We start from the raw sequence: 71,393 nt of genomic DNA, 5'->3' as shown, positions 1-71,393 counted from the left end.
TCATTGAGGACTTACAGATTGGTAGAGGTGAATAACAGGTCAATGAAGGGTACCTTAATTTCTCCAGAGGAACACAACCCAAATCGATGTTGCATATTGGACAGCATTCTAGTTCTTCCTCTTCTATCTTATCATATATGCACTTTCTGCAAACTAAACAAATTCAAAAGACAAATCTATCATAGATTTCTATTAATTTTCTCAACAGACTTCATTGGCGCTTAAATAAAGACCACACGCATCAATCCTAGAAAATGTTTCAATGAAGAAAGCAAAATAAATATGGCAATTGAAACTCTTATTTAACTTGGAAAAAGGCTGGTTCCATTCCATTTCAAAAACTGGGAAACCATCTTAAAATTTGAATCTTATTAAGGATTTACAAAACAGAAAAGGAAATCTCCAATGTTGGAAAGGACCCTTGAATTGGAAATGAAGAAAATGATATTGGAAAGCCTCAGCTTAATGTGGAAAACAACTGAGTGCAAAAAATACCGATTTACAGTCAAATAAACAGAAGCCATGAATGAATTCTATTGGAAATCAACTTTCTCGAACAACAAACTGTATTGTTAAAAGCAGACACTAGACATCAACAAAGAAACATGATGTTACTAGTTTATTAAACTAATCAGCAACGAGTATTCTCGTATTAATTTTGCTATTGTACCATAATGCCTTAGCATCAAGAAATACGAAACAGAAGGAAACAGAAGGAAAACAGCAATACCGTAAGTTTATCAAGGCATGGTATATTAGTACTAGAATTAGACGAACAGGTCAACACTGAGGATAAGAAGCAAAACCGAGAAAAACAAGAGCAAACCAGATCAGAAGAAAAACAGAAAGCAAAGGAATGAAGAAAAAAATAGAAAATCGAAGAATCAAGAACAAATGAGCTTAAAAAGAACAAAATTTGAAATCTGAAAGAAGAGAAGGAGATAGACTCACATGTATGAAGACATTCAGATATGGTGGTGGCATCTCTAAGAAGCTTATTGCAAAGAGGGCAAGTCATGCATGCCGCAATCGCTTCTCTCTTCACTTTGACGACCTGATTCGCCATCTCTCTTTCTCTTTTTTCCTCCTTGGATTCCCACCCTTCTCTTCGTTTTCCAATTTCAACTCAATAACCCCGTACACGTATCCTTCTCACTGCATGTCAATCAAACACAAGCAAAGCAAATTCCACGTACACATCTTCACAAAAAACCTGCATTAGAACCGATAACAGAAGAACTAACTAGAAAGAAGGGTTGTAAACAGAGAGAGCTCGATAATGAACGAGAAGTGAAAGCAAAAGAGATTTGGGTGCACGAGCAAGATGGGATTAATTTTGTTTTGTTCTGAAACGAAACAAAAAAAAAGAGGGGATTGATATTAAAGAAGAGAAGAAAGGGAGAAACTATAATTAAGATCAAAGAAGAAGATGGAGGAATAGGGTTGTTGAGAAAATGAAGGCAACGATGATCTGAATCTAACAAAAAACAAATAGAAAGAAAAAGGGCAAAAATTGTTCCTCGAAAGAAGCATGAACCGAGAGTTTCCTTTTGTTTTTATTATTATGTATTTTTCCTTTTTATTTTTGTATTTTTTTTTTAAATTAAGACAAGTTCAACGGACGCTCCCATTACAAGATTCGGAATTTTAGGGTCGGTGGTGACTGTCCCTAGGGAAAACGGGTAACCCTAGGGCTGCGGTTTATTATACGACGTCGTTTTTGGGCTGTAACTATTTAGTTTATAAATAATAATTGTCAGTAAATAACAAAATATTTATTATGCAAAAAAAATATAACAATAACAATAGGTATGATAGATAAAGAAAAAATTATGCATTATGAAGCATATATAACTTTAATTTTGATAGACAAAAGTTTTGATATAAAGTTTTATTAGAGTATCTAGAATACACGATTGTATTCTAGAATATACAAAGTTTGCATGTGCTCTTAATATGTGCATTGTGTGTGTGAGTTGTTATGACTGTTAAGGAATGTTGGAGTCTGTTATGAATTTGTTATAGAGGTAGAGTAAGCTTGAAGGCACATATTATATATATAAGCTGGTTGTAATGCAGTTTAAGAGTATCCGAATGAAAATTACAAAACGTTATCTTTAAGTTTTCTCCTTCTTCATTTGTTACCCCTGTCCACCGGCTTACATCACTCTCAGCCTCCATAGCAGTATTCTCACAAGTTTTAATCCTAATGGGCATTCATGCTTAAGATATTTATCTCGTTAAAATCTTATTAAGATAATTTAATAGGAAAAAAGATCGATTAAAAAAGTATAAATAGTATTTACTATTCCTTGTGACAACAACACATAAACTATTTGGATCTTTACAATTCAAACCACAAATCTTAAATAGATCTTTTAAATTTATCACTGGAATGGTTTCATTGAATATCAATATTAACATTTTTCTAAAGATCACGATGGAGAACAAATTTGAGAAATATTTTTCGTTTTATCTCTTTGATGTATCATCCTTTTAATTTAGTTATACATTATCTTCATACATTATAGTTTTTATATTATTATGTCGAAACAAATCACATATCCTTTTGGATATGTTAAGTCAATAATCTTAACCAAACATATTATCAGTGTATCCCGTGCATGGCTATTATTTTAAAATGATTTGAAAAATATCGACTACTATTTTAAAATTTAAACGTGATGATCTTATAACACATAGGTAATACCTCTAGACTAATTAAGATGTTTATATAATTTACCAAAATCATATACTTTTGATATTTTAAGTTTTTTCATAAATAAATTTCATTCATCCAAATTATTATTGGAGGCATATAATTTTTTTAATTAATAAAATAATTACATTCATCATAAAGTAATTTTTTATAATTCGAATCATATTTTATATGTCCCGATTATTTATTGTACTCTACTTACAATACACCTTTAGGGGGTGTTTGGTTCAAGGAATGTGGGATTCCCATGGGATGAGAATCTCACATTCCCATGTTTGGTTGGCCGGGAATCTCATTCCCGGTAATGTTTTATTACCAATAGTATATTTTTTGGGTTATATTACCGGGAATGTCATTACCTCCATTTCCTTAGGTATTTTTGGATTACCGGCATTTTGGACTAAAATGCCCTTAATTTTTTTTTTCTTTCAAAAATATACTTCTTCTGTCATTGAATAATAAAAAATCTACGAATGTTAAATTAAAAATTTATCCTTAAACTATTTTAGATTTACAAAAAAAAAGTCTATAATTAAAATTTTATATGAAGTTCAGGAGTTAAAATAAAATTGTACCCTTTCATTAAACCTTTTTATATTTTCAATGTGTAAAAAAATTATATAAATTTTATAAATTTAATTTTTTTAAAGAAAATATATAAATATTTTTCAACTTGTTAAAAAAATATATAATAAGGACAATTTGGTCAAATATACATTACAATAATCCTTTATTCTTTTAACCAAACATGGTAATCTTACATCCCCGTTAAGCCAACCAAACACAAAATACAACATTCCCAGTAATCTTATTCCCTGGTAATCTTACATTCCCACTGGTAATCTTACATTCCGTGAACCAAACGCACCCTTAGTTGTTCGAGTTATTAGTCTAAAATTTTGAATAACGTCTTTTTATATTGTAGTAAATCGTTTTAATATTTATACTGTTTAATATATTTAAATTCAACGTTTTTATTTTATTTTTAAAAAGGTATTATATTCAAAATTATTGTTGATAACTTTTCTTTTTATTTTGGTAAATTTTTTTCCTGACTTTAATAATAATAAAAACATTTTAGCAATGGTGCCAAATGAGCAAGGCTTAGCTTTTATTTTTGTAAGTTAAAGACAAAAAGAATATGTTTCTCCTGGTTTTATTATAAATAAGGGGAAAAAAGTGAAACCGAACTTACATGAGATGGTGGTTATACTCTATGGTAAACTATTTATTTAGTACTTAAACTATTAGTTTTGGTCTATTTTTATACTTAAACTTTCAATTTTTTTTAAAATCATATATAACGTTTGGTTTTCATTTTAGTTTAATACCCACCATTAAAAATTTAACGCGTTTAATACACAAACTATCAATTTTGGCCCGTTTTAGTACATAAACTTTCAATCTTTTCAAAACTTAACGTTAAATTTTGAAAATTGTACCTAAATGAAACAAAAGATGAAGTTTTTTAACGGCGGTGTACTAAAATGAAACAAAAACTAAATTTTAGGTATTATTTTAAAAAATTAAAAGTTTAGGTATAAAACGAACCAAAACTGATAGTTTAGGTACTAAATACGTAATTCACCTTATATTCTAATGGCTTAAATGCCCATTGTCCCTTGAACTATACCATTTGTACCGAGTTGCTTCATAAAGTATTTTTCGATACATTTTACCTCCTGAAGTTTAAATCGCTACCTCATTTGCCCCGAATCGTTAACTCTGTTAAATATAGCATGGTAAATTACATATTTAGTCACTCAATTATTTTCACAGTTCTGTTTCTGTCACTCAGTTATTTTTTCTTTAAAATAATCACTAAACTTAAGTCTTTGTTTTATTTTAGTCATCTAATTTGATTCAATTTATCCTTTTAAATTTGTAAAATATAATATTTCATTTATATTACATATTTTTTTACTCGACATGTACATTTAATATATAATGATAAATAATATTATAATGTAAATAATAAACAACATATTAAGTTGTTTGTGCTTGAAATTTTAATAAAATAAATAAATATTAAATTAAAATATCATAAATATTTTAAGAATAAAAATATGAATGAGTCATTATTAATTTGTAAATATATATTTTTAATAAACTTTAATTCTCGTATTTTAAATAAGTATAAAATATATTCTCGACGTTTGTGTGTTTAGCAGGTGTGGAAATGAACCGGATTCAGAACAGGAAAGATCAGAGTATTGAGAAATTTTCCGTTAACTGCTGAAGCTGCCTTTATATTCTTTTTGGAAATAATATGTGATATAAATATATTTTATATTTATTTAAAACTAGTCCGATTCAAAATATGAGATTTAAATTTTATTAAAAACATATATATTTATAAATGAATAATGATCTGTTCATATTTTTATTTCTTAAAATATTTATGATATTTTAATTTAACATTTGTTTTATTAAAATTTCAAGCAAAAACAACTTAATATGTTGTTTATTATTTACGTTATAATATTATTTATCATTATAAATTAGATGTATATGTCGAGTGAAAAAATATTTGATATAAATGAATTATTATATTTTACAAATTTAAAAAGATAAATTGAATCGAATTAGGTGACTACAATATAACAAAAAATTAAATTTAGTGATTATTTTGAAAAAAAAATAACTTAGTGACAGAAACAGAACCATGAAAATAGTTGAGTAACTAAATATATAATTTACCTATTCTATTTTTAATATGATTAACCGATTAAAATAAATGAGATAACGATTTAAATTTAGGGATAAAGAAATTACTTTATAAAGTAACTCATTACAAAAGGTATATTTTAAGGGCGGCGGGTCATTTAAGCCTGTTGTAATCTGTGAACTTAACATGCAAGACATGGGCAAAAAGGTTGAGGAAAGATGCACGGCATAAATGGTACGAGGCAAAGCTACTTGGGAAATGATGCGCTAAAAACGAGGTTAAAGCAGATGACGGTTAGAGGGCTTTGTTTGTTTGCAGTGCCAGAAACCTCCACCCTACTTTGGTCGGTAGGTATAATTATAAATATTCCGATTAAAAACCCTAAATTTACTCGACAAAAATCCATGAAATCACTATTTTTCAAGTATCTTACGGGATTATACTCGGATACGAGCATGATACAACAGTCATTAAGTGGCCTGCCTGGCTACCTACCAAATAGAAAATGGCATAAACCAAAGGACACCCCCAAAAATAACCCAATTAGTATCAAACAATGTGTGAAGTAGCGGATCTAAAAATTTAGAAATGAGATTCTAAAATTTTTAATACTATTTTTTAATATAAAGTATAAACAAAATTTCTTTTTCCCTTTTTTCATTTACTATTTTTAATATTTAATCTAAAATAAAATGTATGCATTTGATCCCTTATGAGGTCATATGCATCCGCCCCAATTATAACGTGGCTTATGGACCGTATTATCCGTAAAGCATGATCAATTGATAATATTGCAGCATGCAGTGGTTCACCTGACATTGGCATAACCTGAAGCTTTTCTGGCTGCACTAAGATATGGTAAGGCTCGAGCTTTATCCCGAGAGCCGCCAATATGGATACAAATAGTTGGTGAGGATGGATATGATGTTTTTTTTTTGGCAAAATATCCCAACAAAGAGGAGGGGAAATTATTTTGTTATAAATAGAATCCTCATCCTCCTTAGTTAAGCATCCAAAAAATATAAGCTTTTTTCTATATTAAAGGCTATTTGTATTCTTTTTTTCTCTTTGTAATATTTCATCTACTAGTGAAATATTATTTTAGTGGTGTTCGAGGAAGTAGGCATAATTTTGGCCTAACCTCGTTAAATTTTGGTGTTCTCTTTATGTCTATTTAATAGCTATTGTCGGGTATAGTTGTTGTTAATTATTGTCCTATTACAATTACTTGTCTTGGTAGTTCTGTCTAAGGAAAATGGGTTTTAAGAGGGACCATTGTGACCCCTCCTCTTTCCTGGGAATCTACCTTGGTGTGATTTTTAGTACAATCGTTTTCACACTAGTCACCTAGATAATAGTTTTCAAGGTGAATTTGTTATTATTGGTGAAAATTAACCCGAATTCCACAACAATTAGTATCAACGCTCTTGGTTTATTTTAATATGCTCTGTGGTTGCGGCTTAGGCTGATCTTCCACATCAGAAAAAATTTATTGGGGTCTAAGGAAAGTGGGTTTTAAGAGGGACCATTGTGACCCCTCCTCTTTCCTGGGAATCTACCTTGGTGTGATTTTTAGTACAATCATTTTCACACTAGTCACCTAGATAATAGTTTTCAAGGTGAATTTGTTATTATTGGTGGAAATTAACCTGAATTCCACAACAATTGGTATCAGCGCTCTTGGTTTATTTTAGTATGCTCTGTGGTTGCAGCTTAGGCTGATCTTCCACATCAGAAAAAATTTTCTTGGGATAATTGGCATTTCGCATTGATAGTTATTAAATAGAATTTGCAGCAGAAATGGCAGACGCAACAAAAACATCCACATCGTCGTCAACAGCTGTGACAAATGTTAGATTTGCAGTGGAGATTTTTGATAGCACCGGTCATTTCGACATGTGGCAAAGTGAGGTTCTAGATGCCCTATTTCAGCAGGGTCTAGACATTGCTATTGAATGAAAGAAACCAGATGATGTTGAGGAGAAAGAATGGAAGAGGATCAATAGATTGACATGTGGTACTATTCGATCGTGTCTTTTTAGAGAGCAGAAGTATGTATTTTCTAAGGAAACTTCTGCAAGTAAATTGTGGAAGGCACTGGAGGAGAAATTTTTGAAGAAAAGCAGTCAGAACAAGCTCTACATGAAAAAGAGATTGTTCCGCTTCAACTATGTACCAGGTACCACTATGAATGATCACATTACTAGCTTTAATCAGCCGGTGACTGATCTGATGAATATGGACGTGACTTTTGAAGATGAAGATCTGGCTCTGATGTTGATGGGATCACTTCCTGATGAGTTTGAGTATCTTGAAACTACTCTACTTCATGGGAAAGTTGATATGTCTCTCAGTGAAGTAACTGCTGCCTTATATAGTTATGAATTGAGAAAGAAAGACAAACAAGAAAACACAAGTGTCGAAGCAGAAGCTTTTTTTGTTAGAGGCCGTTTGAAGAGTCAGAATAAAGGAAGGAGAGGGAGATCGAAGTCAAAGTCCAGATTGAGCAAAGATGAATGTGCTTTTTGTCGAGAAAAAAGGCACTGGAAGAAAGAATGTCCCAGGCTAAAGAACAAAGGCAAACCTGAAAGGGGAAAAGCTGTCTCAGAATCAAATGTGGTCGAGTATGATGATGCAGATTCAGATTTCGCATTCGCTGCTACGCCATCAACCAGCTGTTCCAGTTCATGGTTGTTAGATTCAACTTGTAGCCACCATATGACCCCCAATAGAGAATGGTTCTTTGATTTTAAAGAACTAAAAGGTGGAATTGTCTATACAACAAACAATTCCCCTCTTGACACACTTGGGATTGGTTCAATTCGCTTGAGGAATCAGGATGGATCAATCAGAACCTTAACAGGTGTCCATTATGTACCAGATTTAATGAGAAATCTCATCTCTGTGGGAACCTTAGAGTCGAAAAGGTTTAGAAGTGAGGGCAAAAGATAGGATTATGAGGATTATCTCTGGTGCACTGGTGATAATGAAGGGAATCCGGAAAAGAAAAAATGTGTATTACTTTCTGGGTAGTACAATTGTTGGGACAACAACAGTGGCAGCTTCTACTGATGAACAGGAGTCAGAAGCAACCAGGTTATGACATATGCGCTTGGGGCATGTTGGTGAAAAAATCCTTGAAATTGCTAATAGATCAAGGATTATTGAAGGATGCTCGGGCTTGCAAATTAGCTTTTTGTGAGCATTGCATCAAAGGGAAGAATACGAGGGTAAATTTGGAACAACAATCCATAATACTAAAGGTATTTTGGATTATGTTCATTCAGATGTATGGGGGCCTTCCAAGACAACTTCATTGGGAGGAACACACTATTATGTCACATTTGTTGATGATTTTTCCCGGAGAGTTTGGGTGTATACAATGAAGACAAAGGATGAGGTGCTAGAATTTTTCCTTAAATGGAAAAAGATGGTGGAGACTCAAGCAGGCAGAAAAATCAAACGTCTCCGTACAGACAATGGTGGAGAGTACAAAAATGATCTATTTCTGAAAGTCTGTGAAGAAGAAGGTATTGTCAGGCACTTCATTGTCAGAAGTACACCATAACAGAATGGGGTAGCAGAGCGTATGAATCGAACATTAGTGGAGAAGGTTCGGTGTATGTTGTCTAATATTGGGTTAGGCAAAGAATTTTGGACTGAGGCTTTGGTCTATGCTTGTCATATTGTCAACCGCTTACCATCGACTGCCATTGGTGGTAAAACACCATTAGAGAAATGGTTTGGAGTACCTGCTACAGATTATGATGCCTTACATATGTTTGGTTCCACTACATACTATCGTGTTAAGGAGTTAAAGCTGGATCCAAGAGCAAAGAAGGTGATCTTTATGGGGATCACCTCTGGTGTGAAAGGTTATCGTCTTTGGTGTCCAGAAACAAAGAAAAAAATCTTTAGCATGGATGTTACCTTTGATGAATCTACCATGTTGAGAAAGGTGACTTCAGAAAAATTGGAACAGACAGATGGAACTCCCAAACAGGTGGAGTTTGAAGGAAGCATAATTGACCCAGCCAGTAATGAAACTGATGTTGACTTTCCTATGGTAGAAGAAGAGTCAGATGAAGAAGAGGTTCAGACCCAAGAACCTCCACAACAACATGAATCAATTGCACTCAGAAAGGGAAAGAGGACCATTAGACAACCTACTCGTTATGCTGATATGGTCTCTTTTGCATCACCAATTGTAATTTATGACTATCCTGCCACTTTTAATGAAGCAGTCCAAAGTTCAGAACATAAAAAGTGGAGGATCGCCATGAATGAAGAAATGCGATCCCTTCAAAAGAATCAGACGTGAAAACTAGCTAGTCTTCCGAGGGAAAGAAGGCAATTGAGTGCAAGTGGGTATATGCAAAGAAAGATGGATTTCTTGACAAGAATAACATCCGCTACAAAGCAAGATTGGTGGCTAAAGGCTACGCTCAAACGGAGGGAGTTGATTATAATGAAGTATTTTCTCCAGTTGTAAAACATTCCTCCATCAGAATTTTATTCGCTTTGGTAGCACAGTTGGATTTGGAACTAGTTCAGATGGATGTAAAAACTGCATTTTTACATGGAGACTTGGATGAGAAAATCTACATGACACAACCAGATGGATTCAAAGTTGCTGAAAAAGAAGAGATGGTGTGCAAATTAGAAAAATCACTATACGGATTGAAGCAATCTCCAAGGCAGTGGTACAAGCGATTTGACAAGTTTATGATAGGGAAGAAGTACACAAGAAGTAAATATGATCATTGTGTGTATTTACGCAAGCTACAAGATGGATCCTATATATATCTTCTTCTTTATGTTGATGATATGTTGATAGCTTCGAGGAGTCAGACAGAAATTGTGAAACTAAAGACTCAATTGAATAGGAAGTTTGAGATGAAGGATCTTGGTGAAGCAAAGAAGATTCTAGGCTTGGAGATATCAAGGGATAAGAAATTGGGGAGGCTTTGTTTGTCTCAGAAAGAATATCTGAGGAAGGTACTAAAACGTTTTGGCATGAATGAGAAGTCAAAACCAGTTAGTACACCTCTTGCTCCTCATTTCAAGCTCGGTGCATCTATGTCACCTAAGGACGATGCAGAACGGGAATACATGTCAAAGGTTCCATATGCAAGTGATATTGGTAGCTTGATGTATGTAATGGTGTGTACGAGACCCGATATTTCACAGACAGTTGGGGTTGTGAGCAGGTATATGCATGATCCTGGAAAGGAGCATTGGCAAGCTGTGAAATGGATTATGCGGTATATTCTGAACACCGTAGATGTTGGTTTGGTCTTTCAGTAGGACAAACAAGATGGTCAGTGTGTAATTGGGTATTGTGATTCAGACTATGCAGGTGATTTGGACAAGTGTCGATCAACTACTGGTTATGTGTTTACTTTTGCAAAGGCACCAGTCAGTTGGAAGTCCACCTTACAGTCAATAGTGGCTTTGACTACTACAGAGGCAGAGTATATGGCAGTTACAGAGGCTGTGAAGGAGGTGATTTGGCTTCGAGGGTTGCTTGGTGAATTGGGAATGGAACAGAAGCACATCAAAGTGCATTGTGACAGTCAGAGTGCTATTCATTTAGCAAAGAACCAGGTTTACCATGCAAGGACGAAGCACATCGATGTTCGATGTCACTTTGTACGAGAGATTCTAGAAGAAGGTGGAGTCATAATCCAGAAGATTCGGACCACTGAGAATCCTGCTGATATGTTGACAAAAGTGGTAACTACGGTCAAGTTTAAACATTGTTTAGACTTGGTCAATATTGTTACAAATTGAAAGATGAATTTGTAGACACTACTGAAGATTGGATTTTTTGAGAGACGTGTGTGGAATTTGCCAAGGTGGAGATTTGTTGGTTTTTGGCAAATATCCCACATTGGTTTTGTATAAGGAGGAGGGGAAATTATTTTGTTATAAATAGAGCCCTCCTCCTCCTTAGTTAAGCATCCCAAAAATATAAGCCTTCTTCTATATTAAAGGTTATTTGTATTCTTTATTTCTCTTTGTAATATTTCCTCTACTAGTGAAATATTATTTTAGTAGTGTTCGAGGAGGTAGGCATAATTTTGGCCTAACCTCGTTAAATTTTGGTGTTCTCTTTATGTCTATTTAATAGCTATTGTCGGGTATAGTTGTTGTTAATTATTGTCCTATTTAAATTACTTGTCTTGGTAGTTTTGTCTAAGGAAAGTGAGTTTTAAGAGGGACCATTGTGAACCCTCCTCTTTCCTGGGAATCTACCTTGGTTTGATTTTTAGTACAATCGTTTTCACACTAGTCACCTAGATAATAGTTTTCAAGGTGAATTTGTTATTATTGGTGGAAATTAACCCGAATTCTACAACAAGATACTAACACGGGCCGATGCATTAAATCCCCATAAGAGTTAAGTGTATACTTATTATTTTAGAAAATTATTAAATTTAATTTAAAATATCAGATAAAAAGGAAAAAAAATGCATGCTCATTATTAAAAAAACTAAAATTTTGAAATTTATTCTTAAATTTATTGATCTACCACGGGATACCAATATAGAGCACAAGTGAACATGCCCCTTGTCAATTTTGTCATGGCACTTCTCATTGTAATCGAGTGAAATCTTTTTGTTCCCTACTTTTTAATAAGTACACTTTTTTTTTTAACTTTATAAATTCATCATCTAACACAAGATTTTATATTTGTAAGTTTCATTTGACTATTCAAATTCACCCCAGTTCTTCCCTACCATTAATCCATGTGTCTTTCTTCTTCTTCTTCTTTCATAAACTGCAAATTATTGTTTGAATTTGGCTCCGAGCAAGATAAGGTTGTCATAGAGAAATTACTACCTGAACTTAGATTCGCAGTTTTGAAGGCTTGGAGGACTGCAAATACGTGAGCGATTTGATAAGTAACGAGACATTATAATTTTGCTAGTCATATCATTACATATCAAGCAACTTTTGTTCCAAAACATATCCATAGGCATAAAGTGCTTAGTTTTGCTTTATTGCTTCGTTTTCAGGTGGCTATGGAACTTTGGAGGAGTTACTGGAATTCATAACTGGGACTCATTTGGGTACTCATGAGAAGCCCGTAAGCAAAATGATTTGCTTAATATTTTTGTTACCAATATCGAGAAGAAAAAAAGCAATGCTTCTCTTTTGAGTTTTGAAAGTTGTTATCTAACTTTTTTTTCTTTTTTCCAACAGATGAATTTACTTAATGTTGACGGCTATTATAACTATTTACTTATTTTCACCGACAAAACCGTGGATGTTGACTTTATCAAACCTTCCCAATGCCATATATTTGTCTCTGGACCAAATGCTAAAGAACTGGTTCAGAAGCTTGAGGTAATTAAGTTACCCTTTTAAAGCAAGTATTGGTTTGCTTCAAAAATATATATTGGATATATACGATACGATGCTTTGAAACAGTGTAACATTAACTGGGGTTGGTTCATTATTGTCATCAAAGCTTTGTTTGCTCAATAACGTTATAAGGTTCGTATATGGAATACACAATCTTGTGGTTTAACTTTAGACAAGTAATGTTTCTGAGATTACTATGTTGGTGTCATGTACGGTGATTGGCCCCGTGATTTACCTGTTGGTGGATGTAATGGTTAACTAATAATTGATTATGCAGGAGCCAGAGAAAATTGTTTTTCTTGTGGTGACCAAAATTACCTCAACCTGCATGTGGTTTTTATTTATTCCTCCTGGCAAAGCTACAATTCATATTCAGAGTGCAGAAAGTCCTATGATCCAAGACACACTTCAGCTCTCAACCATCTGCGGTTTTATCTACCGGACATGTTTCCGGCACCGAATAAGATTGCTCTCTTTGATCATGATGTGGTAGTGCAAAGATATTTAACAGGAATTTGGAGTGTCGGAGTGAAGGGGAAAGTAAATGCAGCTTTGGAGACTTATTGATACTTCGACAACTACAAGTCGATAGTAAACACAGAATAGTTTATAAAGCTCTCGAAAATATGAAATTAATTTGAGGTCAGGTCCCATTAGGCATCAGCTTGTCGTGCTATGAGATGACGCATAGAGCACTCTTGGATCAATCTTTGATTTATGGAAGGATGATATCACACGTAGATGAAATTGGGTGGGCTTATGTAGATAGGGGATATCAAAACGAATGGCTATGGTGTGATTCTAGACCTACTAATCTTTGTAAATGAAGTAAACTGGTTTGGATCCAACTGCCATTGTTGTTGCAAATTCTCCCAATTGAGCTAAGAATTCATGGCATCCATATCGGCTACCGCCGCCGCCATTCTTACAGCTCTTGTACACAAGCCATTCCCAAGGGTTACATCCCCTGTTGTATTGGTAAGAATTTTGTTGGATTCTTTTTTTTTTTTGGATAAATCAATTCAATTTTATATCCAAAAGAGCAGTAAAACTGCTTCAAAACTCAGAAAGTTCATACATAAAAATCAACACTTACAACACTATACAACAGAACTGAAAACATCAATGTTCAATACCCCATTGATTACAAAGAGTATTATTGACATAGTCATTTCTATTTATTTCTCTACCCTTAAGTTGAATAGCAACAGAGTCTTTAATAGCAAGGAGTAAGGCATTAACATTTCTTGAGCGTCCTTGGTAAATTCTCTTGTTTCTCTCCTCCCAAATAATGTAAGTAAAAGTAGTCCAAGCAAGCTTCATAATAGTAGTGAGTAGTGATTTTCCTTTCCATGAAGCACAAGCCCATGAAATGTGAGCATCCCATGAACAAGTTCCTCTGCAAATGCCATTAAGATGCAGGACAGAGTTCCAAACAGAATTTGCCACAGAACAATGAAGAAACAAGTGGTCCCTAGTTTCCATCTCTTCACTACAAAGCACACAAATACCGTCAATGTTTAACCCCATTCGAATCAGCCTATTTTTGGTTGGTAATCTGTCAAGGAAAGCCATCCAAGTAATAATACTATACTTAGGGATATGAAGAGGAAACCAGAATAATTTATGCCAAGTAACCTTGTCATCTTTGTTACGGATGTGATGCCATATGTCTTTGATTGAATGAGTTCCAGAAGCAAAAATGGGGGCAGCGTGATTCCTCATACTGAGCAGTTTACGAAAGCTCCAGCTTGTATTGATCCTAGCCTCCATAGTCCAAAAATCAGAGTTCTTGATAACATAAGTTTTGATCCAAGCGATCCATAGCGAACCATCAACCGCAAGGATTTTCTTTATCAAGTGCAGAATACAAGTTTTATTCCAAGATTTTATGTCTTTTAGGCCAAGACCCCCTTCCGATTTTGGGAGGCAAAGCTTATCCCATTTAACTCTTGCACCTTTAGCAGCAATATCAGAACCTTTCCAGAAAAACCTTGAACATAACTGCTCAATCCGATTAAGCACAGATTGTGGAAGGATTAGCTGCCTACACCAGAAATTTGTGATACTATGAAGAACCGTTTTAATGAGCTCGAGTCTTCCAGCGTAACTCAAATGTCTTCGAGACCATTTATGGAGACGGTCTCTAATATTGTCAATTAGAGCTATGCAGTCTTTCTCCGAAAGCTTTCTAGATACTAGTGGAACACCCAAGTATCTAACAGGTAAGCAACCATGGTTAAAACCCGTAATCTGTTTGATTTCTCCTATTTTCATTGGTGAAATTCCAGCAGTGAAGAATTCACATTTATGAGCATTAAGTTTAAGGCCTGAAATTTCATAGAAGTGATCAAGAACACTAATTACCCCCACAACAGATTCTGCATTCCCTCGACAGAAAATAAGCAAGTCATCTGCAAAGGTGAGATGAGTTAACCCAATCTTTTTACATTTAGGGTGGAAGCCAAAAATACCTCTAGTAGCAGCTTTGTTGAGAATACTAGAAAGGATATTCATTGATAGTACGAAAAGTAAAGGTGAGATGGGATCACCTTGTCTTAATCCTCTAGCACCTTTAAAGAAGCCAATTAGACTACCGTTAAAAGATATAGAGTACCGAGCAGTAGTGAAACAAGCCTCAACCCACTTAATATAATTGGCAGGAAGTCCAATAGCAATGAGGACAGTAGAAATAAAATCCCAATGTAAAGAGTCGAATGCTTTGTGGAGATCAATTTTCATTGAACATCTTGGTGATAAAGTCTTCCTTCCATAACCCTTGACAAGCTCCTGAGCTAGAAGAGTGTTATCTACTATGTTCCTCCCTTTAACAAAAGTCGTTTGGTTAAACGAAATAATTCCAGGGAGAAGGGGTGTCAATCGATTGACCAAGATTTTAGAAACAGCTTTATAGACCACCGAACAACAAGAAATAGGCCGAAAATCTTTCACCTGGCTAGGATTTGGAATTTTAGGTACCAAAGTAATACAAGTGGCATTAAATGCATAAGGTTGAGTGTAAGGATCTCTAAAGAAGTGAGTAACAGCTGCCACCACGTCATCACCAATAATAGGCCAAGTTTTCTTGAAAAAATATGGAGTGTAACCATCCGGACCGGGAGCTTTATCGTTGCCTTGAGAAAAAAATGCATCTTTAATTTCATCACGAGTAACCTCCTTAACAAGATCATTAGAGCTTTCCAAAGGCAAAGAGTTAAGAATCAGATCCTTTAAAGTGTTCGGGTCACAAGATTTAACCTCAAAATTAGTCCCAATCAGGTTGGTAAAGAACCGTAAGACTTCTGTAGCCATATCCTCATAAGTTTCTAATCTTCTTCCTTGGTCATCAATAAGCACACGTATAGTATCCCTCTTCGTTTTAGTAGCAACTGCAGAGTGGAAAAATTTCGTACATTTATCACCATGATTAATCCACTGTACCTTCGCTTTCTGTCTTAAAAACATGTTTTCGGCTTCTTGAAGGAGGTGGAGCTCGTTTTGCAATTGGGATTCTTTTTGGAAAGAATCAGCAAGATTTAAAGATTTGATCTGTTGATCCTCGAGCTCCAATTTCTTTTGGTTGACACGATCAGAAATATTGCTATAATGCTGCTGGTTTAGGGCTTTCAAACTGATTTTTAGGCGTTTAAGCTTGAAGAACAGTTGTTGCATAGGGTTGCCCTGGGAAAAAGAGTGCCAAGAATGGCTAACTATGCTTAGGAATTCAGAGTGGTGGGCCCAAAAGTTAAAAAATTTGAAAGGCTTAGGATGGTCAGCATGAACCTCTTTAGAAAGCCAAGCAATTACCAAACAGTGGTCAGAAATTCCAGGAGCAAGGAATTCCACATGTGACTTGGGAAAAGCAGTAAACCAAATAGGATTAACTAAGATTCTATCAAGTTTTTTTGCTAGATATGATTCGTGTTGTTTGTTGCTCCAGGTGAAAGTAGGGCCAAAATAAGGGTGGTCAAGCAATTCCAAGTCAAACAAAGCATCCTGGAATTCCTTCATGTCTGGAGTAATAAAAGGGCCCAACAGGGCAGAATTTGAACTTTCTGTCGAATTAAGAATAACATTAAAATCACCTCCCAGTATCCAAGGAAAATTGCCATGCTGGCTGTTCACTTCATGTAGATGCTGCCATAGTTGCCTTCTCAAAACACCTTCATTTCTGCCATAAATAGCTGTGATAATCAGAGGATTACTAAGATAATGACCTTTAATGGTTATACACTGATCAGACATGTGTATAATCGAGAAATCAATGCCTTTCTTCCAGAGGATCAAAATTCTGCCATTCTCAGCAAAGTTGTGATTAGTACAATAATTCCAGTGCTCAAACTTAGAATTCAGAATAAACGAAGCATTACTAGTTTTAACTCTAGTTTCCAAGAGGCAAATAACATCAACATTCATAAGACGAGCTCTCTTTAGAACACCATGTTGTTTAAGAGGACTGTTGAGTCCTCTTATATTCCAAAATCCCACAATCATAGAGAAAGAGAGGATGTAGCAGCCACATTAACTCCTATTACAGTATTTTTAGCTTTATCAAAACGGTCTTTCTTTTTTGATTTCAGTTCGTTCAAAAGATTGGCTACACCTTTAGATGCTTCTCTTTTCTTTTGGTTTACTTTCATTCAAAACAGGAGATGAATCTTCAATTACGGATAGTATTTCGAATCTGTTTTTTGACCCAGCAAGCACAGATGTCGATGAAGTCTTGCCTCTTTCCCGTGATAACAAAGTAGGTTCAGTAACCTCTACTGAAGGAACAGTAAGGTCAGGGAGTATAACATCTTCTTTAACAGCAGAAATAATTTGATCAGTGGGAATAATGTTATTGCTTGAGTCAGTACTAACTTCAGTTGAAATAAGCTCCTTACTGTTGTTGCTAACAGAAGTTAAATTTCCTTGTAACATCTCAGTTCCTCCTATTAACGGTTCAGAATCATTAGCATTAGGAATAGTTTCTTTCCTTTTCCATACTTGTGTAGGCTGCTGGGCAGTCTGTTTGTGAACTTTACAGCCCTTCTCTGTGTGGCCAAACATTTTACAACTCCTACAGCTTGGTGGTAACCAAGGGATCTCCACAAGCACTGAAGTAACAGACCCATCGTTCAATACGACCTCCACATACTCAGGTATTTATCATTTGGCCCTATTTCTAAACAGATTTTGCAAATTCCAACCTTGTTTTTTCTGCAGTAACAGAGTCCATGGAGAGTGGGACTCCAATGGCACTAGCAATATGACTAAGACCAGCTCGGGAGTAAAGTTCTAAAGGGACATTGAATAAGTGAACCCAAACTGGAATTTTTGTTAGGTCAAAACTGAGTTTTTTCAGATTTGGTTCCCAATTTCTAAGGATCAACGGTTTGTTGTAGATATGCCAAGGTCCATGTTCTAACACCCAATCTCTAGCAGCATTCGAACTAAAAGAAAAGAGGAAGAGATTGTTACCTGCTTTGCTGATGCGAACCGGACTGCCATTCGAAGCATTTTTCCACATGGCTTCAACGATTCTTTGCATTGAGATGAAATTTGGAGGTGGCCCAAGGAATTGTCCTACTAACGAGTGTTTCCACTCCGCTATCCCATCTTCAAAAACCTCTGGCGGTGGCTGAACCACCGGAGACCCATCGCGTAGTGTCGGAGGATAAAAATCAAGGTCAAGACCTTTTGAAATTTCAAACAACTTTCTCCAATCCATGGTTGCACGGGAACTGGTTGAGGAATAAGAGAATGAGGGGACAGAGTAACCAGATGGAGAGAAGAAAACAAGACCGGAGCCACGAACGGAGAACCCAGAAACGTTAAACCTGCTAACGTGCACCTAGAGAAAACCGGCTATCGTGCGCTCCAACAATTATGATATGTTTTGCCTTTTTTTGTTGTTGGATTCTTTAGCCCCCTTTTTTTGGTCATTTTCATATTCACCCTCAAATTGTAAATTATACTTCCAGGGTTGCCAACAATGGCAAAGAGTGGAAACGTGAAGATGATGTGCACCATGGAGAAGAGGACCACTTCGTCTTCACGGGAGAAGGGCTCAACCATAGGCACGACGGCATCATTGCTTGCAGCAGCCTGCGCAGCAACCGTGTCGAGCCCGGCCATGGCTGGTGGACGAGAGAATGTCCACTGAAGGAACCGGACTTCCCTTTGGACTGAGCAACAACGTTCTCGGGTGGATCCTGTTCGGTGTGTTCGGCCTGATCTGGGCACTTTACTTTGTCTACACCTCCTCACTGGAAGAGGATGAGGAGTCTGGACTGTCACTCTAGAAGGTCTAAAAGCCAAACCCCTTTTTTTCTCCTTTGATCGTTGTTCATTGCAAATATTATATGTTAGTTTCTCCATCGATGCTTTTTTGGGTTTCATGGACATGTATAACACATAACAACGTTTTTCTACGAACACAACCACTCAAATTCGAGATATATTTAAGTAATATCAAATTAATTACGAACCAATCCTTTGATTATATTTGATTCAATATTTATTTATAGCTAACTTAAACTTATATTAAAATTTAATTTAAATGTTTACAATAATTTAAGAATATAACCCATCAATTGGTTTAAACGGTAAAAGAAAGCGTTGCTCTCTCTAGAGGTGTTGAATTCAAGTAGTTGCACCTATAAAGTGTATGTTATCAATTAATTAAGAAAATATAAATAAATATTACCTTATAATCATCTCAGATCATGTAAAATAATTAAGATTAATTTAAACAATATTTTAATATGAAAATATTTGAATCAGTTTAAATTGTTCAAATTGTATTTGAGACTAATCTAAACCCACTAAAATTAAATCTAAATGTTCAAGAACTATAAACTTCGTCAATTATTAATTTTATCGTCTCATTGAATGTATCATGTAAGGATGAGTAAAATTCGACCCGAATTAAAAAATTGATATTTTGACTCGAATTGACTGAGAAAACTAAACTCGAACTAACTTTGAGTTGTAATTTCAAAAACTCGAATCGAATCGAAAAATTTTCAAGTTCAAATCGAGTTGCAAAATACAACTTGAATAACTCGAACAATTCAAAATTCCAAGTTTGAATCGAGTCCCTCGACTCTGTTATGATATATGTATATTACATATGAATAAATATATATGTATTGTAACATGGTTATAAAAAATCATTTAAATTATAATCAAATAATATCATAATATTATACATGTTTACAATTAAATTTAAACAGAAACTCAAAAATTCGACTCGACTCAAAAAATTTCAAGGCAACTTTGTGTTGTAAAACAAGACTTGTCAACGCGAATAACTCGAATTTTTTTATTCGACTCGATTAAATGCTCATCCCTAGAATCATGTATCTTTTAAAAATATTTATTAAATTGTGTTTCCATTGACACCATCTCCATTATTATCCTACATATTTTGTTTTAAAAATGAATACAGATAAATTTAGTTTAGTTTTGATAATATTCCGTTCTCATAATTAACATCCACTTTCCCATATTTCCAATTTCACCCAACCGAGGCCCAACCGAAAACTAGGGGCTCCTTTGCGGTCCAGTGAAAGCCCAAACGTCAGTTGGCGCAAAACCTAACTAGTCTAGTTGCAGCTGTGAATGGGCTGAGTCGAGCTCGATTTGACGCAAATATTCGTGTGTATAAATTTTTTAAACTCGACTCAAATTCAAAATCATGAACTGAAGTTCGTAAAGACTCAAAAATAAAAAAAATCTTAAAATTAACTCGATTAAAGCCTCAAACTTAAACTCGAACCTTAAATACATAAAAACCTTATACTATATTTAAAAAAAACAACAACACATAAATGTTAATATTATTAATAATTTTTTAAATAAAATCTTAATATATTATTTTTGAGCTGCTCACGAGTTTTTTTAAATTAAATATTAAATAACTCATTTCAACTTGTTAAAAATTCGAATCTATTCAAATTAAATATTTATAAAACTTTAATCGATCTCAACCTTTTGTTTACAGACTAGTCGTTAAAGAAAATGCGAAAGCTTGAATTATTGTAGCAAAATCAGCGCGTGTTGTCAGCCTTTCCAGTTGTTTGGAACAGCGATGTTCGCGCTCTATTGTCTTTTCAGTTTCACTTGAGAGGTTTGATGCCGGCGGGTGAACCATAATAAAGGCATTTATTTTCATTTTTTTTTGGTAAATTACGTTTTAGCAATTAAATTACCAGTTTTAATTCGTTTTAATACCTAACCATACATAAAGTTTAATTTTTTATTTCAGTTTAGTACCCATTGTTAAAAATTTTAGTTCTTGTTTCATTTTGACTCCAATTTAAAATTTAACGTTAAGTTTTAAAAAAATTGTAAGTTTAAAACGAACCATAATTGATAGTTTAGGTACTAAACGAGTTAAGCTTTTAACGTTGGGTACTAAAATAAAAATGAAAACTAAACGTTAGTTATGATTTAAAATAAAAATAAAAATTTATATACTAAAACAAAGCAAAATCGATAGTTTAAATATTAAATGTGTAGCCTTAAATAATAAAAGAAAAATAAAGTTTTGATCATTTTTTAATTGGCAAAATATTTTTTTATTAATCTATGGGAAGTATAAGATAATATCCGGTCAAATATAACTCTTAATTATTTGATATTTAAAGCTTATACTTATGTATTCTTATTGTTCGGACTCAAAATCTCAAAGACTAATAATAATTTATTTATTACTGAAGTAGCTCATTTCGTACTTAATTGACAAATGAGGTATAATACCTTTTTTTTAGAGAAACAACGTGAAATCCTTTTTTAAAAGTTAAGTGATTTAGATTAATTTTAACATTATTTAAAATTATATAAAAAAATTATTATGATATTGACTATGAATAAAGTAATTTCTTAATAGACAACAAAGTAATTATATTATGATAAACGAGTGTATTTTTTTATTAATATGAAATAATAATAAAATAATATTTATTTAAGAGATTTTTATTTTTTTGGGTACTATATTTAAGAGAATTTTATAAATGGTACATTCGAACCTGAAATTTTTTAAAAAATTTAACCACTAAAATTATTTGATACTTTAAACTCGTACGAGTTAATAATATTTTTCAAAAATATAAAAGTCACGAGTAATTGCTATCGAATTTTGCGACTCTCAAATAATAATGACAAAAGAAAAAAAAACAAGGATGATATGTAGTTTGACTTATATATATTAATTAATATTATTTAGAAAATACATATTATATGATATATGTTATAAACATGAATTAATGTAAACATAAGTTTAATAAAACAACAATAACCCACCTATAATTTGTTTTTATTAATTTATGATGATTATAAGTTATAGTATTTTTTTTAAAAAATTAATTATTTGACAAAGAATGCTCAATTACTTTGTAGTCGTTGGTGTTTGAACTTAAAAACTAAAAATAACAACAATTTATTTAACCACCGAGATTATTTGATTCGTGCACGTATAATTTTTTTTTAACTCTTACTATACTTTCAATTATCATATCATACTATAACAAATAAAGCGACCTCATTGGTTAAAGATATAGTTGTTATCCTTAGAAGTTCTAAGTTTAAACACCAGTGTAACTACAATCATTTGAACATTCATTATCAAATAATTAAGTATTTAGAACAAATTTTATCCCTTAAATTAATAAAAAATTATCACATCATACTAGGAGTTGGGTGTGTGTAAATTTAGATACAGGATCCGATCCAATCCAAAAATTAAGAAATCCAAAATTTCGGGTATCTAAAATAATGATACGTATCCGATTTGAAAATATCTGATATCTAAATTTTCTTATGGATATCCGAACATCCGAATCTGAATTTAAAATTTAGTTTGATAAACAAACAATTTTAAATTTTGTAATTTAATATAACTTATTTGATACTTCTATTATACTTTTATATATATTTAATTATCCATACACAATAAATAATTAAAAAATTTTATCGAGTTAGAATTTTAATGAGTTAGTGGGTTATTCAGTTATTAGATTAAAGGGCATTTAAAACCTAAAAGCTATTTTTTTTTCTCGAATTTTCGATAATTCAAAATTAAAATTTATCCAATTTGTTTCGATAGAATTATCCAAAAAAATTCAGATATCCCATTTGAATTATCAAAAATTAAAAAAATAAATCACTAAATCAATGAATTAGATCGATCGAATTGAATCTTTTCACACACACCTACTGAGATTCTATCTAAACTCGATATAAGATTAGAACATGTTTTCCTAAATAAAAGATAAAATGACCTAATATCTAAAATATAGTTTAGAAGGATATTATTTCTGTGCCCAACAACATGGAAAAATTTCTGTGCGACCGGTTGCTCGACCCCAGCCAGCGAATATCCGAGCGCTTCCGAGCTCTCTTCTCCCTTCGCAACCTCAAAGGCCCCGACCCTCGCAACGCTCTCATTCAAGGTCGATGCGCTTCATAATTTTATATATAAAATTTCTATGCGTGTTTCTCCCTTTTCTAATTATTGTCTGAGGATATGTATGTTTTTTAAGTATATAATTAGGGCTAAATAGAGGACTAATTACTTTATTTTTCTTGAATACTTTTTTTTTTATCTATTTCCATCTGCATCATTTTTTTAACTCTAACTAATGTAAAAAACGCATAGAAAGATGAGAATTTGTGTCCCTTAATCTGGGTTAAATAGTTTAGTTGCTACAATTGATTATATAAATCTCACTAAAGATAAACGAGCAAATGACAACTTTATCAATGAATTAATCGTAAAAATCTGAGCTCTTTCCTGTAGTGAGCAGTCTAATCTTTGTTGCAATCTATGTTCCTGCAGCCACAAGGGATTTATCAAATTTGTTGGCTCATGAAGCTGCATTTGCATTGGGTCAAATGCAAGATACTGAAGCTATTCCTGCTTTAGAAGCTGTTCTAAATGACCTTTCTTTGCATCCCATTGTTCGTCATGAGGTTGGTTCATGTGAAGTTGTTCTATTGTTATGTATTCAATTTATCTCTGTGGTGTGATGGCTACTTTTCACATGTTATTCTGCCACAGGCAGCTGAAGCACTTGGTGCGATTGGTTTAGAGAGTAACATTCCTCTTTTGAAGAATAGTTTGGTTCTAGATCCTGCTCCGGAAGTCCGGGAAACGTGCGAATTGGCTCTCCAGCGAATTGAGGAGTTAAAATCTAGCAGTAGTGATGATAAATCATCAATGAAAGAAAAGTCACCTTTGCAGCAGCTCTATCTCATTCATCTGTTGATAAACTTCGGTATTTCTCATTATTGGTGGTGGATGCAACTTTCAATTTATCGTGTTTTTTTGTTTAGGCTATTTACTGGTGTTGTCTAATATCAAGGGAGGTCCTATTGGATGAGGAAAGAGGCATGTACGAGAGGTATTCAGCTCTCTTTGCTCTCCGAAACCATGGTGGAGAGGAAGCTGTTTCTGCCATTATTGATTCTTTGGGAGCCAAAAGTGCTTTATTGAAGCATGAGGTTTAATGGCGTTCCTTTAATTAATTGTCTTAGTCTCTATGCAATCTTAATCTTTTTCCATTGCAACTGGATGGATTTTTATGTTTGTCAACTGGCTGTGATAAGGTTGCTTATGTCTTGGGTCAATTGCAAAATAAAGCTGCTTCAGCTGCACTTAGCAATATACTGAGGAATGTGGGTGAACACCCAATGGTTAGACATGAAGCTGCTGAAGCACTCGGCTCCATTGCAGGTTAGACTATGTAATGCTGATGGTCCCACATAACTGCCTTTTGTGAGGGTTGATAATGAGACTTAAGCCAATTTTGTTGTTTTCATAAGGGAGAGACTATAAGTGCTGCTAAGCAATGACATCTGATCAGTCTCTCGCTTTCACTTTTTCTTGGATGACTTCTATGGCTTATGAATCTTTCCTCTTGCTGTTTTGACCTATTGAGTTAGTCTAATTGAATTCCTCATTGTGCCCATGTTATAGATGATCAAAGTGTAGCACTGCTCGAGGAATTTGCTAGGGATCCTGAGCCCATTGTCTCACAGAGCTGTGAAGTCGCTCTTAGCATGCTGGAATTCGAGAGAGCAGGAAAATCATTTGAGGCATGTAACCCAGAATTCTAACTTAATTCTAGTATCATTGTTATTGAAGTCTTTTACTTTCTCGTGATGACGATAGTAATCGTTTTTGTGTGCAGTTCCTCTTCATGCAAACTCTTGCTGTGCATTAGAACTGGTAAAAACACGAGTCTATGGGAAAAGACAGGAGCTGAAACACTAAACCACAACTTATATTCATCTTAACTGGGTGTCTGTGTCACTTTTTTGCTGCAAGTTACAAATCCTTTGTTACAGGTAATGATTGCATTGCCAAAAAGAACGAGGAAGACAAGAAATGAAGTTGGAAAATTATTATTAAAGTCCCTTCTGTTTAGAACTTGTAACCAAAGGAACAACCCAAAACATTTGTTTTCTACTATTAACTTTTCAACTTTAGCATGATGAAAAATGAAGTCGAACTATGTATGTGGAACCAGAAGCCTATAGCTAGCTAGCGAGGAAGACAAAGTCAGAACTATGATAGTGGAATGTAGGTTTTTTCTTCTTCTTGTTGTTGCTTATGCAAACCGCCATTTGCCTGTGTTAGGGAGTGAAGAACCATGATCTTATTTATGCCTTTCTTTTTCGTGGATGACATCAAGTCTTTGGGGTCATTTTTCTTTGCTTGTTGATTTGAGTTAGCTCCATGCTTGTTCTTGGGCCAACGTGCCACGCCATTTTTGTTCTGGTTGCAGCTGATTTGGCTGGATTTAAGACTTTTTGGTTGATTGATATAACTCCAAATTCTGACATGGCTGATGCAAGGGGAAGTCTCACGTGCGGCGGCGTAATATACGGTTAAGGAAATGCGCTACCTGAATTATTATTATTTTTAACATTTATGATAAAAATTTACTTAAAACATTATTATTTCTACCGTAAATGTTAAAAAACATTAATGTTTTAAGTAATATTTTGCTGGAAATATTAAAAAAATAATAACATTTCTGGTAGTGTATTTCCTTAATCGTATATTAAGGTTGTTCTACGACAGAACTTCCCTTGATGCAAACATACAAATATCCATTTATTACATTGCATGTCTGTGAATTCTAGCATTAAGTATGCCTTTGGTTAGCATGTGATTTGATCTGAAATATTGCAATAGGTTGTTATTTATATGTAATGTACAAGGAAATAACATTTATTGAATGAAATATCCGCAAGTGAACATGATTTTCATTCATCAAATATATTATTATTTTATGGCAATCAAAGGTTACGGTAAATAAATTATGTCTCAAATTTCTGCCAAAAAAGTCTTAAATTACGATAAACTTAGTTATCAATGGAAGAAATTTTACAGACTGGACTTTAGGCAGAACAACACTGGACTTGGTTCGTGTGCAGTAAGAGCAGCTCCTACAAAGCGATAAAGGGCAGCAGTTCCAAGGTGAGGCCATCGGCGGAAAATAAGAGAAGAAAAACAAACTTTATACTAAAAAAATTCTGAAAACACCACCAAAAATCAAACTTGTATGAAATAAATTGTCAAATAAACATAAACAAGTCTAAATTATATGGTAAACTGGGTCTAACCCATTAAATTTATAAACCAGTATTGCTCAAACCATTATTAAATGTCTCCTCAGAACCCTACACACAGGCCACCAATGTCCCCCATTCACACCTCTTATAAGACTACCCCTTTTGTTGTGCCCTTTAAGGATCTACCCCTCCATTCAAAACCCATTTCTTCCCTCTAGCACCAATTCCTAGTGCACTCGTGTGGTTTGCACAAATTTCAACATATTTATTTCATTTATTCCTGGTCTGTTGCTACACTGCATTTTTCTTTTATTTTCTTTTGTGAACTGTGTCATGGCACCATCTGTTACCACCGGTTCCCTTTGTGGTGCATGCAAGTTCCTGAGACGAAAATGTGCCTCGGACTGTATTTTCGCCCTTACTTCAGTTCGGAACAAGGCCCTGCACGGTTTGCAGCCATTCACAAAGTGTTCGGTGTAGTAATGTTTCCAAATTATTGTTGCACATCCCAGCTCGTGATCGTTGCGAGGCGGTTGTCTCCATTGCTTACGAGGCTCAAGCAAGATTCGAGTCCCCGTTTATGGTTGCGTTGCTCACATCTTCTCCTTGCAACAACAGGTAATTAAGGAAGCTCCAATTTCGAACATCTCTAAAAGTTTTTATGAAAGTATCAGGCATATATGCAACGATTTTACAATGTTCTTGGATGTTCTCTTTGTCTTGATTTTACAGAGTCAAAGCTCAGCTAGCTCAAAATGCCATGAATTCACATACCATGTATGGTCAGTGGGAACAAAACCTGTCTGGTTTATTCCCTTCCATTCCAAATGATCCGATTTCCCCACAAAGCTCACTTGAATCGGTTGAAGTCGAACTCAACAGTGGTCACAGTGACACCATGAATATACAGGAAATGCTTAGTATAGAAAACTTTGCTTTCCATGGTATGAGACCATCTGATGGTGATTTGGGTGAGCTTCAAGGAATTGCCCTTAGAATGATGAGACATTAATCATAAACTGAACAATTTGATCCTGCTTCTGTCCTGATGATGCTGATGATATTTTTTTTTCCTCTCAAAAAATGATGTATAAACCAAGACTGTTCTCAAGAAAACACAGTACCTTTTTATGAGTGTTTGGTTCTTTTCAGTTCTGTTCTATATAAAATAAAAGTAAAGAAAAAAGGTTTAAGCCCCAGCCCAGGTGCTGATCTTCAGGTTTACCACCTGCCCACCATTGTAGACCTGCAAGCTCATCACAACCCATTTACGAATTTGCAAAATGAAAATGTAAGCTAAGCTGAGTTGCCACATGAGGAAAAAAGTACAGGAATTATTTCATTGAAGAATATTTAAATTGGAGGTGATTGATGATTAGTTGAATGTGAGCTCAACCAAGGGGAAAACAAAGCTGCGACATTAAAGGAAAGAACTAAACTGAATTCAATCATATATATATATATATATATATATATATATATAATCTGATAAAAAAGTTTGAAAAAGGACAGAAGTATGGACTGTTTCTTTTGTATATGAATTATTTTCATATTTATGTTAGACCGAGACAAACAATTCCAACTCCAATCTTCGTCAAAAGATTAGTGAAAACTGTGTTGATTACTGGGGATTATTATTATTTAATTATTAAGATGGATTAAGTATTAATTAAGAGTAAAGTATACAAATGGTCTCGGGGCGTTGTTTTATTGAGTCCCTCGAATATTGAAAGTTATAAAATGATCTTTCGACTATTCATTATGTTCCGAACTCGTCATTTTTCGTTAAAAAATTAACGACAATCAAGGCTGAATTTTAATATGTTGTTTAAGAAATGATATCCGTTTGAGATTCTAGGATCATATTTTATCTTATCTCATAAATCAGATTAACATCCGATTTGGTAATTAAAATTTCAATTAAACTTAGTGTTATGAGTAATATTATTGGAATAATAGTCTTTTTACCATTTATGTAAATAATATTTGTTATATAAGAGTATAAACATTTTTTAAGAAGAAGCATCTTATATGTTGCATTTTTAACATTTATGTAAATAATATTTGTTTATATAAGAGTATAAACATTTCAATTCAGGTGTCTAGCGTTTCTAACGTTACACTTTTAAGTGTTTCGGCTGTAACGAACGTTAAATTATGCCGTTAATTGACATGTGTCACATCAAGATAATTTTTAATATTTTTAAAAGAAATATAAATTTTAAAATTATTATAAAGTCAACAAGTGTCATTTAACTGCATAATTTAATGGCGGTAACAATCCAAACATCTAAAAATGTATCATTGAAAATGTTAGGTACTTAGATTGACCGAAAAATAATTTAAGCACCTAAATGGGAAAAAAAGTATATAGTTTTGACACTTATTTTTATATTAAGCCTAATTTTTAAGTTTGAATTGTTGTTATTTATTGAGATCTTGGATTCGAGCGCCATAAATGTTAGGGGTATGAGGATTCAATGACTTCAATCTCAAATGATTGTGAGTTATCTTTGAACAAATACTACCTTGTACTTACGACAGGTTAACTAAAAGAAAAATTGATTAAAAATATTTTAGATATTTAGATGAAAAATAATATACTATAATGATTTAATTTGATAAAAAATTAAATATTTATATAATAATAATATTTTTAAATACATATTTGATTGAAAAAAATTATAGGTATTTACACAGAAAAATATATTGCACCAACCAAGTGGTATTTGTGGTAAAAGAATTGTTGTTATTCCTTGAAGACCCGAATTCGAGCACCATAAATGTTAGGAGCGTGAGAGTTCAATGTCAAACGGTTAAGAGTTATCTTTAAATATATATTACCTTATACGTCAATTTGTTTGTCAAATTGGTGGGTCTAGCTGTTGGGCCTAAAGACTAAGTCCAAGTCTAACACACTTTTTTCCGAATAGTTAGTACTAGCCATTAGGGTTTTAAACCTTCGACTCTCCATGCTGCTAGCCACTTCCTATATAACTCACTCTTTCTTGTTAGGGTTTGTCGCTCAAACACTCTCAAGTTCCAACAAGGCGTCTCGACATAGCAGTTATTGGTTATGTCCTGCTTAGATTTGTTTGTTTTTAGGCTCTGGTATCTGTTTTCTAGTTCAGAATATTCAATTGTTTGATGCTTTCATTTTATTCGAGGTTTTTTTTTTGCCGGAGAATGAAATGAGGATCAGAAGTTTTCCCTATTGGTTTGATTGCCGAGATGATGGCCGACCTTATGTATTAGCTCTATCTGATCATTCTCTTTATCTTTTAAATACAAACAAGAAAAGTTCATGATGCTGCCATGTTTTTTTTGTCAAATATTGAACTTTGCTATTTTACTTTGTTTCAGAATTGTTGTGCTTGTTTTTTACCTTTTTGTTGTGGAAGAATGAAATGATGATTGTGATATTGTTTCCCTATTGGTTTGATTGCCGTAATGATGGCTAATCTTCAGTATTAGCTCTATCTGATCATTCTCTTCAAAAACAAATTTTGCCTTCAAAGTTAACTGGTTCAAGCTTCTTATAGTGACATGCATAATCATATTGGAAGGTTTGTTTTGGTTGTGTCCTTGGATCCGATGATCTGGAAAATACCTTGCTTGAATTGTATGTGTGTTTGCTCTGAAGTGATAGTGTTGATGAAGAACCTCTTCAAAGGAATTTTAATAGGTATGGCAAGCATAGGTAAAATTTATTAAATTTACACCTGTCCACATAAGTACAATCTTAAATTTACCCTCACACTCCCTGTCTAATTGGATATTCAACACTTAACCTGTATCTATCTGCATCTGCCTTAAAGTAATCTCACAGATTACGAGTAAGTCTAAACTCATTATCTATTCACTACTTAAAGCGAGTATGACTTTTTAAGTTTACATTCACCTATTATCTATTAAATTTATATTCATTACTGTTTTAATTGGAGTGAGTGCTTCATGAAATTTATGAAATTGTACTTGCTGTCCTTAAATTTGAGAAAAAAACCCCATGTTATCTGATTTTTAATTTACTTGTGAAACTTCGTACCAACGTTTTTCAATTTCTTTGAAGTATGTTTTAATATCAATTTCATGGTCTAATCATGGCCGGTTAACATATTGATAAACACAAAGCAATGTACTTTCAATTGCTAAGAACATTAATCCTCAGTTCCATCAAAGGACATAAAGTTCACATTCAATTTTGTCAAAAATGTTTTGGGTCGTTTGTTTGGTACTGAACTCAAGCCATGCTCATTTAAAATGGGGAATGTGAGTTGTTTGGAGAATATTTCTTTAATAAAATGAAAATTATATATAACTACATATTTGTACCCTTTTTTCATTCATACACGTTGAAATTATGCTATGAAAGAAGCCATTTCTTATTTTTCATGCCGAAATTTATTTTACAGGTAAAAACATTGAAGTTTAAGTGTTTCTGCTCTGGAATCTAGATAAACCAAATTATTTTTGTTCTCTGCTTTCCAAAGAAACTGCAAGGCGCCTTCTTTTAGACCTATTCCTGGATGTTGTGCTTATACAGTCATATGATTACCAGCAACAGTCTTACACCAAAAGTTAAAGGGGGTGCCATTTCCTTTACCCTTAAGAGTTTATAAGTCTTATACTCTGAGAAATCTGTTTTGGGGAAAGGCCTAGATAAGCAGACAAATTGTTTTTGTTTTATCCAAACGAATTTTCCGATTTCTCAGAGTATTTTTCTATCTATTATATGTAGATGCGGAACTGGAGGTGATTTCTGAAGAGGGTTCAAGTTATGGCAGCAAAGGAAGCCTGAAAAAGTCTTCCATTGGTAGACTACTAGTACAGATTGTTTCCAAGTTCCGGTGATAGATCTGGAAGGCATGGAAGGTGGCCGATGAAGGAGATACTGGATTGGATCATGGAAGAATCAGGAACATGGAGTTTCTTTCAAGTTATTAGCCATGGTGTTCCTGTTTGCATTATGGATGGCATGCTATAAGGCGTACGCTGGGTTCCATGAACAGCCAAAGGATGAGAGGAGGAGATGGTACTGTAGGGATTACAATCAGCCTGTTAGGAATTTCTGCAAGGGAGATCTGGTAAACAAAGGAGCTGCAAACTGGAGGGATTCAATAGCATTTTATTTTCATAACAGTCGACTCCCAACTTTTTCCTCCAATATGGAGGTACTATTGTAAGACTCACAATTTTTTCACTAAGTGTGTAATCAACAGCTGCAAACTGAGAAAATTCTCGAAGAATCTTTCGTAGGAAAGCTGTAAATAAATACATAAAACGCATGATCAAGCTAAGAAAGACATTGTCTGAACTTCTTTCGAAGAATTTGGGGCTTCAGAGTGTACCTTGCGAGCATTGGATGCATGGAAACCGAGTTGCTTGTGTGCCATTACTACCCTGATTGCCTTGAGCAAGAATTAACTCTGGGTGCAACCAGACACTCGGACCCATCTTTGCTGACCATTCCTCCTTCAAGACACATACGATGCTTCCAAGTTCTTCCCTGAAGTAACTGGGTCAATGTTCCATTTCTTCCAGGCGTTTTTGAGATTAACATTGGTGATTTCATTCAGGATATGCACGTATAAACATGAGAACTTTTCTTTTTCTCCTAGTCTAGAATAACAAATTAGGTTTGTCATTTCTGTTATTAGCTCAATCACAAATGACAAATTCAAGAGTGTGGAGCATAGGTGCTAGCGGGACAAGTACATGGGGTATTAGTGATGTTTTTTTTCCTATGCAAGCACTGCAAACAAACATAAACCATATGCCCCAATAAGAGCTTCTGACGGAAAGTAATCCACCTATATACAGGGGAATTTATATCACTGAATACTTGGCCTATTTCTGGGCCAAAGGTCTGGACGGAAACTCAAGCCTTCCTCACATCAAAATGCGTAAATGGTGGGTTGATACTACATGACCATCGCTTTAAGGATCACGATTATAAAGTAGATGTAATAGCTACTAACATTCTATGATATCCAATCTTCTATTTATCATGTGCAGTTGCTCCTTTAATGGTGAATGTTGAATATACATGTCAATTAGAGAACCAAGTTTAAAGTAGTAACTGCAGGAAAACATACAGCAAACGCACCCAATATTGGATTATTATCAGAACTTTCAAACAGCTAATGATGTCTGATATAAATTGGGAAGGATAAAAGCAAGTGGTAAATGTCATTTCCACAAACTATGAAGAACAGAAGCAAAAACTCTTCACAAAATGTTTCTCAAGGATGTTCTCTTCCTTTCCCCTACTTCATATATTCTTTTAGGGGACTGGAAGATAAAGACAAGAAGCAAAAACCATAAAGCAATCTAAAATCACAAACCACTCACAATATGTTACAGTGGGAGCCAATATTACTAATTCCAAGAGGTGACAAGCAATTGCAGCTAGCTCGTAGCCTTCGATTGCAAAATCTGCACAAGTGACCATAAGATGTCCATTCTATGCATAACTCTGTTGTTCTGTCCCTGCAATGTTTTCATAATCGGGTATTGGATTATAAAATGGGAAACAAAGTTGAAAGAGGATTAAAGTACTGAATCGTTGGGAACTTATAATGCAGTTTGCACATGCCTGGAGTTTCGGGCATGTAACTTATAATACATTCAATGTATAAATATCATACATATCAAGAGTCATTGACACGTTCCTTTAGCATCCAACGGTTATTTTTTGGGCAGGCACATAACCGAAGGAAGACAAAGCAGCAAAGACAAAACGACACAACCCACGATGGATAAGATTAAAATATCATAAATCCTACCTCAACCACAAAACATATCCGAGTCTTCTCACCACGTGCTTCTGTAACCCCCTTTAAAATTGTCAGGCCCAAGCTTCTGATGGCCTCTGCTATCTCGAGAAAATGACTACATTCCTCGCACAACAGCTGCATGGATCAACTAAAATAACTTCAAAACCAAGAATAAATAAAAAAAACTATCATTGTGTCATTTTCAGATTATCGTTCTCTGTTTGTCACAGGTAAAATAATGAACAAAACATCCTAAACTAACATGCTGTAAGCAGTGAATCCACCAATGAGATCATTAACTTAGCAAACAATAACTATAGCCAATGAGAAAATAACATACACCAAGCACCCATCATGAAATCATAAGCAAACAACGAGTAATAATCATATCAACAGGAACAGTATCATAAAACTACACAGAATCTGTACCTCTACGAGCATCTGGCCATTTTTGTTTACATTCTCAACTACTATTGAGCAAACTTTTAGATGGCTTCCCAGTTCCACTGCCCAGCTTGAACCTTGTTCATACTTGGATGATCCAAGCATATCAGCTCCCTTGGGAGGCATCTACAAAATCAGCAAGATGTAACGGCACTTTAGTTCAGCTAGTGTACAGTAATTGTGTTGCCATTTCATGAAAAACAAGAAGAATCTATAATATATGCCTACAAAGCCCAAAGGTACAACCCCTCCTCCCAACACACAAAAAAAAAATTCTGGTAGAACTCAAGTGAGATTATTTAATTCATCACCCCAATACTCTATCAGATCAGTGAGATCTCAGTATCTAATAACAATCATTAACCAGTACACTGCCTTACCTTTGATTCAGCACATTTACTGAGCTTTTCAGCATGCTTCGTGATGCCTTGAAGAAAGACCATGTGCTTGACTGTGCGCTCCAGCAATGAATCAATACTGCACTGCATATTTTTTTCTTGAAATTTTAGTTGATTGACACTTGTAAAGACAGAAGGAAAACATTATCATGATCCAATACTCGTGTGAACAGAAAGTAATTTACCTTTGCCCCATTAGGTACAAGCTCCCTTAGCTCCTTAATACGATCTTGAATAAGTTGTCTGTCCCTAGGCCTAGGCCTGGGATTTTCGCCAGGTCTAGTCCTCTTCTTGTTGTTCCTAGCTGGTTCTGAAGACTTCTCACTACAGTTGCTAGGGAAAGCAGAAGAAAACCCTCTTGAAGACAATGCACCACATAGAGTTGACGAACTCAAGCATTGCTCTGTGCTTTTTTCCTTGGGAGAGGACTGGTTAATTGAATAACCTGCTGAACTAATAGTATGTTTTGTTTGGCCTGAAAGCTTTGGTGTATTTCCAGTAGTCACCAATGATGGTGCGGTTCCGCAAAATGACCTCTCACTTTTGATATCACTGCCGCTATGGCAAACATTTGCTACAACGGCCTCTAGGAGATTCTCTGAACCAGATTCGAAAGTTAATTGGCTGCTGCTCATCCCCTCTAGCATTTCAATATTAGCTCCAGCTTCTGTATTCTCTACCTGCCAATCAGGATATATACTCTTTCTTAAAAACGTTGGTCCAAGTGCTTCATAAAGCTCATACCCAGCAGAAAACTTCGAGGAAGTGCTTATAGAGTCTAAATCACTGAAATCATTTTGATTCCCCAACTTCAAATGCTTTTGAAATTTTATGTCTGAAGATTCAGGAGTGTCTAACACTTCATTTTGATAAAAATTCAAACCACCCAACTTAACAGCACCGCTAATTGCAGATTGAAGTAAGTTTGAGTAGTATTTATAATCAGCTCCATACTGTTCAGCTTGAAGTGCAACATTAAATAAATCCGTACTACCTACAACAGGATGGTTCGCGTAAACATTTTCTGGTCCCATACTTGAACTTTTCCACCCACTAGTCTTCCCTTTGCATACCCCATTGTTTATCAAATTTCTCCCCAACTGATTTAAATGCTCCAAGTTCGAAACATTTGAACTTGGATTCAGCAATTTAGCAGTCTCATCACTCCCTGCTGAGGATAACCCATGCCCGTCATGCTTATTTTCCACTTCAACTGTCCTTTTATGATGATTACTCCCCAGTGGAAAAACAAATGAACTATCACTACCTTTTTGGCAATGTGAAAACTCAGGCAACGAAAAACCCGGCCCTTCTTCGTCTACAGCTTTATCTAAAGAAATAACTTCTGAATCTAATAGTTTTGCATGGAATCCAGGCTGCAAAATGAATATCCAAAAGTATTAATAACCTAAACAAATGTACATGTAACCTTTTGCAAGGTTGCATGCATGTACACATGCTGGTACACAAAATGGAGAAACTGAATTATACCTCAAAAACTAAACTTTTCATGCTACATTCTATCGGATTGGCAATATGCCCTAGATAAAAATCTTGAAGAGAAAAGAACACATCTCTAATGTGACTCACAAGCTTCACATCCTCAAATACCTGCTCCATTCAGATAAATACAATTTAGGATTGTATTACTGTATAGAATATCAGCTCAAAAGAACTAGAGCAAAAAGCAACAGACTGATGGCAATCATATTAAATGTCAAATCCAGAAATGGCTTCTAGGACTTGGCCATATTAAAACATACTTTAGTAACTTTGTCATGTTATAAACGCATTTAAAAAATTAAGGCGCGAGTTTTCTTACCTATAATTTTCAGAGCACCATAAAATATAAACATAAATATAGAGTTGAGAATTTAGAGGATCAAAAGACTTCAACTAGTAAAAAAAATACTGAAGAAAAAAGTATCAAACTTACAAGGAGCAAGCCACATAAAAATATTAAATTTTCAGAAGCTAGCTCCTTTATTGAAACAAATATAATAGTGCATAACATATTTCATGCAAGCAAGAGGTGTTCGTATAAAACAAAAATTTTAGGAGGCCAAAGATATCCATATCAATTCCAGAACCCCCAAAAGTTGCACAAACATCAACTTAAAGTAAAGATATTGATAAACATTCATAAAGTAGAAAAAACACCAAAACAAATTGAACTCATCTTACTTTATTTAAGGAGCCAAGCTGCACAACTCCCTGTGGAACACCAGCAACAACAACAATGGTCTACAAGGCAAAATGAAAAATATTTCTATTAATAGTATAACCATATATATTTATGGAATGAAAATTAAGCTTTAGGCAAAAGACAGTTGCAGACAACATTATGGATGGGTTTGCTTACGAACTCCCACAATACAAAATAAGCAAGTTGAAACTTATATTCACTTTGCTAAGGTCAAATAAACTAGCAAAAATAAATTGTAAAAATGAATTGGAATAAAATGCATTCAGTCAAAATGAAAGCTCCACGAAAAAGATTTTGACCTTTGACCTAGAAACATGATCAGTTATAGACTTCCATGTGTTGAACCACGGCAACCATCACAACTAAAAGAAAGAGTAAAAGCATGCATAACATACCCTGATCCCTGCTTCAAACTGACTTTGCCAACCATCAGATAACTGAAATTCAAATCAAATTAAGGCAGAAAACATAGTGAGTATTGAAAATAAAATCAACTCTGAAACAGCATGTTAGACATCAATGCTTGGTAAAGCTCCTCACCTCAAGCGATGAGCAGGAGCTGTTAACATGCTTATCTACAAATATCCATTGATGCTTTCCAGAAACTGCCTCTTGTCCAACAATCCTGCATAACAAGGAATAAGAACCAACAGGACTTCTGCATAAGCTAAGATGCAGAAATTTGGTGCTTATCATAATCACTATAAAATTTAAAAGAGAGGATTTTAGAAAGAAGGGGGAGGGGCAACAAGACCCTATTTTCAACTGATTGCATCCTTGCATCTTATTTCTTTAACTACTACAGTAACAATGACAAAAAATATCAAACAATGAACAACAGATTTATCAATGGGTAGAGCCATACCCTTCCCCTAGTGAATATACTTGATAAGACATCTTTGCCACAACCAAACCAAGGGGGTCATGTGAATAGTGTCCACCGTGTAAGTTTTCTAGTGAATCTCGGAAACAGTTATTCTCTGAAAGATCATGTTGGTTATGATTATCGTAGTAGGCATCCTCCAAAGTCAGCACCCTGCAACAAGTTCAACATTAGGGATCACAAGTAACCAAACACGTCAAATTGTTTTCACCAAGGCCAGCATAACATCTCAAAAATTAAAGGTAAAACAGAGCTATTAGTTTACTTCTAATAATTGCAGTACAATATTCCCAAGCTAAAAAATCAACATAAAATAATCCTCTGAATATTCAAGTGGTATTAGTCCACTTTTTCTCTTTTAAAATCATCTTTAAAAAGGGAATTAAAAGAACACAAAAAGCAAGTACGTCAATTTCCAGAGCTTCTGAACAAATGGCAGATTGCAGTTGAATAATACTGATAGAAAGAAAGAAAAACAGGTGTGAATTATATTGCATGCCAAATCCAAGGGTCAAAAGCATTCCATACTAACCTAAATAGCATGACAACTATAATTCAAAAATTAAACAAAACCTCAATTCATCTTAGATCATAAACTCAAAATAATTAGATGCATTACAGACATCGAATTAGCTTCCTACGACACAATATTCATAAGCTTCTTTTTTTTTGGGGGGGTAAACTAGGCCAATAACTAGACACTACAAATCTATCAATTGAAAGAAAATGGAGATAAACTTAAAAGGAAACAGAAAGGTAAGAAAGAGGCTTACTGACATTCGAGCTCGATGCTTAAGCTTCCAGAAAACGGCGTATTTCCACTCAGTATTGAGACAGAGACTTCTCAGTATCTGGTGTAATCCATGCTAGTTGTACTGCTCCCTATCTCTCCCCAAAAAACAGAAACCAACTCTTTTATTTTGTTAAAAAAGCCCCTCACCCCCAACTAAAAGCAACGAAATTTTCAATCAAAAATGCTCCCTCAACCTATCTTTGGCAGTAGCAAACTATCCGTTCCCATTCCTCGACGCCCAATGACAGAAACAGAAAAAAAAACGATCTTTAAGAAGTTTTCGCCGCAGATGCCAATTACAAGATCAAACCGGAGAGATCAAATATGAAAAATGTTTCCGATTCGTTGAAGAGAAAGTGAAGAAAACTACAGATAGCAGCGAAATTTTAGCAGAGAAGCCTGTCTAGCTTATATCCGACGACATGGATAATTGAACTCGCTGAAGATCGAGTTTGTTTTTCAGTTGAAAACGAGATTCAACAAAGAATTGAACTACTAGATGAAATAAAGGAAGGAAATTATAGAATCAAAGCTTGATGGAGTGGTGGGAAGTAGCAGATTTCAAGTCTGAAGTGTGTGTGTTTTTTGACAAAAATGTGCTCATCGTAACATTTTATAACCTGCGCGACCTTGTGTTGCTTCATTAATATACGCACCCGGTGCATTTTAGAGCCCTTCACTTGGTTAATCTAGTTACTTTACCTTTTATTTTTATTTTTTAATATGTTTTTTAACTTCAAAAACTCAATCAATTAAATTTGTTTTTAGGAAATCGCAGCCAATGATTTATAGTAGAATTATGGACGATGATTATCGTCTAATTTTGAAGACATGAAGGATATAAGAGATAGAGAGAGGAAACAAGTTTTTGTAATCATACCTCATGGTTTATAGATAAAATTTTACTGTTTATATTAATACGAAGGTGATATTTATTTGTAGGTTGACATAATAAATAGATTCGATGGATAATAGATCTCACGGATCAATTAATAATCACATCATGTGATCATAACTGATCAAAGATATAACCTAATATGACTTACCGAGGAAGTATAATAAAAATATTTTTTAATCATACAAACAATATTAATCTGAACTTAAAGGTCTTAGTCTATTTTGTTCAATATGACTTACTCGTTGATAAAATACATTCTGCAAACGCAGTTGTTTGAATTCGGAATATTTAAGGAGAACAACGTTCTGTTTTACCATAACTGATCATACATAATTATTTTTCGTGTAAAATTTGTTTTTTCTTCAAAATTTTTATAAAATAATAAAAGAAATAAACTTGTTGTCAATTAGTTCTTGTTGCTATCGTCCAAAAAGTTTCTTTAGGTCAAAACATCATCCTACCAATATCATCATGTAAAAATTTGACCACCGATTATCTTTGCTTTATCTTGTTATTCACCTTGCCAATTAAACCATTAAGAAAGAAGCTTATCTTACCATTGAAATAGAGTACTAAGCTTAATGCACAAATAAGCAAATAATAGTGATTTAAATGATAAAAAAATCATATCTATAGGGAAAAAATAGTGAGGGAAAGGGGCGTGACTGAGCCAGCGCATAGTGTGCGACGACGCAGGGCTTCAAAAAAACAAGAGCCCTGAAATAGAGTATATCTATCAGTTATTGCCATTAAGAAGTAGAAAAATAGGTATAGAGTAGTGGTTAGACCATTGGGTCCATGATTTTATTGATCCTAAGTTCGAATCTTGTTAACATACAAAATTAATTTTGGGAAAAACAATGCAAGTGGACCCTTGTTTTTTAAGTTACTAAAATTAGTCATTTATTATTTCAGAAAAATAAGTTCGAGATCTAAGGATCCCTTTACAAGAATTTACACAGGACCTCCAATAAACTAACCACGACCCTGGGCAAATGAGTAAGATGATGAATGCAAAGAGACAAAGAATAACATGTTTTGATGTTTTCTCCATCTTTTAGTCCTTAGCTTTCTCTCAAGAACTTGATCTTTTAGTCCTTAGCTTTCTCTCAAGAACTTGTTACTTTTAATCTCTCATTGAATAAACCCATTACATCCTCTGTTGCCCTTTCAACTCATTTCCTTTCCCATATGAGGTAAGTGCCATGCAATGCTCCAAAATGTAAAGGAGAAAAAAAATTCGATACGACTCTCGAACATCAGTCCAATTAAAATATATGTTTGACTTTTAAAGTTTTTAAAATATTTATTCGAAGATCGCATCATTCTGATTTGTTTAAATAGATTGAATCAGACTTCGAGAAATATATATTTTATTGTATAATTTTCTCTAAATACATTATTATTAGTTGTTTGCGTAGCTTTCTTTATTGCTAGAGGGTTGGGAAACCATAATCATCCCCGTAAGATTTTGAGGCTGAGCTTTTTACAAACATGTAATCCAAGAGGATGACTATTGACACATTAGTCTCCAACTAAAACATAAAAAATTACTTAAACACCACACAGGAGTCTACTCATAAGATAAAACTTGAGTTTTAACACCACTTTAATCTAATGTACATTCATGTACCAAAAAAACAACCAATAGAACTAAATAATACATTAATGCTCAATGACCCATTTTGACGGTATAATTTGAGGTCTAACCAATTTTTTTTTTAAAAAAAAAATAAGGGGCTAAATGAGAACTTTAAAAAATATCAAAAGTTTTGAGGTTAATTAAAAATATTCAAAATTTGTAAGACTTCATGAATCTTCTAAATCTTTTGAAGGATCTACTTAAATTTTGTAAAATATTTTAAGAGTATAATGCAAATATCTCAAAACTTTGGGGGTGTAATTTAATATTATTTATTACTTATGTTTGAGTGTGATTTAATATACAAGTTAGTAATAAATTAATTTTTTCTCAGTATTATTTTTTATATTTTTTTATTAGTTTGGGGTGATTATAAGGTAGTATATGTTTGAAAGATTATAAATTATTTGACAACAAATGTTCAAATACCCCTACCGATGTCATGCACGAATCTAAAACCTTCAAGGATAACAATCATCCCTTTAACTAATGTGATAAATTGATTCACGTTGTATGTGATCTAATTTTAAACAAGCTTCTAAGCACAAGTACTAAGATTGAGAAAATGGCTAGTGGTGGGCTAATCTACGGATTAGGGGAATCTAATTATGATTAGCATTTGTGTTAAGATATATTTTAGTATTAATGTAATGTAGGGGTTCATGATTAGTGTGATTGAAGACAGAAGAATTTTACAAAGCAGAATCATGTAGTAATAAGCAGATGAAAGAATGCTTTCACCTTTCAATAAAAAGTAGTAATAATGCATTGCATACATATTAACGTAGTAAATACTCAAAAGTTAAGACCGCCGTAAACTTCCATTGTTTTACTTTTATTTACTTTTGAAAGGTAATTTCGGTCTTTTCACTACAATGATTGGAAGATAAAGAGTGCGTTAGGTAAAAACATTTTGATCTGATGTCATCATATGTGACACGGAGTAATAGGATAGTTAAACTCATCGTATATGGACTAAATTATATTTTAAAATTTTGAATTGATTTGGATTTGATGTTTGAGTGGAGTCTTTGAGGGGTTTTTTTGGTAAATTATAAATTTCATCACTAAATTTTACTTTATCTCTTATTTCACTCACTGAACTTTAATTTTTTTTAATTCTTTTACTAAACTTAATATATTAAGTTTTTTTGTCACTTAATTTTACTCTCTCCCCTATTTTGGCAAATTGATGTTAGATAATTATCGGCTTTAAAAAGGATACCGTTTTGAAAAAAATAAAATTTTCACCAAAACAATGTTATTTGGCATCTATATAACTATCCATTTAAACAGTTAACTACTTAACAACCGAGTGATAAAAAAATCAATGTATTAAGTTTAGTGAAAAAATTAAAAGATTTAAAGTACAATGAGTGAAATAGGAGAGAGAATAAAGTTTAGTTACCAAATTTGTAATTTACCCTTGTCGGACGTAAAATCCGATCTCCTATCCGCCATAGAATTGGAAGGTACAAGATGCTTGAGACCACCGGTATTGCCGGTAAGATTTAGGGCTTAATTTAGTTCCACTCAAATATATTAAAATGTTAAATATGTACACCTAAACCCGAAAAATAAATGATTTTGTACACCAAAGTTGAAAAGGCAAATGCATGCTTTTTGACAACTGTAGCAGTGAAACTGCTTGGGAATTCGAGGCTGGCTGGCTTCTCTTTGGGCACCAAAGTCCTACAGAAGCAGTGACTTAATGGGCAAAAGAGAGCAAAACCCCATTTTTAAAAAGGCTGCATATTCACATAGGGCCAACCAACCGCACTTTGTAGTTTGTTCAATGAGAAAATCGTCTCAGTGACCAAAAATACCTTTAGAAGAAAATAGTATCCGCGGCGGCGGCGGCGCGCGAGAGTCCCCCTTGTCCTCTTTCACTCAACAAGGAAGTGCAAAATAAAGCCTTAAATATAATTCCAATAGTGTTTCCAATACTATGTGGGATTGAGCATTACCAACACTTGTTCCCAATATCATTATTCTTCATAAGTTATCATCCATTACAATATGAATTATCGATAATAAATTAATTCATTTTAATAAGTATTTAAAATTATAACTTGATAAATACATGAAATAATTCTATTATTAAATAAAAAATATATTTTTTATATTAAAATTATTGAGATAGATATTTACTATAAAAGTAAAAGATTTTTTTTTCACTACAACCTCTATGTGAATTAGTTTCACAATAAGGTATCGGTTATGCATTGGATTCTTTCGTATTAGATGGTCTTTAATAAGATCGTCATCATCATCTTTTGTTCAACAATACCATATTAATGAGGTATATTGGTTCATTAGCACGACTAATTCATATTGTAATGGATGATAACTTATGAAGAATAATGATATTTGGAACAAGTGTTGGTAATGTTCAATCCCACATAGTATTGGAAATACTATTGGGATGGTATTAAGGCTTGTATTTTGCACTTCCTTGTTGAGTGAAAGAGGACAAGGGGGACTCTCGCGCGCCGTCGCCGCCGCCGCCGCCGCCGTCTCGTGGTCGTGGTCGTGGTAATACGTGTCTTCGACACGTCCGCGCGGATACTATCTTTTTAGAGAAAATTCTTAAGAAATAAATTTTTTTTAACTATTCTTTTTAACGTTGCGATTTTCTAAATCGCGTTGCGATTCTCTCAATCGCATTGCGATTCTATAAATCGCATTGCGATTCTCTCAGTCGCATTGCGATTCTCTCAGTCGCATTGCGATTTTCTTCTAAATCGCGTTGCGAATCTCTCAATCGCATTGCGATTCTATAAATCGCATTGCGATTCTATCAATCGCATTGCGATTTTCTTCTAAATCGCGTTGCGAACTTGGAAGCTCGCGTTGCGATTTTCTTTTGACCGTTGCGATTTTCTTTTTAACGTTGCGATTTTCTAAATCGCGTTGCGATTTTGATATCGCGTTGTGATTTTATTGGTCATTTTGGCAAATCCAAAAAAAGTTGGTTAAAATCGTATATTATAAGGTATTTTTGGTCACTGAGGCGATTTTCTCTTGTTCAATCTGGTTTCTGTTCACACTCCTGCAACAAAACCCAATTGCCAAAGTTCATCATTCAGATCATCTCTGATTATAAATCATTTGCTTCTTTGACTTTCTTTCTCTCAATCTCTCTCTCTCTCTTGTTATGGAAAATAAAAGGGTTAAGCTTTAACATGTAGGTTGTGTAAGGTCCTATTGCAGTACTTGAACACTTGGGACCCGCCATGGCAGGTAATGGTTTATGCATTTGGTCTGGTCCAGCTGTTTTGCTCAGAAACCATTCTGAAAATAGTTTTTAGCTACATCCGTATTGTTTGCGGATTTATTAAGTGTTTCAGGAACTCGTTGCCTATGGAATGAATATATATAACTTTCCATAACACAAATGATGCATGCATCAACTCAGAACGATAGATATTTTCAATTTGCATACTCTCCAACATGTAAAAAGACAGACAACTTGTCTGATTCAATCATCAGTTGTAATACTTCAGCATGGGAGTGAATAAAAATACAGAAAGGCGATAACGTCTATAACAGAATAAACCTTAGCATCTAGTTGAATGCATGTGGTGATCCTTATGCCATTCGCCAATGACCATTTTAAACTTTACTAGCACCACCCCTTGAGGCCACCTATTTTTGGGATCCCACCTCGGAAACCATCGCCGTCTATTCGAATTCGTACCCAACGTCACTGTCTCTTTCTGCGGAAACATAAGCTTCAATAGGAAACCTCTGCTTCTGCGGCTAGGGGTGGGGGCTTGTTCATGTTTGGCTGCTTGAGATTGGAAAACATCACCGTGTGTGAGAAAGATCTCATCTCGATTGCGAACAAAATATAGCCGTGAATACCTTTGTTCGAGCGACTCCTTTGGTATGTCTCTTGCTAGCAATGGAGAAGCACCGCCCCAGTTGTTGGTTCCCAAAGAAGGATGCTGGGGAGTTCTAAACTCCAGAAGTTCCCTTTGCCTCATTCCTCTTATTTTTGTTAAATCAGCCCCATATTCAAGGCCTTTTGTACCAGTATCCTTGGTATCTTCTATGTAGAGGAGAAAATTTCAAGACCTGCATTGGACTTATCTCCAATATTTAACAATAACATTATTATCAAATAATCATACTTTATCAGACTATTAAAACAAATGTTAGCCCTATGTCATCCAAATTAGGATGTTAGTGCCGATTCCAATCTGTACAGCACAAGTATTCCAAAATTTGGCAGCAGCAGCTCTTAACTACAATAGAATAAACAGTCTGCAGTGGTAAGTAAGACATTTTATGGCTAAAAGTTCACTTAAAGTAATCGTTATATCAATCGGAATCTTACCGTATTGTAAGTCTCCAACAGAAATGGGAAACTTGAATCATGAATGGAGTTTTTCTGTTTTGGAGTCGCAGGAGACAAAGGATGGTGATTCTTTCAAGAATTGGATGATGTAGACATCCATTTTTATTTGGGGAAAAAGTTTAGAGTTTAGAGTTCAGATGCAGATCAATCTGAAGAAACAAAGTTATGTACTAGTTGGTTGATTGATTGACAGCACCAACATGGCTTCAAGCCCTCCACCCAGAATTGAAAGCACCTACACACACAAAAACTTGACAAAATCTTTACAAAAGCTGAACTCCGGCCGACTTTGATTTCTTATATAATTTAATGAAACCAAGCACTGATTCTCTCATTTTGCTTCTTGGAGTAGCATTCGAATTGACTCGGGGCTTGACATTTTACTGATGCTGAAAACAATGGAATGAAGACCGTCAGTTAGAAATATTTTCTTAAAAGTTAATGAATATGGTTTGTTCTGATAAACATTTTTTTTTTGCTAAATGTCTTGATAAACACCAACCTTTTTTATATATTTTATAGGTAAATATCAAATTAATTATACTCACCAAACAAGTAAATCCCCAGAAGAGGCCGTGTTTTCAGATATCCATTCAGGAGCTAGTTCCAGCAACAGTTTTAGCTGCTCTTCAATTTCTCCTGGGAATGCAGGAAAGACATTGTTCAACTTATGTTTTCATACACCAAAAGTTTAGCAAAATGGCTTACCTCTATCAGCAGTATCACAATGGCCAGTAATTATTTTGTGCATAAGCTCTTCTTTGGCAATAACAGAGCGCTTTATGGACTGGAATAGATAGTGAATCATGTTGAAGAACTTAGGTAGGCAGGCTATCGACTGTTGTAGTCTCTTAGCTGCGAGATTGCTGGATCTTGCTCCTCTCTTCCTTTCCTCTCTTTTTCCTTATCTGCAAAGATAACAAATGTTTCTTATAAATTTTACTCGTGCAATCAAATCCCAAACCACACTGTTCCATGAGCTATTAGATGTTCACTCCCAACTAGATATTTTGCTAAATAATGCCAAGAAATCTTAAAGTAAGATTGCAGGATGTATTAGTTGCCAAGACCATTAACCGATATGCGGAAAGCGCAGTTGTTGGAGAACCTTCATGTTGGTTATTATAGGATAAGAATAGTGGATGTCTCATCCTATATATTGATTTACTCTCCCTAGTTCCGTATCTAATATGAATTAGAAAAAAATCAAAACGATATTTGTGTTGGTAAGTCAACAGTAGGTGACTAAGTACTTCGAGTAGTTAGTAATGTATGCAGATGTTACTCATGTTCTAAAATGGAGAAAGCAAAGAGAATTCAGAGAAGGCTTACTGAATGCAGAAGGTTACTTTCTCTTCCTCAAGTTTCAAGGACCTGGTACGCAGTGGCCGCCTAACCTCATCTGGGCTCATGTAACATCTCTTTTGCGGCTGCAGAGTAGGTGTGACAATCATCAGCCTAGCAGGAGTTGAAGCTAGTTTTGCAGGAGTGGACTGGTTACAGCTAGATTTTGTAGGGGATCTATCTTCAGTTTCTAATGGATTTATCTCTTTGATAGGAAGCACAGGGAGGCAAAGTTTGGAACTTGGCTCGCTTACGGTTGCTTTAGATAAAAATTCATTTGGGGTTTGAGTTGGAGAAGAATTAGTATTGTCACTGTCGACAGATATGCTGGCACACAGCTCAAGTTGAAACTTCGAAGACTGAAGAGAAACCTCTGAACATGTTTAAACAACCACTTGAGGAGCTTTGCTAGTGGTTTTCCCAGAGAAGCGCTTTCGAAATGAACAAGATACATGAGATGCTACCACAGGTAGCCGGTCATCAACTGCATCAGCTAATGTCTCCACAGCCAGTTTTGACTTTTGAGTTGGAATTTGTTTGTTTGGATTGTTGTGGTTGAGCTTCCAATTTAAGAACTTCACCTCCTGAAGTCAAAGATCGCTGACGACTCATCAGATGACAAAGAGATCTGCCCTTCGATGATGTTCCATTGTATATTTTGCTTCGAGCGGTTAAAAGGCTCCGGGAGATCTTCCTCTGGAATTTCACCACCCTGAAAGCACAATAATTAAAGTCAACACAACATGATACATGAAAAAAATAGTTAGAACAATAATTAGAGCCATCCATTGAGCTTAGAACATCAAGTAAAGCTTTAAAATGGGTGGATTTATGAGAATCACGCCTGTTTTCTATGTATATCAGCATATGACATTATGTAAACCAGAGTACCAGACCCGTATGACAAAAATCAATGAAGAAAGATCCAAATTACTCGTGATCAAGTCCGAGTCAGATTGCAATTATATGATTCTTTTTCTTTCTTTTTATTAAAAAAATAGGTCTAATTGCAGTTTCTTTATATTTTTATAGCAGTTTGATACTCTGATTTCATGGACGGCCTAAGCTTTAAGTGATTCCAAGCAGGGGCTGATTGGTACAAGGTAAAATGATTTAGCTGCATAAACTTCATACCACTCCAACAAATTGATTATAATTCTCAGAAAGAAAGAAGAATTCACATTCAAGAGATGGAGAAGCTTGTTTCAATCTGGTCCAAAAACAAACCTTTGCCTGAATCTTACATATTCCCACCAGAAACAACACCCGGAACCTCATTGTTCCCACTTCCAAAGCCATCCCAGTAATCGATCTCCGTCAAAATCGAGCCGATATCGTTCAGCAGATCCTGAAAGCCGGCGAAGAGTATGGATTTTTCCAAGTTGTTAACCATGGGATTCCAGAAGATCTGATGGAACAAACCATGGATGTGCTCTACTCCGAGGATCCCAAAGAAAGTTGCAGGCTTTACACAAGCAGTGCAAACTATGCTCGGGAAAAGATTCACCATTGGCGTGACACTTTGCGTCTCCCTGTTCATCCTACAGAAGATTTCATCAAAATTTGGCCTCAAAAGCCAATTACATATAGGTAAAAGAAAATGTAAAACCCCTGAATTTTCTCTTCCCTTCTTTCATTTTCTCAGTACAAAACATCTTGCAGGGAAGAGTGGGAAAATTTTCGATTGAAGCAAAGAAACTGGGTTCCATGATCCTGGAGTTTGTTGCTGAAGGCTTGGGGATACAACTTGGATACTTTGGGGATAAATTAAGTGAATATACGGTTCTAGCAATTAACCATTACCCACCCTGTCCTGATCCGAGCTTGACTCTGGGAATATCTAAACATTGCGATCCTAAACTCTTAACCATTCTCCACCAGGGAGATGTAAACGGGCTCCAAGTCTTCAACAACGGAGAATGGATCGGTGTTGAGCCTTTGCACAATGCCATCGTGGTCAACATTGGCAACCAGCTACAGGTTCATGTATGTTTGTTGGGAGCAGCGTTAATTTACAGTTTTCTGATTGATATTGTGATGTTGGTTTGCATAGATTATCAGTAACAACAAGCTGAAGAGCGCTAAACATCGGGTAGTAACGAACTCGAATGTCGCTCGAACAACACCCGCGTTCTTCATGGCACCTTCCCTTGATAGCATTATAGAGCCGGCGAAATCTCTTACCAGTGACGGTTAGCCAGGGGTGTTCATTTTTCGGTTTTAACCGAATTAACAGACCGAATCAAATTAGTTCGATTAATTCGATCGGCCACCGAATTAATTCGGTCGGAGAATGGTTAATAATTTTTTAACATTCGGTTAACGGTTAATTTGATTCGAAATCGGTTAATTAACCAAAATTAAATTTTAATCATTAAATATATTATATATAACATATGGGCTCAACCCAAACTATTTAAAACTCAATTAATAATTTAAGAATCAATATATTTTAAATCTAAATAAATATTAATTAATTAAAAAATTCATATAAATTAATTGTAAATTTTTTTTTTGAATTAAAAAATATTCAATTTTTATATAATTTAGAAAATTTTAAAAAAAATCGATTAATTCGAAAATTAACCGAAATTTATTCGGTTAATATTTTTAAAAAAAAGTTCGGATCGATTAACGATTAAAGAAAAAAAAGTTCGATTAAGTCGATTAATGGTAATTCGGTTTCAATCGGCTACCGTTTTATAGAGTTTTTAAATACGAAGAATTCACGCACCACTACTTCCCCAATTTTGGACAAAACGACTTCGTTATGGAGCGTTTTAAATCCCAAGCTCAATCCACTATCATGATATACATTGTGTAAGAAATATGATGCAAACTTGCTCTCTATGTAACTACATTGAATACCTAATATGATGCTCGAACAATAACTGCCTTGTTCGGCTAAATTTAAACGAATGAACATGAATGTGCCTTTGTGCAAAACACGTGCTTAACTCGATAATAAAAAAAAACATCGATTTCCTCAATTTATTGCTTCTATTTTGCAATTGAATAATCATGGTTCTAGATTGGATCCAACTACGAAAATTGTTTCAATCTGGTCCAAAAGCAAACCTTTGCCTGAATCTTACATATTCCCACCAGAAACAAGACCCGGCAACTTCATTGTTCCCACTTCCAAAACCAGCCCAGTAATCGATCTCCGTCAAAATCGAGCCAATATCGTTCAGCAGGTCCTGAAAGCCAGCGAAGAGTATGGATTTTTCCAGGTAAAAAACACAGAGGTTTATTATCAATATCTTATGACCTATAACTGCTTTGATTTTGGTTCATACGTAGTGTTAAAAGGCGTGATCTTTGTAAACAGGTTATCAACCATGGGATTCCAAATGATCTGATTGAACAAAACATGGATGTGTTCAAGGAGTTCTTTGATATGCCCGCTGAGGATAAGGCCATGCTTTATTCCGAGGATCCCACAAAAAGCTGCAGGCTTTTGACAAGCGGTTTCAACAATTCTCGGGAAAAGGTCATCATTGGAGTGACAAATTGGAACACCCTTGCCATCCTGATTTACAAGATTGCATCAAACTTTGGCCTCAGAAGCCAATCGGATACAGGTAAAATGTAAAAACCCTGAATTTTCCCTTTACATAGTTCTTCTTCTTTCGTTTTCTCAGTAGAACTATGCAGGAAAGTGGTGGGAATATTTTCGATTGAAGCAAAGAAACTGGGTTCAAGGATCCTGGAGTTTGTTGCTGAAGGTTGGGTTTAGAATGTGGATACTTTAGGGATAAATTAAGTGAATCTATAAAACTATTAGTTAACCATTACCCACCCTGTCCTGACCCGAATATAACTCTGGGATTATCTAAACATTGCGACCCTAATCTGACAACCATCCTCCACCAGGGAGGTGTAAAAGGGCTCCAAGTCTTCAACGATGGCGAATCAATCAGTGTTGAGCCTTTGCACAACGCTTTAGATGTCAACATCGGAAACCTGTTACAGGTACACATCTGTCATTTCTTTAACCATGTTCAGATCCTGTTAATGTATATGATTTACGGATTCATATTTCAATGGTTGGATTACATAGATTATAAACAACAGGTTGAAGAGCGTGGAACATCGGGCTGTAACGAATTCGACTGTCGCTCGAACATCGGCTGCCTTCTTCATTACCCCATCAGATGATAGCATCATAGAGCCGGCGAAATCTCTTATTGGCGACACTTCACATTATAGAACCTGAGTTTAGAGAATATAAACTTTACTACTTCCCCAACTTTGAAAACAATGAAGTGGTTATGAATTATTTTAAATCCTGAGCTTAATCGATATCCACAGTTGTCTGGATTTTCTTGATGTGGAAGCTTTATCATTGGAATTCTGGAGGTTTTGATTTTAATAGCTCAGAGGATGAAGGTTTGTAGCTTTGAAGCGTTGATGTCTCCAGCAGTCTTCTCTTGTTGTCCTCTGGTTTTGGTTTTTTTTTTTTTTGTATAATATACTTAAATATTACTTAAATAGGTTCAAAATGGCAAGTTGGCAACAGACGTTGACAGAGGTGTTTACGTGGCAATTAAAACAATTTGTATAACTAAGGCACGGGTCCTTGTAAAGTTACGTATTCGCGACGCTAGCACCCACTTTGTTTTCTTCCATTTTGGTCACTACTTGTATATGAATTGTTTCCTTAGATTTTCATTTAACCCAATTTGATCCTTATTTTTTTAAATTTGTCTAATGCCTTAATTTGAGCATTAGCTTTAAAATATTTTATTCTAGTCATGTATTAAATTTGTAGATTAAATCCCCTAGATTTTAGAATTAATCAATTTGATCATAAAGATTAACTTCAATTCTTAATTTTTAGTTTGGTCCTAATTTCAATTTAATTTAATAAATTTATTTCTCCAATCAAATTGTGACATATGTCACAATCTTATGATTATAATTTGAATATTAACTATAATATAATATATATTTTTTATCATTAATTATAATATAATATATATTATAATTTAAATATTAAATTATTTTTAATGATTTCATATGTATATATAATAATTAAAAAATAAATATTAAAACAGTAAATTTAGTTTGAAAATATTAAAATTTTAAATCAATTATAAATATACTATTAGATTAATTTTAATGATTTAAATGTTGTCATATTCTCAATTAACTTAATAATATGAAACATTGATTATATCATATTATTTATTAACTATATTATGTCAATTATATCTCCCTAGCATCACAATAATTTCATAATTAATAAAAATTATTTGACTTCACCACGAGCACTCACCAGCATAAACCGCAAACTCATGCCTATAAAAGTACGTATAGGAGAGGAAGAAGATGATTGTGAAAGTATGTTTGAATTCATATTTCATTTGCTTAACAAATGACATATTTTCTCACATCTAGGACTTTATTTTTTGTACGTTTTACAGTTTAGTCACTCTCTTTACTCCATCAAAATCCTACCACTAGAGGTGTTCAAAATCGGGTACCCATGTTTTCGGGTATCCGAAATACCAGGTACCCGAAATTTTCAAGTATAAAAAATTTCAGCTCGTGTCCCGACACATTATATCCGAGTACCCGTATTTTTCGGGTCATGGGTACCCAGTTTATAATTTTTATTTTTATTTTTTAGAATTATATTATTTTTAAAATATATATAGAAAAATTCTAAATTTTAAATTTTAAATGTCTATAATATATAATTTACATATAAAGTATAAAAAATCAAATTACATAATTGAAAAAAAATTATTAGACTTAAAACAAAAATTATAATTAAATTTCAAATGTTTCGAAGTTAAAATAAATATTTTAAAAATTAATTTAGAATGTTAATGTGAAATAATTTAAGAAATTAAAAATTTAGAATGTTATGGTGGCAAATTTTAAGAAATTAGGAATTTAGAATGTTAGAGTGAAATAAATTGAGAATTATAAATAAAAATTTAATTTAATATATAATATATATATATATATATATATATATATATATAAACCAGGTACCAGGTATGCAAGTACCCGGTTAAACAAAATTTTGTTATATTAAATTGAAATTAGGGTCTAATTAAAAACTAAGAAATAAAGTTAATCTTGGTGATCAAATTGATTAATTCTAAAATTTAGGGGATTTAATCTACAAAATTAATACATTACTAGAATAAAAAAATAAAGTTAAAGATCAAATTAAGGCATTAGACAAATTAAAACAAAATCAAAATCAAATTGGATTAAATGAAAATCCAAGAAAACACATCATATACAAGTAGTGGCCAAAATAGAAGAAAACAAAGCAGGGTACCAGCGCCGCAAATACATAACTTTACAAGGACTCACACCCTAATTATACTAATTTTTTAACTGTCACGTAAACACCTCCATTAAACGTTAACATCGTGTGGCCATTTTGAATCCATTTAAATAGTTCAGTGGTATATTTGTCACAATTTTGAAAATATTGGTAATTTCGCGACCTAACCTATAGTTATGTGGTCATTTATGTAGTTTACCCAAATTTTAAATTATTCAACTTAACTTTTTGTTTTCATGTAACTCATAAAATATATATCATCTATAAATATAATTGTTCTAAAATGAATCTTCTCAAAAGAAAGAATATTCTTTTTTACCATTAAAATTATTTGATGAATTTAATTTAATTTATTTTAAAATATTATGCCAAATACCAATAAAAAATATGTCTATTTATACAATCAGATGATTCTTTTACGCTCAACGAGTTTCGATGGACACTATTAACGATGATCACCTTTAATTTATTTTATAAAAATTTAAATTCTAAAGAGTCAACGTATAATTATAAATTAGTTAAAAATTTAAAGGTAAATTATTAGGGTAAACTGTACCAGTGACCACCCAGTTATAACCAATTTTCATTTTGACCACAATTTTTGAATTCTTGTCAAACATGTCACCCAATTATTTAAATGCATTCAATCATGTCTCTTGCCGTTAACATTTAACTATATTCAATTTTTCAATAATATGACAACACGTGTGACAATATTATTGGAGGGTTTTTTAAATTTAATTTATGTTTAATTTATATCATTGGAGGGCTTTTTTAATTTAATTTATTTTTAATTTAAATATTTTTTCTCCAATCAGATTGTTACGTGGCACCACTTAATGAAAGGAAAATAACTTGAACAAAATGGTTTTGTGGGAAGTCAAACATGAAATTTCATGGTGGAGAAGCAACGCCTCAACCACTGCACCAACACCAATTTTTGGTTTAATATTTATAACATTCAATATGTATCTTATACCATAATGTAAGGTGGTCAAAATACTTGAACCCCACGGGTCCCTCCTTGATCCGACCCGATCAGGATGGTTTTTTTTTAATTTTCAAGGCTCGGAGCACGTTATGTAATAAAAAAATTCGGAGTGGACGTGGCCGGATTTAAGGTGAAAAATCATCGACCCGACCTGAAATGGTTATTATATATATATATATATATTATAATTAATTTTTTAAGAATTTTTATTTTTATATTATTAAAATTTATATTTAATTATTGAAAATATAAAATATAATATAAAATATATTAATTTAATAGTTTAAATATAATAAATATTTATAAATATATTATTATAAAATATATTATGTTAATTATTTTATAATATTAATATATTCGGGTCGGGTTTTTAATCTAAAAATCAAGGCGGGTTCGTGGCGGGGAAAAACATAAAATTCATTGAGGCGGAGCGGGATCGGGTTGTACATATATATTTTCGGGTCGGGTTCGGGGCAACCAAAAACCCATCCCACCCCACCCCGTGCCCATCCCTACGATAATGAAGGTCAAAAAATGAAAACAAAAATAATATATTTATATCGACCAAATTCGAATATATATATAAGGGTAAACTAATTATTTTATACCAAGACAGGTCGATTCAATATTTTTTACCTTAAACTCGGCCCGCCTCACTTCGACTCGATTCAAATATATTAATATTTTAAAATAGTTAAAATAATACATTTATAATTATTTCGACCAAATTCGAATATATATAAGGGTAAACTAATTATTTATACCAAGACAGGTCGATTCAAATTTTTACCTTAAACTCGGCCCGCCTCACTTCGACTCGATTCAAATATATTAATATTTTAAAATAGTTAAAATAATACATTTATAATTATTTATTATAATTTAAATGGTAAAAATACTATATTTTTACCTTAAACCTAATATAATTTGAATATATATAAGGGTAAATTAATATTTTATACCGGGCCAGGTCGAGTCAGTGTTTTTTACCCGATCTCGCCCCACCCTGCCCCGAACATGAATTTAAAAAAAAACGCAATGATAACAATTTAATACAAAATCGACGGATTTCGACCTGACCCAATTAAATAAGGTCATTACAGGGTGGGTGGGGTTGGGATTAAGGTAAAAATCACCGAATTGACCCAACCCGACCGATATAAAATAATTAGTTGATCCTTTTATATATATATTCGAACCTGGTTGGTTTTAATATATTATTTTGTTTTCATTTTTTTTACCTTCATTATCGTATAAGATATATATCGTATGTTGTAAATATTAAACTAAAATTGATGTTGGTGCAGTGGTTGAGGTGTTGCTTCTCCTCTATGAAGTCCCATGTTTAACTCCCCCACAAAGCCATTTTGATCCAAGTTATTTTCCTTTCATCATGTAGTGTCACGTGTTATCATCTGATGGAGAGAAAAATATTTAAATTAAATATAAATTAAATCAAAAAGGCCCTTCAATGATATTGTAACATGTGTTGTCATATTATTGGAAGATTAGATATATTAAATTAATTTAAAATTATGACAAATTTCATAGATTGTGTAGATAATAAGGACTAAATGTGTAATCATACAAATTTTATTAACTGTGACTTCAGTAAATGGCTGTCCCTTGTTCCCATATATAATGGGGTAAGGAGGAGGTAAGATAATAGGCTGCCCCCAACACCAGGTTGAGAGCAGCTTCCGTAGAAAGACCTCCGAATTATGAAATGCCCTCCGTGGGACTCGATCCCACGACCTCAAGGTTAAGAACCTTGTGCTTTACCAACTGAACTGGATAGTCATCTCTAACTGTCACTTCAGTACTTCTGTTAAATGTTAAAGGCAAGTGACCTGATTGAGGTAAACTCTACCAGTGACCACCCAACTATTGTCGCTTTTCATTTTGACCACAATTTTTGAATTATTGTTAATCAGGTCACTCAACTATTTAAATGCATTTAATTAAACTACTTGTCGCAAATATTTAATGGAGAAGTTGATGTGGTAGTTAAAATATTTGGTATAATTTCACATTTGGTCACTATTACTTATATATTATATCAATTTGGTCTTAATTTTAATAAATTAAAATGAACTTAACCCTCAAAACAAATAACATATTCCGAAATTTGGTCGGTACCACATCATAAATAAAAAATGACCACCAAAATAGTAACATCACTGAAAAAAAATCAATCAACCAAAATTATTATACGTATAATTAATGTTTCCGAGAACAAAAATTTGCACTAGATTATTACTTCATTTATATCATTTTGGTATTTCATTTATTCGTTTAATTGATTTACATATTTTCCAATTTAATTTAATGTTTTGAAATTTACTTTAATTCAATTGAAATTAGTGTAATGAAAAAATGTCCAGAGATATGCTCGCAAAGTTCCACGATTCCTGCAAATATAACTAATTCAAGTTATAGTTACTATTAACTGTTTTATACTATTTTGAATAAATTTATTGAAACAAATTTAGCTTCTAAAATTAATATAAATTACGTATTTCAATTAGGCACACAAATGGAATCAAGGAACGCGTTGATGGTAAGTTCCAGTGACACATGATACCATTTGATTTAAGGGTTAAGTTTATTTTAATTTATTAAAATTAAGACCAAATCGATAGAATATATAAGTAAAAGTGACCAATTATGTAACTATATAAAATATTTTGACTGTCACATCAACTTCTCCGTTAAATATTAACGGCAAGTGGCTTAATTGAATGTATTTAAACAGTTGAGAGACCTGATTGATAAAATTTCAAAAATGATGGTCAAAATGAAAAAGAACAATAGTTAGGTGGTCATTGATATAACTTATCATTTATTTTAAATAATTTATCATTAATTTTTTAACTAATTTATAATTATACGTTGAGAACTTTAGAATTTTAAATTTTTATAAATTAAATTAATAGTGATCATCGTTAGTGGTAATTATCGATGCTCGTCGAGCATCGTAAAATTTTTCTATACAATCAGACCTACTTTAGCAAAGCACCAATGGAATCCAAAGCAAGGTCCAAACTGATAGATTACAAAAGTTTTTAAAGTTAAAAATATTATTACATCACATCACTTCATTATTCAATCTAATATTTAGCAATTAATAATTTATTTTTCGTAGTATTTTAATTCAATGATTTGTTATTGAGTGTTGACATGAGTGGTTGAGATTTAAAAATTTAAACTTGTAAGATGAATGTAGGATTGTCTTGATAAACAATATGTAACTCCCAATTAAGTCCCTTATCATTGAATGTGATCAGTTGCGTCTTAAACCAGACTATTTAATTTCGCTGCATAAACTTATATTGTTTCTGCAACATTTTTGTCATAATTCAGACGTCCCTAGGAAAAAGCAGACATTTAAAGTGATGGGGAAGCTTGTTTCAAGCTGGTACAAAAATAAAACTTTGCCTGAATCTCACATCTTCCCACCAGAAACAAGACCCGGCAACCTTATTGTTCCCAGAGGCAAAAACATCCCAGTAATTGATCTCAGTGAAGCCGAGGGTCGAAATCGAACCCGTATCGTTCAGCAGATCTTGAAAGCCGGCGAAGAGTATGGATTTTTCCAGGTAAAAGCACAAAGAGATTTATTATCAATTTCACATGACCTATAATAACTGTTTTGATTTGGATTCATAACATTAAAGGGTTTGATCTTTATAAACAGGTTGTTAACCATGGAGTTCCTGAAGATCTGATCAAAGAAGGCTTTGAAGTGTTGGAGGAGTTCTTTGAGATGCCTGATGAGGATAAGGCCATCCTTTACTCGGAGGATCCAACAAATAGATGCAGGCTTTCGACGAGCGGTGTAAACTATGCTCGGGAAAAGGTTCACCTCTGGCGTGACAATTTGAAACACCCTTGTCATCCTGATTTACAAGATTGCATCCAACTTTGGCCTCAAAAGCCAAAAAGATACAGGTAAAAAAGCAAACCCCAAATTTTCTCTTTTTCTTTCGTTTTCTCAGTAGAACTTTTCAGGGAAAAAGTGGCAAAATTTTCGATTGAAGCAAAGAAACTGGGTTCAAGGATCCTGGAGATTGTTGCTGAAGGGTTGGGGTTAGAACGTGGATACTTCGGGGATAAATTAAGTGAATCTATGTTGCTATCGGTTAACCATTACCCACCCTGCCCTGACCCGAGTTCGACTCTGCGGATATCGAAACATTGCGACCCTTATCTCATAACCATCCTCCACCAGGGAGGTGTAAACGGGCTCCAAGTCTTCAACAATGGAGAATGGATCGGTGTTGAGCCTTTGCACAATGCTTTTGTGGTCAACATTGGCAACCAGTTACAGGTACACATGTTTCTGCAATAATGTTGCAGATCATGTTGAGCTATAGTTTAGCGACTGATATTTTAATGGTTGGTTTTTGCATAGATCATCAGTAACGACAAGCTGAAGAGTGTGGAACATCGGGTTGTAACGAACTCGAATCTTGCTCGAACATCGGCTGCGTTCTTCATTGCCCCGTCCGGTGATTGCGTCGTAGAGCCGGCGAAATCTCTTATGGGCGACGCTGCAGCTTATAGAGGTTTCGTGTTCAAAGATTTCCTGCTTCACTACTTTCCCAACTTCAAAAACAATCAAGTGGTCATGGAGCGTTTTAGATCTTAACCTAGACTAATACAAGGTTCATTTTATAAATAAGTAGGCCTGAGTCAGATGCATCTACTAGATTTTTATTTTAATAGCATTATAAATATTTATTTACGAGTTAGCATTATATTTTTACATGTACAAATAAGATCTATAATGATATTTAATAAATCAAATATTATTTAAAATTATATTATATATTCTTAATGTTTTTTTAAAAGAAGAGATTTTGGAGACAAAATATTGATGAAAGTATAAAGAAACTAAAAATAATAATTAGGAAGAAAGAATTTATAGATGGTTTAGAAATGGGGGTTAAATTTAATAAAATATAAAGTTGAGAGATTAAATTATCAAGAGAAATTTGTTGTCAAAAATAAGAATCGAGGTTATATAAATATTCTAAAGTAATTTACGAGTATTTGATTCAATTTTAGTCAAAAATAGACTTAAAATAAAAATAATAAAATTAATTAGTTAAAAACCAAAATAACAACATTTTAATTTTTAGTTATTTAAATTTTATAAACATAAACTTAAAATCTATATTAGAATTTAAATATATGTTCTTATATCTTAATTTAAATAAGGGTAAACTACATTGTTTCTCATTAAACTATATTCTCTCTCTTATTTTACTCACTTTACTTTCAATTTTCTATTTTGCTCGCTAAACTTTGACATTGCTTCTGTTTTGATCATTCTGAATTATTTTATTTTTATTTTTGCATGACATGTCATTTTTATTATTTAATATAAAATAATTAAAATTATAAAATAAAAGTCAAAATGTGGTCGGACGCCATCTCTGGCCACCGTCGACAGTCGTAGATGGTGGTCGTTTAGTCCCAAATTTCATGGGTTTGTTCATCTTGACCCCCTGAGTCCGAATCTAGTTTTTGTTTCACCGTAAAATGTCTCAAACCCCGAATCTCAACTAAAACATTTTAGCTTCCTCACTTTCAATCTCTAATTCGTGGACTTTGGAACAAGTTCTGAAAAAATCGAGGTCAAATTTATACTCACAGTGTCGATGCGAACTGACCCATGAAATTTGGGACTGAACGACCACCATTTACGACGGTCGACAGTGGTCGGGATGGTGTTCGGTCACATTCTATTTTTACTTTATATTAAATAAAAAAACTGTCATATCATACAAAATAATAAAAAATAATTCAAAGTGATCAAAATATGAGCATTCGAAAGTTCAGTGAGTAAAACAGGAAAATTGAAAGTACGATGAGTAAAAAAGGAGAGAGAGTATAGTTCAGTGAGGAATATTGTAATTTACTCTTTAAATAATTTAAAATACTGTAAATTAATCAAAATAAAATCAAATTTTGTTTATATATCCATAAATTTATGGGTAAACTATTTGTTTAGTACCTAAATTATTAGTTTTGGACTATTTTAGTACCTAAACTTTTAATTTTTTCAAAATCATATCTTAAGTTTAGCTTTTGTTTCATTTTAGTTCCTGATCATTAAAAACTTTAGTTTTTTTGTTTTATTTTAGTACTCTTGTTCAAAATTTAAGGTTAATTTTTGACAAAATCAAAAACTTAGGTATTAAAATGTACCAAAACTGATATTTTAGGTACTAAATACGTTAAGTTTTTAACGGTTATACTAAAATGAAATGAAAGTTAAATGTTAGGTATGATTTTGAAAATATTGAAAGTTTAGGTATTAAAACGGTTAAAAACTGATAGTTTAGGTACTAAATGTGTAGTTTACCCTAAATTTATTTGACTCTGTCGCTTTATCACTTTACTTGGTCAAGGTTCCAGTGCAGGTAGGTAGGCAAATGAAGCCCAAATGTAATTTTGTGACCCACTTGCGTCTTAAACCAGACTATTTTTTTCTGTGCATAAGGTTCATACTACTGCCACCACATTGATCATCGTTCACAACAACAGAAATATCAGACATTCAAGAGATGGAGAAGCTTGTTTCAATCTGGTCCAAAAACAGACCCTTGCCTGAGTCTTACATATTCCCACCAGAAACAAGACCCGGCAACCTCGACGTTCCCACTTCCAAAGCCATCCCAGTAATCGATCTCCGTCAAAATCGAGCCGATGTCGTTCACCAGATTCTGAAAGCCGGCGAAGAGTATGGATTTTTTCAGGTAAAGAACACAAGAACGATTATCAGTTTCTCATGACCTATAAGAACTGTTTTGATTTTGATCTTTGTAAACAGGTTGTTAATCACGGAGTTCCAGAGGATGTGATGAATGAAAGCATGGGTGTATTCAAGGAGTTCTTTGAGATGCCAGCTGAGGATAAGGCCATGCTTTATTCGGAGGATCCCAGAAATAGGTGCAGGCTTTCGACAAGCAGTGTAAATTATTCTCGGGAAAAGGTTCACCATTGGCGTGACAATTTGCGACACCCTTGTCATCCTCATTTACAAGATTCCATCCAACTTTGGCCTCAAAAGCCAATTAGATACAGGTAAAAATGGCAAAACCCCGGAATTTCTCTCTCTATTTTTCTTTCGTTTTCTCAGTAGGAAAACTTTGCAGGAAAGTGGTGGGAATATTTTCGATTGAAGCAAAGAAACTGGGTTCAAGGATCCTGGAGTTAGTTGCTGAAGGGTTGGGGTTAGAATGCGGATACTTTGGGGATAAATTAAGTGAATCTATGATGCTATCAGTTAGCCATTACCCACCCTGTCCTGACCCGAGTTTGACCCTGGGATTATCAAAACATTGCGATCCTGATCTCATTACCATCCTCCACCAGGGAGGTGTAAAGGGGCTCCAAGTCTTCAACAATGGCGAATGGATCAGTGTTGAGCCTTTTCACAACGCTTTCGTCGTCAACATTGGAAACCTGTTGCAGGTACACATCTGTTGTTTCTTTAATCATGTTAATTATGGTTTACTGATTCATATTTCAATGGTTGGATTACATAGGTTATAAGTAACGACAAGCTGAAGAGTGTGGAACATCGGGTTGTAACGAATTCAAGTGTTGCTCGAACAACGGCTGCCTTCTTCATTTCCCCATCTGATGATAGCATCATAGAGCCGGCGAAACCTCCTGCCGGTGACACTTCGGTTTATAGAGCTTTCGGGTTCAGAGAATTCATGCTTCACTACTTACCCAACTTGGAAAACAATGAAGTCGTTATGGAGCATTTTAAATTGCAAGCTTAGTCGATAGATTTTAAGAAATATGATGCTAATCCCACTCTGTGCGAGTATATTGTATTTCTAATATTATCATCTGTAACCACACCTCTCCTGTTCCTCCATTGAAATCCCACGTTGACCATTTCAGTTGTAAGCTGAACTCGTTTTAGTGTTATAAATAAAAGAAGCTGAGTTAGGAGTTATGTTAATGTTACAATCAGGGTCTACTTTATACTGGTTTAGTATAGGTCTTTCTCTGACTCTTCCCAATCCGAAAGCTCTCCGCTTCCTGCAAGTCAAAGAAACAGGGAGAAAGCAAATTCGGGATTTTTTGAAACTGATTCAGCATTCCAAGGTAAACAAATTGATGCTTCGAAAATGATTGAATGAGTAGGGATTTGTGAAACCCCACATACCTTTTGATTTGATTGAAAAAGAAAAAGGCTTTCTTTTTTCAGAACCAATGCTGTATTTTTAAGTTTGAATTATGGATTTATCAAATTTTATAAGTTTTAGAATTGATCATGTGAAGTAGCGGTTGCCTAATTACTAGAAAACTCTTGATTTTGAAGCATTGGGGCACTTGTTCTTGTGCTTTTAAACTTTTGCATATTTTCAACTAAAGAAAATGCCTGTGGTTCCTTGTTTTCCTCTGCTCAACTGCTTTTATATGCTCGATGTTCCACTCGGTCGAAAAGATTTTCGTGCTTATCCATATTCTTGTGTAAGAGTTCATGAAACTATATACCTGCTTTTGGTACTGGTTCAATTACAGTCTCTTTGCATTTGGATGTTTCCTTGAGGCAGCGGAATTAAGCAATCAAGTTAGTTTGCTTCAGTGCGTTGAAGAATATTTTAGGTCTTTGTATCTTTATGATTGGACGAACAGATTGTTGAACTTTGTGTATGTATTATATTATGAACATAACTTCAGTTTCTTTCCTTCTCCATTTGGACAGGTCTTGCAGATCTCAAATCTGTGTAAGGTTTTGAAATGGAAAGAGACTTACTGGAGACTGATCCAGATGTATGACAACATAGTTTCTTGCGGAAATGCATTTTTTTTACGTTCTTTCTGTCGGTCCGGCTCCTAATCATATCGCATTCATCATGGATGGGAACCAGAGGTACACAGAGGTCGGGTTTGATGCAAGGAGCTGGCCATAAAGTTGGATATTCAGCTCTCATGTCTATGCTAAAGTAGTGCCACGAATGATGAATCTGTAATGGCTTAGCTAAGACCTCCATTGATGAATGATGATGAATTACTGTGTTAATTTACAAGCAATCCAAGGATTTTATCTCTCGACTTGGGCGTTTTTCAACCAATGAACTAATCGTTCTTTTTGATCGAGCTTTTTACTTTGTAGCATTAAGACAAAATTGCAGAAGCTGTGTTTAACTTTCTATTAGCTCTTCCAAGAAATATTTCCCCCATCATAATCATCCACAAGTTTTATGAAATTCATCTTGCATCAACAGATTGATGATTCTTTATGTAATTCATCTTTGAGAATTCAATTTTATTTGGACAAGAACAGGAAGCTGCCATAGAATATTTCCGGAACATTATTCACTTTGTTTACGGACATGATACTGCATTGTTTTATTAGGGACGATCCTACCGACATAGTTTGTTCCGATCACAATACTAAATCAACTTATACTCAAATTACAACCGTAAGGATCGAAAAAACCGAAATGATCGATAATAGTTGAAATGGACTTAGAAAATGTTAATGCATATGTACCGATCATCCTCTTTTCGTACATGAATCATACATAGAACAGAATCAAATAACACGGTAAAAGAGATAAAAATGTAATTAATAATAAAAATAAAAGATAAATTGAAAAGGCTCAGAGTGGATTTAAAGGAGTTGAACAAGGCTCATTTCTCTGATATTTTGGGGAGGGTGAAGGCTAAGAGGTCCCAGTGGGAGCAGGTCCAGTTAAGGAATCTTGGGCATGATAATCATCGTATTTTGGAGGAGGAGAGGGCTATCTATGCTGAGTTGTTAGAGCTGGAGGCTACTGAATCTTCCTTCTACAAACAGAAGGCCAAGTTTCATTGGTTGCAAGAAGGTGATCATGATCCTAAATTTTTTCATTCTGTTGTGACTCGGAAAAAGAAGAGGAATACAATTCAATCGCTCTTGGATGATAGAGGTAACAGGTTGGATAATTTTGACTTGATGTCAGCTGAAATGGTTCGTTTTTCACTGATCTTTTTGGGTCCCCTGATCCCATGTTAAGGACTGTTCGGTTGACATACTTAGGGATCTGTTGGGCTATGTGTTACCTATTGGTGCTGAGATGGATTTGGAGAGAGAGATTTCCAATGCTGAAATCAAAGAGGATTTGAAAAATATAAGTGATCAAAGTGCATAGAGCAGAATCGAAATAACACCGTAAAGGAAATAAAATGTAATTAATATTAAAAACAAAAGATAAGATTAAAATAAATTAAAATTATATATATGAAGGTATTAAAATAATTTCCGCATATTCATTAAATAACAATAATATAATAGAATTATCTCAAAGAATTAATCTTTTCTCATACATTAAACCTTAAAAATATAATATTGATACATGTGAGTAACATTCTTTTGATACTTCCAAAAGTGTTAATGCGTATTTTGCTTGTGCTTAATGGTTCTCAATTTCACTAGAAATTATATAAGAACTCGTTCCAAGCGAATTTATTAAAGTGTTTCATTAATAATGGTGTGTCGGAATTTCGTGTTCTTTTTTACTCTGCGTCAGTAATTCCATTGTTATTAGTGAACAATGGTGGAAAAATTCCTTCATATTTGTTTCATATTCATAGAGATAAGAAACATAACGCACATGGATATAGTAAGTCTTGCTTAGACTACTTTAATGGTAGTCTTTACATTTTCCCTTTCACTCGTAGTATGGGGAGGAAGTAGGCTCTAGGGTACTCCTAATTGGGTTGATGAATCAAACTTTATCAATTCTTTTCTATATAATTTTGCAAAGTTTTTATTCATAACATATCAAATGATTTCAATGGATTCAAACAATTGTATTTATAGGTGTGTACGTTATTAATTACTATGAAAATTTCTTAACAGGTACTACCTTCTGATTCCCTGAAATTATTCAAACATACATATATATATATATATATATATATATAATAAATTACAAAATCTCTAAAATGACAGCAATAAACATATTATTGTGGCTCTTTCTACCTTCGTATCTTTTTAGAGTCTACTCTACATGATGTTGAGAACTTTAGTATGGTCCTCACCAAGTGACACAACCATGATGATCATACATGTTGACGCCATCAAAATCACCTCACCCCGCTATACCAAAGCATGACATTTGTATTTATATCTAGTACCAAACGAATCATATTCTTACGTAAGCCATCGGACATCACCCCGAAAATCGGGCTTCACGTGCATTTTTCTTTTTTGATTTTATATGTTCATCTCCCCGAGGAATAGATCTAACCTCGCTACATACTATTGTTTTACCTGGATTTAATTAATGAAAAGTCATAACTAAGAATATTCATTATTATGTCTATGAAGACGACGTTGGACTAAGCTAACGAGATGGACTGACCTCATCGCTAACATCACTCTTGCTTACGTAAACAGAAAAGTATCCATGCACAACTCATAGTTTGTGTTGTTTCTTCCTCCCTAATTTCTGCTCTTTAATGTGCTTCGTATAGGGTTGGACCTTGTTATACTCTTCGGAGATCACCCTTGAAAATCGTAGGTAGAATTTTTCGTCTGTCAAAGTTTTTAAGAAATTCACATCTTCTGAACACGAGTATCATAGTCTCCAATCAACTTCTAAAGATGTTATATTATTTAAATTCGACCCGAAAAGAATTTATTATATATATATATATATATATATATATGCCCACGAAGTTGGTCAAATCCAGGAATGCTCAGCGGGCAAACATTGTGGAAGAGCAGCCAGCCATGTGCATTGAACTTGGAAACAAGGAATTAGACCTCGTGGTACACATATTGTATTTAAAGGTTTCTTTTACTTGAATTCCCCATCTTTACCTTTCAGCTAGATTAATATATGTATTAATGGTACCCCATTCTCCCCCACCCCAATAGCCCTAATTTGCTTCGTTTTTTCTGGTTTAATTTTGATTTCTAGAACAGTTGTTGCCAGTGGAAATTGTTTAGGGTAATGGTAATTTCTTGGGTGATCACCAATTCATTGCTAATGAATGGATCAACTCTATTATAATAATCTCTAGCGAATCAAAGGCCATGACTGTTCACATCAATGGAATAAATTAAAGGAAGGACCACCCTTGTTTATGTCAACAATAAATCCAAATATTGTATAGCCATGATCCCAGGGTATCTGATTCCACCTAATAACAACACCAACACCTCTGGGTTTTTTTTATTGCAATTAAAATAGACTTTTCGTTTCTTTATTATTATTTTTATCGATTTGATTAATGAAAATACCAGTAATTAAGAGTCATAATTTCCCATGAAGATGACGGTGTTAAGTTAACGTAATGGACCTGACCTCATTGCTAACATCACTCTTGCTTATGCAAACACAAAACATTCTAGTGATAATATTAACAATTAATTAAAGGGTATACCCTTACTTCACTTAATTATGTGTTCGATGATAAATGAAGTGTTTTCATATAATTTAATCTAAGAATTTAGTCATTCATGTTTAAATTTGCTAACAATTTAGTCTTTATTCTTAGCTTGAATTGCTTGTTACAGAAAATGTTATATTACTTTTCTGATATAATTGTCGAAATCATTTTCGATGATTCTAAAATAATATGGTCTTGAAAAGTTCGATAAAAGATAGAATCGTTATCAGTCGTTTTCGGGCTAGGTATGACCGAACACTCATAATTAAGTATGTGTTTGATACCAAAATCAAAGTCAGACTCAGGGCTCAATTATGCGTGGGAAAAGTTAATGCACCTCATTGCACTCAAAAATTGATACCTTAAAAGAATGATCATGTTGTCTCATTTTTTAAATAATAAAACTTAAAAAATTATATGATGTGTGCCCTTCTAATTAACTGAAGCATACAAAAAATATAAGTTAATAATCATAAGAATAAATAAGTATAATAACACATGTTATATTAAGGGACCAAATTGCAAAATAGTAAAAAGATAAATAGGTTATATTATCATAAAAGGAACGAATCATCTCGGGTTAAGGGTGTGGATTGCCTGCCTAAAATAGGGATCGCAACGGGCCGGGTTTGGGCCGGGTATTGGTCCCCCGTCCCCGTTTAAAAAATCCGTACCCGTTCCCGCTTAAAAATATGCGGGGATTTAAACGGGGATCTCCATCGGGTAATCGGGGAAAACAGCGGGGAAACGGGTATCCCTATTTAGCATAAACAGTTATTTAAACAGGTATCGGGTGGGGTATCGGGCCGGGTATATATATATATTTAAATTAAATATATAAATATTATATATATTTTTTTAATTTAAATTAAATTTATTAATATTATATATATATATATATATAATTATTTTTAATATTTATCGGGCCGGGTTTCGGGCCGGGTAATCGGGTAATCGGAGATTATCAAACCCATCCCTGTCCCCGTTTAACATAAACGGTTTTTCCTCGTCCCTGTCCCCGTTTAGCATAAACAGTTTTTCCTCGTCTCCGTTTAATTCGGTTTTCGATTTTCCCCGTCGGGTTCGGGTTTTTTTGCCATCCCTAGCCTAAATCATTGTTGTTTTGGCTAATAACCTATGAGTCCAAAACTACGATGTTTTGGATTCTTATTTATCTCTTTTCACTTTATAAGATAGTATATGTTTAGGATTTTTCTTAATCATTGACAATGCACATATATTATGTAGACGTAATTGCTCGAATCATGACATCTATAGAGAAAAAAAAGACACTAGGGCCACTTGATAGATTCTTAACTTTAAAGATCAATGAAATGTTTATAATAATATTTCTTTTGTATAACTATCGGTATCCGATCTATTGATCAACTAATTCAAATTGGGTACTGCAGCAAGGACGACCTTCACAACCCAGTTTACTCCATTGACAATCGTCAGAATTCAAACTCTTGATCTTACTTAAGGGATCTCGTGTCTCATTCCACTAGACCAACTAGTTGTTGGTTTAATCGAGTGATTAACTATAATTTTAAAAATAATCCTAATACATAATCTAGTGGCATGCCATATATTTTACCCTTGATTAATTCAAATGATCAAGTAGGCAAGTAGAGTATCTACTTGACTTCAACACCAACTTTTCTCGTTGAATCAAAGAATGGAGTTTTTAAATAACGAATTGATCAAGGAGAATAAGGTTAAACAATTGCAGACAACTTGTTAAAATATACTGAGAAAAAAGTGAAATTCATACTTTTTCACATTGCATGAACCCTCATATTCGCTGCGCCAAAATCTGTGTCCCCAAAAGTTTATTGGATGGGTTTATGCCTGCCTTGCTGTGGGCCAATGGGTGTGCATTTGGCACCTGCTATAAATGGCAAACTCCACTTGTTCTCTTTATTCAGAGCTCGAACGACGCCATGGAAGATGACAACAACAACAACAAGACGAAGAGATCGGGAGAGGGGGAGTCCAGCACCCGGTACAGAGGCGTCAGACGGCGGCCGTGGGGGAAATACGCGGCTGAGATTCGGGACTCGACTAGACTAGGAGGACCTCGGCTGTGGCTGGGGACTTTTGATTCGGCGGAAGAGGCAGCTCGAGCTTACGATAGAGCTGCTTTCTCGATGAGGGGTGCTTCCGCTGTTCTCAACTTTCCGGATGAACATATGGTTTCACCCACCACCACCACCGCTAATTCTCCTCCGCTACCGCCGCCGCCGTCTTCTTCTTCTTATACTGCATCAATGGGTTCTTCTTCTTCTTCTACAGTGAGAGGAAATGTGGAAGGAAGGAAAGACGATGAAGTTCTGGAGTTGGAATACTTGGATGACAGATTGTTAGAGGAACTTCTGGATTTTGGAAATAAAGAAACGAAGAAAGACTGAAACATCTTCCATCGTCTTCTTCTTTCTAACTCTGACTTGCTTCGCCAATAATGTATTGGTTATACCCGGAAATAATATGGCCTGAGCTTGAACTTCAATCCCCCCCCGGTTCATTTCTAATCTTCATAATATGTTGTTTTTTATTGTTATACATGATGTAATAATCAAATACCTAATCTTTTAGTATAAATATAAAAAGTTATGTTAGTTAATAAGTTGTTTGTATTTAAAATTTTAGCAAAACAATGATTCCTTTTACAGATTTTTATTTAATACCTTTTTTTTTATCGAAATAGTAAAAAAAAATCTTTTGGATAACATTTTCGCTTTTCCTTCAATTTTTTTAAAAAATGAGTTTATCTCTTCTTCTATTTTCATTCTTGATCGATAAGCGAAGGTAATGATCTTTATGTTGGTGGTAGTCAATATTTTTATGGGTTAACTACTTTAAATACCATTCACCTTTAAGCGTGGGTTCCTTTATGTCAATAACGTTTTAATTTTATCAATTTTAACACTAACGTTTATGTTTAGCTATATTTATGTCATTCCGCCGTTAATTCATTAAAGGAGCGATGACATGACATCTCTGTTTCGTGACGGCGATGACATGACTCCCTCATCAAAACGAAATCGTTTTGGCAAGACTATTTTGATGCTCAAAACTATAAAAAAAAGACGTCGTTTTGACATGACCATTTTAATGCTCAAAAAGCTCAAAACGACGTCGTTTTGTTGATGATAAAAATGGTTTTTATAAGATTCAAACTGTAGACTTTTAGAATCTAAAGCTAAATACCTAACAACCAAACTAACTTAAGAACCTGTTACAACCTTAAGAAAGCTATTATAAATGTTAAATAACAGTTTGCATTTTTAGTTTTTATGAATACAAACTAATAATCTTCATCTCCTTCCTTTCTTCATCAAGAAAACTCCACCAACGGTTTCAACGAGGGATCAGCAAAATCAAAGGTAAAAAATAGCATAAATTCCAACAAAGTTACAGCAAGAAAATAGAGAAGAAAATGATATCGCATGCCGCAAATCAAAGCAAGAAAATAAAGAAGAAATTCCAGCTAAGTTACAATAAGGAAATAAAGAAGAAAATCAAAGCCAAATAATAGCAGAAATTCTAGCAAAGTTACAGTGAAAAAGAGAAAATAATGTGCATGCCGCCATTGAAGAGAAAACAAAGCTATTGCAACATGAACAAAAGATAAAAAAGAAAATGAAAGAAAAGCGAGAAGGAAAGCAAGCTTTTTCTTTTAAGAAAAAAAAAATGAATTCTAGGTTGTGATGTTAAAGATAATGATTGAAAAATAGTAGGTAGAACTGTTATGGATGGAGGATGATAATGAGGGTGACGGTGGTTGTGATAAACATTTATAATAGTTTTGTTAAAATTATACTAAGTTCTTAAATTAGTTTGGTGGTTGGGTATTTAGCTTTTGATTTTAAAGGTTTACGATTCAAATTCCATGAAAATCATTTTTTTCATCAATAAAACGACGTCGTTTTGAACTTTTTGAGCATTAAAATAGTCGTGCCAAAACGATGTCGTTTTGATGAGGGAGCCATGTCATCGTTGTCACGGAACAGAGATGTCATGTCATCGCTCTGTTAATGAATTAATTTTGGAGTGGCATAATTACAACTAAACATAAATGTTAGTGTTAAAATTGTCAAAATTGAAACTTCAGTGACATAAACGAGCATGCGCTTAAAGGTGAGTGGTATTTGAAATAGTTAACCCAATTTTTAATTTTTCTTTTATTGTCTTATATCACATTTTTATCTCTTTTATTTTTAATTTTTCAATAACTCTGTCTTTATGACCGACTTCTTCTATCTTTATGACACATTTTTCGACCGTTTGGTCGTTATTTTAATTTATATTTTTTCTTAGGGTTGGATTTGAGATCGCCATAATTAATCAAGATGACACTTATTTGTTATCATGCTAATCTTCCCCACTTTAATCCCTTAGATTGAATTTGAGTATGTGATTTGCGTTCGTGAATAGTTTTTCACTTCACTCAATTCTGATTTACAGTTTATAGATAGTCTTTCAGTGATTTATTTCCTTTTGTGGTTCGTTTACCAATGTAGTTAGAACAATTCGTATCTATATAGCATTCAAGTTTTTTTGGCTTGGTTTTTAACATTTTCCTTATATTATCATTATATGATTAACTTTATTAATGATTATAGGAAAATATCCTAATAATATGATTAATTTATATTTATAATCATAAACATTCATTATAATTTTAAATATTCTCTTTTAAATAAAACTAACCACTCCTATAAAAAAATTCAAAACAATAAATAAACATTTGTAGTGGAGCTCATCAACTGTTTCATAACATAAACTACAGCCCGTTAAGTAAGCTCAATTAATGGGCTTAGCTAGCAACTCAATAAATACTTTTTTTTCAAGTACATATATTATTTTTGTTAGAAACTATTATATTTTGCCAAACACGTAGTGTGAGCGAAAGAAAATATTTTATATAATAATATATTTTAAAATTTATTCAACAATTAATATAGTCCAAATATTAATATGTAATCTATTAGAGACAACTCTGGTCCTCGATTAATAATCATCTGTTCTTTTATTTACAAATTATAAAAACATAAAGTCAAAATTAACATCATATAATTTTAATTATTATTTACAGAAATTGATATTTTATTTATTTTTCAATTGAGTTAACAGAGATTAAACATTATATTTGTAAATGAATTGTGTACTTTGCGTACTGTACAATTGTTTTTAATGTTTAATATTTGTTTGTAGTATATGTGTGGTATATATATACTGTTGGACTTGTTTGTAAATATCTTTAAAATATTATTTTGTATGAATAATTTATGGAGACGTGTCTTAACTGATAAGGAGTGTGTCTCCGACAATTATTCGTATAAAATGCTATGGATTTACTCGAGTAAATATTAAATACATGTATTTTTATCTAAAAACTTAAGGCAATTTTATTTTGTCGGGAGAATCTATGGAAATGCGTCTTAACTAGAAAGGAGAATGATCCCAAGGATTTTTCGTACGAAATGATCCTTTTTATATTCAAATATTTTTTTAAACATTTTAATCATATACCTAATTTATTACAAAAATCAAGGGAATGGTCTTTTATATGAGGAATCAATGTAAACACGCTTTAAC

The 71,393-nt window shown here is 33.7% G+C and overlaps 6 protein-coding genes, 2 non-coding genes and 5 pseudogenes across 8 annotated transcripts in view; 10 read left to right on the top strand and 3 right to left on the bottom strand.

The window, feature by feature from the left end:
- Positions 1–1,370, bottom strand: part of LOC120153231 (E3 ubiquitin protein ligase DRIP2-like) — a 4,884-nt gene extending 3,514 nt beyond the window's left edge. Inside the window, exons 1-3 of the mRNA XM_039165224.1 lie at positions 1,245–1,370; positions 952–1,155; positions 54–153 (exon numbers count right to left, since the gene is read on the bottom strand). Coding sequence (XP_039021155.1) covers positions 54–153; positions 952–1,066 — 215 coding nt within the window. The 5' untranslated portion in view covers positions 1,067–1,155; positions 1,245–1,370. The remainder of the gene's footprint in view (positions 1–53; positions 154–951; positions 1,156–1,244) is intronic.
- Positions 1,371–13,649: 12,279 nt separating this feature from the next.
- Positions 13,650–19,088, top strand: LOC120153224 (annotated as a pseudogene).
- Positions 19,089–23,071: 3,983 nt separating this feature from the next.
- Positions 23,072–25,380, top strand: LOC120153232 (deoxyhypusine hydroxylase-like). Its single transcript, XM_039165225.1, has 7 exons — positions 23,072–23,197; positions 23,584–23,717; positions 23,806–24,041; positions 24,110–24,248; positions 24,354–24,480; positions 24,724–24,842; positions 24,938–25,380. Exons 1-7 carry the CDS (start codon positions 23,077–23,079, stop codon positions 24,968–24,970), a joined length of 909 nt encoding a protein of 302 aa, XP_039021156.1. The 5' UTR covers positions 23,072–23,076; the 3' UTR covers positions 24,971–25,380.
- Positions 25,381–26,660: 1,280 nt separating this feature from the next.
- Positions 26,661–27,339, top strand: LOC120153278 (annotated as a pseudogene).
- A 2,172-nt stretch (positions 27,340–29,511) lies between these two features.
- Positions 29,512–29,598, top strand: LOC120153379. Its single transcript, XR_005518783.1, has one exon. It is a non-coding gene; the product is annotated as a small nucleolar RNA Z102/R77 (small nucleolar RNA).
- Positions 29,599–29,727: 129 nt separating this feature from the next.
- Positions 29,728–29,817, top strand: LOC120153378. The gene has a single exon (XR_005518782.1). It is a non-coding gene; the product is annotated as a small nucleolar RNA Z102/R77 (small nucleolar RNA).
- A 2,753-nt stretch (positions 29,818–32,570) lies between these two features.
- Positions 32,571–44,356, bottom strand: LOC120153360 (transcription factor bHLH155-like). The gene is made up of 12 exons (XM_039165328.1): positions 43,994–44,356; positions 37,812–37,900; positions 37,017–37,187; positions 36,692–36,776; positions 36,547–36,588; positions 36,130–36,189; positions 35,437–35,556; positions 34,131–35,321; positions 33,928–34,029; positions 33,533–33,673; positions 33,113–33,238; positions 32,571–32,816 (listed from the first exon to the last, which is right to left on the bottom strand). The coding sequence occupies exons 1-12, from the start codon at positions 44,354–44,356 to the stop codon at positions 32,736–32,738; spliced, it is 2,571 nt and encodes an 856-aa protein (XP_039021259.1). The 3' UTR covers positions 32,571–32,735.
- A 674-nt stretch (positions 44,357–45,030) lies between these two features.
- LOC120153359 lies at positions 45,031–46,948 on the bottom strand (annotated as a pseudogene).
- A 277-nt stretch (positions 46,949–47,225) lies between these two features.
- LOC120153358 lies at positions 47,226–48,271 on the top strand (annotated as a pseudogene).
- A 573-nt stretch (positions 48,272–48,844) lies between these two features.
- Positions 48,845–50,293, top strand: LOC120153357 (annotated as a pseudogene).
- A 6,455-nt stretch (positions 50,294–56,748) lies between these two features.
- LOC120153178 (hyoscyamine 6-dioxygenase-like) lies at positions 56,749–58,122 on the top strand. The gene is made up of 4 exons (XM_039165182.1): positions 56,749–56,974; positions 57,073–57,326; positions 57,387–57,705; positions 57,790–58,122. The coding sequence occupies exons 1-4, from the start codon at positions 56,771–56,773 to the stop codon at positions 58,024–58,026; spliced, it is 1,014 nt and encodes a 337-aa protein (XP_039021113.1). The 5' UTR covers positions 56,749–56,770; the 3' UTR covers positions 58,027–58,122.
- A 1,764-nt stretch (positions 58,123–59,886) lies between these two features.
- On the top strand, positions 59,887–61,204 carry LOC120153177 (2'-deoxymugineic-acid 2'-dioxygenase-like). Its single transcript, XM_039165181.1, has 4 exons — positions 59,887–60,142; positions 60,217–60,470; positions 60,542–60,860; positions 60,935–61,204. Exons 1-4 carry the CDS (start codon positions 59,951–59,953, stop codon positions 61,175–61,177), a joined length of 1,008 nt encoding a protein of 335 aa, XP_039021112.1. The 5' UTR covers positions 59,887–59,950; the 3' UTR covers positions 61,178–61,204.
- Positions 61,205–67,579: 6,375 nt separating this feature from the next.
- On the top strand, positions 67,580–68,207 carry LOC120153356 (ethylene-responsive transcription factor ERF098-like). Its single transcript, XM_039165326.1, has one exon. It carries the CDS (start codon positions 67,580–67,582, stop codon positions 68,201–68,203), a length of 624 nt encoding a protein of 207 aa, XP_039021257.1. The 3' UTR covers positions 68,204–68,207.
- The last annotated feature ends 3,186 nt before the right edge of the window (positions 68,208–71,393 follow it).

This window comes from Hibiscus syriacus, unplaced genomic scaffold (genome assembly GCF_006381635.1).
Source record: "Hibiscus syriacus cultivar Baekdansim isolate YM2019G1 unplaced genomic scaffold, ASM638163v2 tig00111099_pilon, whole genome shotgun sequence".
In the NCBI taxonomy this organism is placed as follows: Eukaryota; Viridiplantae; Streptophyta; class Magnoliopsida; order Malvales; family Malvaceae; genus Hibiscus; species Hibiscus syriacus.
Note: the sequence above shows the minus strand (reverse complement) of the source record. Positions and strands in the feature narration are given on the sequence as shown.

Excerpts from the sequence above, each read along its gene's own strand:
- LOC120153356 (XM_039165326.1), top strand. The coding sequence starts at position 67,580 with ATGAACCCTCATATTCGCTGCGCCAAAATCTGTGTCCCCAAAAGTTTA.
- LOC120153177 (XM_039165181.1), top strand. The coding sequence starts at position 59,951 with ATGGAGAAGCTTGTTTCAATCTGGTCCAAAAACAGACCCTTGCCTGAG. Across the intron at positions 60,143-60,216 it reads AAGAGTATGGATTTTTTCAG|GTTGTTAATCACGGAGTTCC; the intron begins GTAAAGAACACA and ends CTTTGTAAACAG. Across the intron at positions 60,471-60,541 it reads CAAAAGCCAATTAGATACAG|GAAAGTGGTGGGAATATTTT; the intron begins GTAAAAATGGCA and ends AAAACTTTGCAG.
- LOC120153178 (XM_039165182.1), top strand. The coding sequence starts at position 56,771 with ATGGGGAAGCTTGTTTCAAGCTGGTACAAAAATAAAACTTTGCCTGAA. Across the intron at positions 56,975-57,072 it reads AAGAGTATGGATTTTTCCAG|GTTGTTAACCATGGAGTTCC; the intron begins GTAAAAGCACAA and ends CTTTATAAACAG. Across the intron at positions 57,327-57,386 it reads CAAAAGCCAAAAAGATACAG|GGAAAAAGTGGCAAAATTTT; the intron begins GTAAAAAAGCAA and ends AGAACTTTTCAG.
- LOC120153232 (XM_039165225.1), top strand. The coding sequence starts at position 23,077 with ATGGAAAAATTTCTGTGCGACCGGTTGCTCGACCCCAGCCAGCGAATA. Across the intron at positions 24,042-24,109 it reads GGTATTTCTCATTATTGGTG|GGAGGTCCTATTGGATGAGG; the intron begins GTGGATGCAACT and ends TCTAATATCAAG. Across the intron at positions 24,481-24,723 it reads AGCACTCGGCTCCATTGCAG|ATGATCAAAGTGTAGCACTG; the intron begins GTTAGACTATGT and ends CCCATGTTATAG.
- LOC120153360 (XM_039165328.1), bottom strand. The coding sequence starts at position 44,356 with ATGAGGCAAAGGGAACTTCTGGAGTTTAGAACTCCCCAGCATCCTTCT. Across the intron at positions 36,190-36,546 it reads AGTTTGAAGCAGGGATCAGG|ACCATTGTTGTTGTTGCTGG; the intron begins GTATGTTATGCA and ends TTTGCCTTGTAG. Across the intron at positions 33,674-33,927 it reads GTAAATGTGCTGAATCAAAG|ATGCCTCCCAAGGGAGCTGA; the intron begins GTAAGGCAGTGT and ends CTGATTTTGTAG.